This window comes from Thunnus maccoyii, chromosome 7, assembly GCF_910596095.1.
Source record: "Thunnus maccoyii chromosome 7, fThuMac1.1, whole genome shotgun sequence".
NCBI classification, from domain to species: Eukaryota; Metazoa; Chordata; class Actinopteri; order Scombriformes; family Scombridae; genus Thunnus; species Thunnus maccoyii.
The window spans coordinates 43,024-109,488 of NC_056539.1; the positions used below are offsets into that span (position 1 = coordinate 43,024).

The following is a 66,465-nucleotide window of genomic DNA, read 5'->3' on the forward strand; positions in this document are numbered from 1 at the left end:
TCTTTAGGTGCTACGTGTGGGGGGTATTTACACACTTTAGCCCGACAGCCCGGTAAAGCAACCATAAAAATGGTGACGCACCTGCAGCTGCGGATGTGCCCCCGAGACAACTGCTCCTGCCACGTTCCCACCACACTTACCCCTGGGCCACACTGGATGCATGAGCAGCGTGTATGCGTCGCGGAACCTCTTGCTTTTCATTTCGGTGCCCATTTTAATAGGTTAGAAAAGCCACAAAGCCTGCATGAGACACGCGTCTCACACGAGGCTGCTGTATCGCTTCATCTACAGATCCAAGGTCTCGCCTATTTTCTCTGCGTGACACACGCGGTTCTCAGCAGGAAATTGACAGGGAAATCGAGAAAGAAAGACAGGACTGCCAGTGGCAGAAGCGCCGCAGCAGGCACGCTTCCTGTGTGGACGCTGCAAGCGTGTGAGACGCAGCAGTTCAGCGACGCACACGCACTGCTGAGGTTCACGCATCCAGTGTGTCCCAGGCGTAACGCCTGGATGCGTGGGCAGCGCATGTGCGTGTGCGTCGGGCAGTGTGGCCGCTCTAACCTGTTAACATGGGTGCCGAAATGAAAAGCAAGACGTTCCGCGACGCACACGCGCTGCTCACGCATCCAGTGTGGCCCAGGGGTAACAACCCCCAAACGAATTCCAAAGGGAACCCGCTCTTAAGCCTAACAAGGGACAGAACAATGGCAATTTACTACGGCCGCGCACAGAACCGACAGAACTCTGAACCACACGCAAAAAACTCACCAGCATAACCAGCCTAGCAACAAAAGCAAAAACTTCATCCAGATCAGCAACTCGCTACAGCAATTTACATTATTCCAAAACGACAAATAATTTACCACGTTTGTCAGTGGCTCCCAACACAGATTGCACAACTCATTCATAAAACAAGGCGCACAACTTACTACGCTACAGCTGATCTCCGACGTCACGCCAACCCCGGGTCAACAAAGATGAAACGAACCCCCATATGTCACAGCCCGGCTCATAAGCTGCGACAAATATGGCAGACCAGACGAGTTTGCCAGTTAGGACAGGTTGTATTTATTTACAAAATAATACATTAAAACGGAAAAAACGTGTAAGTCAGTAATCAGTGGTGTTTGTGTATGTGCATGTGCATCAGCAACAAAAAGACAAAACAGCTGAGCCGAGCCGAGCCGAGCCGAGCCGTGCTGGAAGAGGAAGGGAGAGAGGGAGGCTCCGTGGAAGGCCAAGCTTTATACACGAGACCACATCGGGCCCAGGTATGGCTCATGAAGCCAATGACGAACCTCCACCCTGCCCGGGATCCTGCAAAACAAGAGGAAACCAGCAAACGAACCCAAAAACACAGGAACACCTAGTGGAGCGGAGGGGTCATCACAAAATGTTAAATATTTATAGGCTCAATGATATGTGACGTTGAAAAAAACATATAACTGCCATCTGATTGGAAATAAATTAATTCAAACCACAACCCAATCTCTACTAAATTAGTTGAATAAAACCCAGGTGTAACACATAGGTGTAACAGGGACAGTTGATAACAGCTTTATGAAACCAGTTATCCAGGATCACCAATGTTAGACTCGGCGAAGTAGGTAACTTAAAATGATACACACTAACTCGAACAGTCCCCGGAGTTTCACTGTTAGTATCTAGAGGCTGCTCATTAGTGGCAAACTGAACATGACGTTAATCAGAACTCAGACTCAGATAGAAAATAACCAGAATTTTCCATTAAGATCCTTTCTTTGTGATGGTTAACATGTTCCCACACTTTTAAATAAATAGTTACAAAATTTAGCTGCTGTTGTCCCACCTCATACGCCTTTAGATGCTCAACAGCCAGAGACTGAGATTAAATTAAGACATGTATAGACATTAACAACACTTATAAAACACACAAGGGTTCCTACATGCTCATAAAATGGAAGATTCCGTGATTTCCCTTTTCTGTAGACTCACCCTGCAAATAACCGATGAAGTGTGTCTGAGTTCTTGATAGGACAGATGTTCATGGGTGTCCTGTGTGATACTCACCCAAATTCATTGTGTGCATCCTTGAGATCTAGCAAACATGCTGAATGCACTTCCTTTCTCATGAAACATTTCCAAATCTGATTTTTCTTAAAAGTTTGAAACCTGCACTATTTACGTCCATATTAATTAGCAAGCAGTCCTCTTCTTCCTTGTCTTTGTTGGCACATTGCTGCATATCTACTGCCACCTGTTGGTCAGTGGAACAGTGAGAAACCATTGGCAGGACTGTGAATTGCACACCCACGAGGATGTGCATGCACAGGACAAACAAAATGGGCACCTACTCATGTAATAAATAAATAAATAACACCAAAGGAAGAAAAAAATCTCCATAACACTTCTAGAGGTAAAAAAAACTCCACTTCCCTTAAGTCTAGTACAGTAATGACAGTGAAAAGTTTCTGGTATGAAAATAGGTTTGATAAATACTGACTGGTTTTTCATGTACAGGACAGTTACCGCTGACTAATATTTGGTGGGGTTTTTTTCTGTCATCACTGATATTTTGATGTGCAAGATACATCACAGTATGTCAGTTTAAAAGCCTCAGTGCTATTGATTTAAGCCAGATTGTGAGCTCTGCCAGGTATGTAAACCTTCCATCACTGTGAATGAGTCTTGTAGATAGTGCAGCCATTCCACAGAGATGAGTGCAATTGTCAGTTACTAGTACATTCCAGCAGTAGCACCCTGCCTTTCTTCAGGTAAGATGTAACAGCCTTTGCTGTAAACCACCGGCTCAAACTGTTGCAGTGGATTGTCTCCTCCATTCAGCAGTGGATCTCATAGGCGATCTGAGAGTCCATGAACAGGCCTGTGTGGTTAAGAAACATCCCTTCAGCCTCTGACGTGATCACAGGCTCAGCTTCCCCTCCCTCCCCAGCCATTCTCCTCATGGTCCGTATGTCGCCCTCCTGTTGCTGCTGTTTGTTGGGAACCAGAGTAGGACTCATGGTCTGGCCCGGCCCAGAGGACAGGGTGTGGGTGGAGGTGTCAGATGGAGCAGGGCAACCCAGGTTGGTGGTGGAGACAGCTGTGGGTGGGGCAGGAGGCAGCACAGGCTTGGCCCTGTTAAGGACATACATCTCGTGGCCACGCTCATCACGGTACTCCTCTAGCTGGGCGAATGTGGTTGGGCCATCAGAGTAGTCATTAACGTACAAGATGCTCTCCTCCTGCAGGTTAAAATTCACCTTCATCACTTTCAGGTACAGTAATATACAATATCAAGGAAAAACTAGGGGTTTTAATATTTTTCAGTTACACTGAAAGGCACATATTTTCAGTCTAATCCGTGGTGGGAAGATGTTTGAAAAATATTATCATGCCAGGTACGGAAGTGCTAATGCATGAAGAAATTTCTAGGTAATGAGTTTATGTAATATATACACAAAGTAACTTATTTCATCATTCCTTCCACATTTATTCTAGTATTCTTGTAACCCTGCACACACAGATTACAGAAAAAAAATTGACCTATATATAGACACTGTACTATGTATTGTAATGTTGTTCTACATCTATTGTTCTATATCTATTTTCATGACTACTTGCTTGCATATTTATGTTTACTTATCCTTGTTTAGCTTGTCCTGTACATTTGATTTTGGCACAGGCTGTTTGCTTAAACATATCTGTGGCCATTAAAGCTGATTCGGCTCAGAATATTACTTCAAGATAGAATATAGGGTAAAAATTGTAGTGTTGGTTATAAGTCCTGTCTCACTAGGGCTGAAAAGCCATAAAATTAAATCTTGATTTTTTTCAAGCTTGGGGTCAATTCACAATTTTTATATTTTTTTCCTTGAAACATGCAAGATTGAAACAGGACAACAACAAAGGTTTGTGTGGGCATGAACCTCATAGGTTACTGTTGTGACTCAAGGTTTAGTTTGTGTAACTAAAGCAGCGATCCTCTACATGACTTTCTGACTAAAAATAAACTTCTCTGATAAAGTACTTGTACTTGTACTTGTAGTTGAACTTAATGTTTTTTCTCCTATTCATCTAATTGCAACTTCTTTGTATCCATGGTTAGTATCTGATTTTGCTTCTCTGACCTGTGGCATTCCTCAACGGTCAATCCTGGGACCTGTCTTGTTTTCTCTTCACATGCTCCCTTTAGGGCTCACTATTTTGGCTCTTATCATGTATATGCTGATAATGTCCAGCTTTATGTATTGGGAAACTTTCTAATTTGGATGTTCTTCAGTAAAATCACAACTTTTACAGTTAATTCAAAATTCTGATGTTCGATTACTGACTAAGACTCCACAGAGTTCCCATATCACCCCACTACTGGCTTCCAACAAATTTAGGATTGAATTCAATATGCTTCTAACTACCTTTAAGTAACAATGTCCCTCTGGGGGTCAGGTCAGCAACTCTGCTGAGAGTTTTAAATCATAAGACCTGTTTATTCTCAAAGGTATTTTACTGACACTTGTCCTGATTTGTTCTTATCATTTTAAAAATTCTTACGTCTTTGATTTTAATATGTTTTCAAATGCTTGTTATTGTCTTCTTTTTTACTGTTGTTTTTTGGTTTGTGTAACTAAAGCATTTAATTTCCCTGGTTTTGAAAAGTGCTATATAAATAAAGGTCAACTTACTTACTTACTAGTCCACAAGCCCATAGGGTGGACATCTGAGTTCTGCCCTACACAGGATGATATTCTTGTAGTTTGTACTGGCTGCCATTAGATGTTACAAAAAGGTCCATATTACTGATTGTTCTTTGAAAGGTTTCTTTTTCCATTTTAGGAACTCTTATCAGTAGTTAATTGTCAGATCATAGTTATTACATAAGTTCCAAAGGAAAGAGGTAATACAAACTGTGACTGTTGTTCCAAACATACTAGTTCCTCTCCCTTTTCAGGTTGGACATTTTGAGACATTTTTTCTTGCTAATTTTAAAAATCTGCCATGTAATGTTGTAAAGACAAATAAACACACACCTTCTCAGCTCCGTCAGCCTCCTTGTCTCGCTGGTGATGTCGGCTGTAGATCATGGCAACCAGCAGAAGAGCGGTCAGAGCCAGCAGGGAGATGCCCACAGCGATGGCGGTCTGAGTGGCAGCTCCCAGAGCACTGAAGGCCATGCTGCCCAGAGCGTACAGGGGCTCCCGGCTCACATCTGAGCCCAAAGCGGGACCATGACTCCTCAGCCGGGGCCAGGCAGGTGAGTATGGTGAGGACACCTGTGACCATGAGGCCCAGATGGAGGAAGAAGAGGAGGATGAGGAAGTGGATGAGTTGATGGCAAGCTGAAAAGTGACCCTGGCCATGCCTCCTGCGTTCCAGGCTTCACATTCATAGAAACCAGCATGAGCTACAGTCACATTACTGAGAAACAGCATGCCGCTGCCGGTGTCAGGGTCAAAGCGCTCGTTGTCAGTCTTCTGCAGACTGACTCTGCCTTCCTCTGAAGGCTCCTCTGCTCTGCCCACTGCACCTCCTCCGGCACCCATCTCCTGAACCAGGCCTCTGGGAGACAGCATCAACTTACCCTGGGACGCCTTCCTCCAGGTCACCTGCAAATGTATTCAGTGTTTCATGATCAGTGGTCTTACTAAGGTTAAAGAAGTTTATCATCACATAACTTGCCATAATAAAATCAGACTCATGTAACATCTGCTAGCAACCTAAATTAAAAAGTCCACCATGGTTGAGCAGTCAGACAGGAAATATACTTCCATGTTATTCATTACAATAAAAAAACTAAAAGGTTTTTTCAAAGCTATAAGTTAACTAACAATTAAAGTCAGTTCGTCAAAAAGGAAACTGAACCACTGTATATATAAATAAAATGATACCATGGATTGATTACTGAATTGGCCAACTGGGCATAGGCCTGGGGGCACAAGGGCCAAAGCGTCAGGGGGCTCTTAACCCAGAGCGTGTGATGAACATTTATTGTTGGAAGGTCAAAATGCTCAGCTAAAGGTTAGGATGTCCCCATTTTCTGCTCCTGATACCAATCCAAGTCCTTTATTTTCTTTCCTTCATTTTCAGTATTTAGAATCCTACCCAATATTCATTTGGATTATATTTTTTCTTTTGCAGCTGCTACCTAGTTGTTACCTTTTAATGTGTCTTTATCCATTGTCTCACAATCCATCCAAGACTGATATGAAAACAAATACATAATTTTCTTTTTTCCCTCTTTTTCTTTTTTCTTGTGGTTCTTTATCAATAGTTAATTCATTTCAAGACAAAAACACACTAAGGTATGTTGGTATGATGCAGGCCTGTTGTCCACACTCTAACACATGCAACAGTTTTCCATTACTCACAAAAGAAGGGTACATTTGAGATTGTAAACCTGAGCCACTAATGTGGTGGTCACACAGTGAGAGAGCTGTGTGTGGGAGTGTTGCAATACAGAAAAAAAGAGTAATGATAATAATTGCTTAGGGTCATCAGGGAAATGCAGCATGTCTGTTGTGCCCACTCTTTGACATAATTACGGCTTACACTTGTTTTGATTCTGCAGTGTTTTGCTACATTTGAAAAGAAAAACATTATTAGAGCATCCTTGTGGGTTTTTGTTATATTAGACTATTTCACCTTTTGAATATTTGAATCAACCTAAAGAGTCAGTGGGGGTAAGGTTGGGTGCCTGTGGAGGAAAAACTGTAGAAGTCAGCATTACTTGCTCATTCTTAAACCTCAGTAGGCCTGGCTCGCAAATGTGAAGGCTACCTTTAACAGCTACATTTTATCTATTGCTATCAAAATCCATGTGGCTTACTAATCATAACAAGAGACTGAAAGACAGCTCAGTGCGCTCAGTCTGGATAACATCCAGAGCAAAGTGTGTCGAGCAGCAACAGTTTGTGCTCCTCACTCAAAGCACTATGTAATCACTTTCCTGCACTGTTGCACTCTACAATCTCTATTTGTCATTCTCCAATTCATCCCCACAGATAATGTGGTGAAAAGTGCCTTTCAGTGCAATGCAGAACAACATTTAGATGCAACATGTGTTCATACAGGGACAGCTGTGGCTCAGGAGGTGGAGTGGGTCGTCCACTAATGAGAAGATCGGCAGTTCGATTCCCGGCTCCTCTAGCCCGCATGTCGATGTGTCCTTGGGCAAGATACTTAACCCGAATTGCTCCTGATGGCTGTGCCATCGGTGTATGAATGATTAGATTTCCTCTGATGGGCAGGTTGGGACCTTGCATGGTAGCCCCTGTACCATTCAGCGTGTGAATGGGTGAATGTGATTTGTAGTGTAAAAGTGCTTTGAGTGGTCAGAAGACTAGAAAGGCGCTATTCAAGTACAGTCCATTTACAAATTTCAAGGGAAAAGGTAAATGTAGGGGAAGAGAGGCAAATTTGTTCTTGAGGGCAGTGTTTGTGTTTTGTTTGGGTGCTTCTTTGTGGTTAAAATGTTTTTGCTGCTTTTCATTTCTGTCTGACAAAATGTCTATGCATAAATATCACATGACAAATTAACATCCCCTTGCATCAAAAAACTTTAACCTCTTAAGATATGTATGTATTTTTTTTAACATATCTAGATATCTACTTTTGAAAATACATATTTCCTATTTGGAACAATGCTGTTAATGTCTCCAGTAGTGTTCCACACACTTGGAGAATCTATGACAAGAAGAATTGAAGCTGTTCGGGAGGCTTGTGGCGGAACAAAACCTTACTAACACACTTATGTTGGCTTTCCATTGTTTCCTTTCCTTTGTCACCAATTACCATAAAATGTCCCATATATATTTACAAGTTTTCTAGATATTTTTTCTTTAATAAATTAATCAGGCAGACTTTGACCTTTTATTAACATCAGAATTAAAGATTATTTACACCCACACATTTTGGATGCTGAAGCAAACCAGGGCTCTGAAAACTACAATGAAGTCATACTTATTCACTTTATGTATCTCTTTCTGTGTTGTTGTTGTATGTAGCACATAACACTTAAAAAAGGCCTACCTGTGGCCGTGGGTAACCAGACGCATGGCACGACACCCTGAGGCTCTCTCCCAGGCGCACAGCTAGTCTCCTAGGCTCTAGCTGCACAAGTGGAGGGATACACACCAGGCTGTTGAGCGGAACCTCCACCAGGCTAAGGTGGGAAAGACGCGGTGGCTCAGTACAGACCAGCCGACGTTCTGCTGAACTGAGCAGCCGCTGGCCCTCCTCATCGATCCAGCTCCTTAGCCAGTGAAGAGCACAGTCACAGCGCCATGGGTTGTCTGACAGGAGAGCAGAGGACAGGACGTTAGGTTGGAAAATGAAAGATGGCTTTTTAACCCCTTCATGCTGAACCAACCAAGGTCCTCGATGCTGGTGCTGGTGGTAGGAAGAAGACACTGTAGTGTAAGACAATGTTTTGTGATGAGTTAATAACGTGTGTGTGTTTTTCACAGGAGGGTTATGAATGGTTTTGGAAAACAAGGAAACTGCACTGACTGAAGGTTTGGGAGTAACCATAGAAAGAGAGAGAAATGCACTGACTGGATGGGGAACAACTGCAGGAAGAATGGGTGTGTGAGGAGTAAGAGCAAAACCCTATCACCTACAAAATGTTTCCAATATGCCAATTTGGAAAAACAAGCTTTGTTTTGAAGGAAAAATCACTTACAAGATTTTTCACTTACAATGTTTCTTCTATCCATGAAGTGTGATGTTCTCATATTGCACAAAAGTCATAGCTAGGGGGTCAGATGGTTTGAATTTCAAAGCTAAGGACTGACACCAGACACCAGGGTTCACCTCCTGCACATGTCACTCATGTGCCATTAGATAAGAGTTACAGAAAAGATGGTGGTTTTGATGATGGAATTGAAAAGTCACAGCGTCCCATCTTGTGCTTCGGTCAGTTGACTTTTTCAATATTTAACCAAAACCACCTTAACCAAGTTATTATAGTTTCCTAATAGAACAATAATGTTAATCATGCAGATATGCTATAATGGAATATTTACTATGTTGATGAAACCATAATGCAGCTAGAAAGTTAAGTTTGTTACAAAACATATTTGCTAATGCCACTTCAAAGTATTTTTTAGGAAACAGGATTGTTTCTTAATTAAACTTCAGCTATAGTTGTATGTCCTCCAGCTGTAATGAGGAGAATGAAGAGGAGGGGTGCAGACTTCAAGTATTGAAAGCGAGATAAAGCAAACCTAAGAACAAGCATCTTTGTTGGTCAAAGATAAACATGATTTCCAGGAAAAGCTAGTTAATGTATCTTTAAGCTTAGATTAGTTTGTTACATATACTGTACCCACATGAATTTCCATGCTCAAAAGAAACTTGATTTGGTTCCAGGATAACCAGTGTTGGACACACGGAGTTTGTGTGTGTGCTGTCTTATAACAATCGTATAAATTGAAGATAAATACACCATTTTGCAGTTTTAAGAAAAGAAAAAAAGACCAACATGGGTGTCAGTTGTCTCTAAGCAACTTTTCCTCAGGATTGTATCTTATCTTTACACTGACATTTGTTTGAGTAATCCACTCTCACCTGTGATGCGCAGGACCTGCAGGCTGACCAGAGGTCGCAGTGATACAGGGCCAATGGTGTGAAGATTATTCCTGCTCAGGTCCAGCAGGGCTAAAGAAGTCAAACCAACTAGTGCTTGGTCTGCTAACATCTCTATACTGTTATGCTGCAAATGTAGCTCTTGCAGACGCTGCAGAGACACAGATGGAAGGTTACATTATCCATATAGCAGAAGTCAGAGGGGTGCTGCTGTGCTGAACAGAGAACTGAGAATGCATCTTGCAAGTGACATGTAATGGACATCATAAATGTGATCTAATATGACTTACCTGTAAGCCACGGAAGGTGTAGTCCAGCAGGCGCATGATGTCATTTCCTGCCAGGTAAAGAATGCGGAGATGTTCCAGTCCCTGGAACATGTCGGCGGTCACTAGGTGTATCCGGTTTCCATTCAGAGCCAGCTCCAACAACTGACCCTGGTTCTGGAAAGATCCAGGCTCCACTGCTGAGATGGTGTTGTTCTGGAGGGACATCAGAAGGTGACCAAACCGAAGTCTTTGCAACTGGTTATTGCTCTGAAACTGCGGCTTCTACTGCTGATGCTGCTTTTACACTATTTGTCCATCTAAATATCACACACATACTGCAGATACCAGCGAGCTTATTTTAAACATCCATTCATCCATTTCTACTTAAAGGAAGTACATTACATTCATATTAGGGTCAAACCAAAAATGAGACCATTGTGGAAATGATTGGTAGCCTGTCTCTCATCACTACATCTATATATCTGATGGTGTTCGTGGTGAAACATATGTTGCTTGTTTTCCTGTGTTGTAAGTATATGGTTTAGATTAGGTTTGTTTGTCTGTTCTCCCACCCATCCTCCCACTGACTGAGGATTGCTTAATACAGTAAAAACTCTGCCAAAGTGCACAGAGACAAACATCAAAACACAGATATTTGTAAAAACATGTCTAAACTGCTTGATGTTCTTGTGTTTGGTGTACAGTGGTTACTAAGAGTAATGGGACTATGACCTACAGGCTCGAGGACAAACCGTCAACAAGATATAAAATTAGGGAAGCCTTCTTGAATTGGGATCATAGGTGCACAGACCTTGCAGAGTGTAATAATGTAATACTGCAGTGTTTGTAATTATGTATTCAATTGTCAATATTTATTTTTTTTATTTTGCCTTGTTCTAACTTTAACTAACTTATTTTTCCTTATATTCTTTATATTATTCCATTCTTTAAATTCCATGGGGATTCTTTTTTTTAGACTATTCATGTGGTATTTTTTGAAATGGCAATTACTTAAAATGATAGGATTTTTGGGTCATAACATGTTTTTGTAATATTACAACTTTTATTCTCTTAAGAAAATCCTGTGTCTCCAATTCTTGTGATGTTATTTGAGTAAGAAAAGACGCCAAAATATTTTGAGAGCAAAAAACATCTGCTAACAGATATTAGCAGACGTAAAACTTCCTTTTACATATATTTTTATTTGATGGTGTTTTTATTCATCTTAAATCTGTCTTTTATGTCTGTTGTCTTATTTCTTTTATTGTGAAACACTTACATTTCCCACATACTTCCATGGTGTAACTGGTCATGTAGACAAAAGCTCTGCAGATACAAACTTTGCACTGAGGAATCAATAATAAATAAACAAATGCCTGTTTCCAATTCAGAACCAGTTCCTCATACCCAACCCTGTGTTTGTGTGTGTGTTCGTGTTTTTCAATCCTTATTGGGACCGTTTCTGGTGTAAACATTGACCTTATTGGGGACCAAAGCCTGGTCCTAATGCAGCAAAACATCATTTCTGAGGTCCTGGTTAAGGTTAGGGGTAAGGTGTGAACTGAAGTTAGGTTAAGGTTAGGGTTAGGCATGGATTGGTTAGGGTTAGGGGTTAGGGTTAGGCTGTACAAAATGAATGGAGTCAATGCAATGTCCTAACAAGGATAGCTGCACAAATTTGCGTGTGTGTGTGTGTTTGTTACCTGCAAGTAGAGGTAGTGTAGGTGCCTCAGCAGAGTGAGGTCCTGTCGACGGATCTGACCAATCACATTGTCCTGAAGGAAGATAGTCTGGAAGATGAGATGAAGAGCAACAAAGCAAGAGTTCAATCAATCAATCAATCAATCAATCAATTTTTATTTATATAGTGCCAAATCACAACAAAAGTCATCTCAGGGCACTTTTCACATAGAGCAGGTCAGGACCGTACTCTTCAATTTACAGAGACCCAACAATTCCCCCATGAGCAAGCACTTGGCGACAGCGATAAGGAAAAACTCTCTTTTAATGGGTAGAAACCTCAAGCAGAACCCGGCTCTTGGTGGGCTCCCATCTGCTTTGACCAGTTGGGTTGAGAGAGAGAGAGTTCTGGTTACTATTGCTGAATATGTCAAATAATTATGACATATGGTGAACTGTATGTCATAATTGTGTGTCACACACTATGTTATCTTCGCTCTTTATGAGAGTGAATGTTTTCAGCATTCACACTATTGTTATCCAAATCTTTATTTATCATAAGTGTGAGTGCTGAAAACATTCAAACTATTGTTATCCAAATCTTTATTTATTATTATTATTATTGCGTGTGAGCTGCGAAGCACAATGTTATCTTCGCCCTTTATTTATTTATTATTTCGCCATTTTTTGTCGTCTAACTAGTCCTACACAATTTGTCGTATCAACTTTGTTTCATTGTCAAATTGTACATCCCCATAAGGAGATGTGTGCTATCACTTTTCTCATCTCCAACGTATTCCAATGATTTTATATAATTTTATAAAGCATTAAAATTTATAATGTAAAATCAATGGGAGCAATGTTTGAAAGCTTATATCTCAATAACTAAAAGTGCTAAAGTGTTCAAACTTGATTGACAGGTGACCCATGTAGAACTGCTTCACATAATGTAAAATGCCACCTATAAGGCCACCATGTGGTCAGTTATTACGTGTTTTACATTTGGGCTTATAACTCATGAACTGTGAGGTCTATTCAAACAATTTTTGCACAGTGTATTCCTTGGATGGTACCAAGTAGACTGATATAGGCCATGACCATCTGTGCCTCTAAAATTTTTCCGCCATTTTGATTTTTTTTCAAAAACACATTTTTTGCTTCTTCTGCACATTTTTTCATCCAATCTTCACCAAACTTGGTACATACTATATTTAGATGATCCCAAACAGAGCTCATATATTCATTTTTTGGTATCACTTGCTGTTTGTCTATAATTGGTTACCAAACTTTTCAAGGCGTGGCGTGATGCATTTAACAAGCCATAACTCTTCAATGCTGATTCGGATTAACACCAAATTTGAGAATCTTGTACATACAATGATAGTGCATCATTATGTCAAATTTGATACAATTCTACCCACAGGGAGCGCTACTGTAATATTATAATATGATATTTCTACAGTTCTGTTGTCTTCAGTGAAATTAAATTTGGTACACAAGTTCTCCATGTCAATGTGCACGACATAGTGAAACATGGTGCCAATAGCCTCACCTTGTGGCCATTAGTGAAACACCACCATACTACTCATTAAGTTCCATATATCCATACCATATAAATTTCCATATAAATTTAACACGATTTGTCGTATCAACTTCATTTCAATGTCAAATTGTACATCCCCATAAGGAGATGTGTGTTATTTCTCTTCTCATCTCTAATGTGTTCCGGTGATTTTATATAATTTTTTAAAGTATTAAAATTTATAATGGAAAGTCAATGGGAGCAATGTTTGAAAGCTCATATCTCAAAATTTAAACGTGCTAAAGTGTTCAAACTTGATTGACAGGTGGCCCATGTGGAAATGCTTAACATATTTTAAAATGGGACCAACAGAGCCACCATGTGGTCAGTTATTATGTGTTTTACGTTTTGGCTTATGACTCATGAACCATGAGGCCTATCCAAACAATTTTTGCACAGTGTATTCCTTGGATGGTACCAAGTAGACAGATACAGGCCACGCCCATTTGCGCCTGGAAAATTTTTCCGCCCTTTTGAATTTTTTCATAAACCCATTTTTTGCTTCTTTTGGCACATTTTTCATCCAATCTTCACTAAACTTGGTACATACCATAGTTAGATTATCTTAAACAGAGCTCATATGTTTGGTTACCAAATTTTTCAAGGCGTGGCCAGATGCATTTAACAAGCCATAACTCTTCAATGCTGATTTGGATCAACACCAAATTTGAGAATCTTGTACATACAATGACAGTGCATCATTACATAAAATTTGATACAATTCTACCCACAGGGAGCGCTACTGTACTATTATGACATGATATTTCTACAGTTCTGTTGTCTTCAGTGAAATTGAACTTGGTACACAAGTTCTCCATGTCAATGTGCATGACATAGTGAAACATGGTGCCAATAGCCTTACCTTGTGGCCATTAGTGAAACACCACCATACTACTCATTAAGTTCCATATCTCTTAAATTCAACATTCCATGGTGATCAAATTCAGCAAAATTGTACAGATGGGGATGCTGAACAAGTGTGTGGTATTTGATACAATTTCACCTGTAGGTAGCGCTACAAAATTTTGAATAATTGCTGCTGAAGCAGAAATTTGCAACGACAGTAACAATAACAGCAGTGGCAGCAGCCGGCAGTGGCAGTGGCTGCGTCTGGCAGTTCGCAGCTCTCACACGCAATTTCTTTAGAAATTCAAGAATTCTCTAGTTCTTATTCTTACTCTTCTGTAAGTTTTTTGCAAGATTTTTGCCATACTTTGAGCAACAGACACCATTGAAATATCAAAATGTTGAGCTCTTTAAGGATATTTATGCTATTACTTTTCATCTTTCTAGCATATTCCAGTGATTTTATATTGTTTTTTAAATTATTAAAATTTATAATGGAAAATCTCTGGGAGGAATGTTTGAAAGCTAATATCTCAAAAAATAAAAGGGCTAAACTGTTCATATTTGACGTACAGGTGTCCCATGTGGAAATGCAATGAAACATATTAAAATATGGTATGAATAGCGCCACCATGTGGTAAGTTATTACATGTTTTACGTTTTGGCTAATAACTCATGAACAGTTAGTCCTATGAAAAAAATGTTTGGACAGGATGATCATGCTGATTAGACTGTTATAGGCCACGCCCATTTGTGTGAGAAAATCTTCCCCGCCATTTAGGATTTTTTGATAAACATATGTTTTGCTTCTGTTGGCGCATATTTCATCTAATCTTCACCAAACTTGGTACATACCATATTGAGAGGACCCCAAACAAAATGTATTAATTTGTTTTTGGATATCACTTATGGTTTGTCTGTAATTGGTGATGGCGTGGCCTAATGCACTTAATGGGCAATAACTCCTCAATACAGAATTGGATTGTGACCAAATTTGGGAATGTTGTACACAAGGTGACATTATAAAAGTGTGTAACATTTCATAAAATTCTACCCAATGGGGGTGCTAAATTAACTTTATAGCATGATATTTCTGCAATTCTGTTGTCTTTAATGACATGAAACTTGGTATGCAAGTTTTCCATGAGAATCTGCATGACATACTGAATCATGACACCAATAGCCCCACCTCATGGTCATTAATAAAACACCACCATACTACTTATTAACTGCCAAATCTCTTCAATGTAACATGCCATGGCAATCAAATTCTATTTGTACAGATGGGGATCTTGAACAAGTCTTTAGTATTTTCAGCAGTGCTTTGCAATTTATTTCAGTTTTCAGCACTCACATGCATTTTCCACAGGATATGCATTTCTAGTTGTTCTTTTCACTCTTTATTGTGTGATTGCTGAAAGTGATCACACTTTGTTCTTCTCACTCTTTGTTCTTATTATTCCGTCTTCCGTACATTTTTTGGCTTATTTAAACTGCTGCATAATTTGTGCAATAAATTCAACTGTCAATCTGTGCAGCTCATTCAGCAGATGTTTGCTTGTATTGTACTTTATTGTAACATCTCTTGAGACTCAACTGCTCGGATGTCCCTTATCCTCCAGACACCATTCAAACTTTAAAAAGTTCACAATACTTTGAAGTTATCAGATTGTATAGTGATATCTTTTGTAGTGTTTCAGCAATTTAAGTCCAAAGTCAGGGGTTTTACAGCTGTTGTCAGGTCTGACTAGTGTGTCATGTGATCAGGCACAGTGGAGAGCACAGATATTTTTGGACCTGAAATTTTTTTAAAACAGGTCTCACTCTCACAATTTTAACACCTCAAGCACATATCTTGCCTCAGTATATTGCCACATGCTTCCTCTCTCTCAAAATGTAAATACATTTCACATGGGACTTAAAGTTATTGAGATCTAAACCTTAATTCATTGGGAGTCCCTGTCTTGCTCTCATTGACTGCAATATAGTCTGCAGGATGTGTGTCTCCTCTCACTCAAGTTCCTTTAACTTACAGATTCTCTCTTCCATCAAACACTTTTTACACATATCATTCATTTTCATGGTAAGCTAGTCACCATCATTGCTTTCACTAATGATGTACAAATCTCTGGGCTCCAAGCCCTACTTTGAGACAAAATGTAAATTGATATGCTTGTTAAACACATCTCTTCCTGTCCTAAAAAGCATGTCTGAGTAGTCCAGTGGTTTAAGATCAAGTCACATTAGAGTTCCTTTTAGATCCAAAGACTGTGAGTTTGAACCCTGCTTAGTGCAGAATTCAGTAGAGTTGAAGGTGAAAAACTGTAGACGTCCGCAGGTGTTCTCAATCTGCTTATTGAGACTGCAACTGATAAATTTCATGCAATTAAAAGACTAAATACCAAAATCTGACCTGGTTTTGTTGTGTGACATGTTAGCTCAGTGCATAGCATGTCTGACTTATACACATGAGAGTATAGGTTCAATTCCACCTGTAGCTGATTTTACTTTTGGTAGATTTTTCAATAGAATTCACCTTTCAGCAATCACACGCAATTTCTACAGAAATTGCATTTTCTAGTTCTTCTTATTCTTCCATACCTTTTTTGCAAGCTTTCAAGCTTTCCTCCATACTTTGAGTGACAGAAACCATTAAGATATCAAAAGGACATTTATGCTATTACTTTTCATCTTTCTAGCATTTTCCAGTGATTTTATATAATTTTTTCAACATTAAAATTTATAATGGAAGGTCTATGGGAGGAATGTTTGAAAGCTAGTATCTCAAAAACTAAAAGTGCTTAAGTGTTCAAACTTCATGGAAAGGTGTCCCATGTGAAAATGCTTAACATATTCAAAGATGGGTCCAACAGCACTACCATGTGGTCAGTTATTACACGTTTTAGGTTTTGGGCAATACATCCTGAACTGTGAGGCCTATCCAAATAATATTTGCACAGTGTATTCTTTGCATGACATCAAGTAGATTGATATAGCCCACGCCCATATGTGCCTAAAAAACTTTTCCACCATCTTGGATTTTTCGTATAACACATGTTTTGCTGACATACATTTCATCTAAATTTTACCAAAATTGGTACATACCATATTTAGAGGACCCCGAATAAAATTAGTTCATTTTTTAATATCCCTTACTGTTTGTCTGTAATTGGTTCCCAAAGTTTTGGGGGTGTGGCCTGATGCACTTAATGCCGCATAACTCTTCAATACTGACCTTGATTGCAACCTAATTTGGGAATGTTGTACACAATGGCATATTGCACAAGCAAAATTTCATACAATTATACCAAAAGGGGGCGCTAAAGTAACTAAAGTAACTAGTATTATAACTTGGTAATTCTGCAGTTCTGCTGTCTTTAATAACATGAAACTTGGTACACAAGTTCTACATGAGAATCTGTATGACATACTGAATCATGGTGCCGATATCCCAACCTTGTGCTCATTAATAAAACACCACCATACTACTTATTATCTGCCATATCTCTTAAATGTAATATGCCATGTTAACCAAATTCTATAAAATTCTACAGAAGTGCTTTGCAATTTATTTCAGCTTTCAGCATTCACACGCATTTTCTGCAGGAAATGCATTTCTAGTTCTATATGCATGACTTCTGGCTGGGCACTGAAATTTCCTTGGTTCTTTAATGCTGGTATCAGTCAAGATGGATAATGTTCCATAATGCTCCTCTTTCAATGCAATGAGCCTACCTGTGTAGATGCAGGGACGTGTTTGGGGATGTCTTGCAGACCGGTGGAGCCACATTCCACAGTGAGGCTATAGCAACGACAGCTCACAGGGCAGGAAGGAGAAGCTTGACCAGGAGTTTGGAGGGACAGGAGGAGCAAAGAGAGAAGAGGCAGCAACAACACAGCCATCATACCAACAGACAGGACTGCGGATGAGGAAAGAACAGGGAATACACAGGTCAGTCATGACCAAAACTCTGCATTAACAGCTGAGCTCACCTTTTTGACAACAAAAGCAGAGTGGCAATCCAAAGAAAAGACTACATGTAACCATTAATTTAACTCAGTTTATTGTTTGGGAAAATCACTTAAAGTCCCCCTGCACTCAATAATGTGCTGTCTCTTTTATTCATTTGGTAGGATTTTTGAGCTTTTCTGTGCAGAATGCTGACAGAGTTTGTTTTCAAAGTTTCTCTGTGCTCACCTTAAATCTGAGTTTAACACATGTAGCTACCACAGCATGATTTGTGACATCACAACTAGTTTGGAGCCAGTCATGGTTCAATATGCAACTTACACAAGTGTGATGTGGAAACTGGAAGCTTCCCATGCACACTGAGAATGAACTACTGGACATACTGTATCCGGCAGTCCTACTTTTGAAATAAAAAACATCTGGATATTCATATATTCTGGAGCTTTTCAATGAGGAGAAGGATGAGATGTCATTTCAAGAATTTCTAAAGAGATCATTTTTTATGATAAATAATTATTCAAGCAGAATATTTGGAAGTGATCTTTAAAGCTATTATAGATCTCCCAGAACAAGTTAGCATTGTTTTAGATTAGAACCCACAGGCACATGCTGGCAAACTGAAAATTCAGGTAAGCTCTGAATGTTTGAGCTGTACTACATACCATTGTGGTGCATAATATTTATAACAAAAGCTGCTCAGTAGGGACCACCTTATAGAGTTGAACTCACACCAACACACTAGAGCTACTGTTGTTGAGGTTTAACACCAACATGGTCTTTAAGTTTTGTGGTGATGAGGAATTAGAATAAATTGCCTGTGCATATTAAAAAATAGTAATCACTGTAATTTTAATAGATAATAATAATAATAATTTTGGTATCTATATTAAGTTGGTTTGTGGGTAATATGTTCTTACATAATCACCCCAACCCTGGTACAATTTTACCTACTTACTTCAGTGAAAATAAGTCTTAGACTTAATTGTGCCATCCTTGACATTTTCTAGTTTTGTGTGACTTATGTTCCTCCAGCTCATAATGCAAAATAAACAAACCCTAATAAGTAATATAATATGATTGCATTATCGTATTTTATTATAATATTATTGATATTAATTGGCACTATCTGCATTAGCTTGTGTCTGTATTCATGGTTGAAATAGAAGATGCTTAGATTTTACATTCTAATACAGTAGTAAATACACAACTTATATATCAGCATGGTTAATACTATAGACAACTGATTATCTTATGTCAGCTGATAAGTAACAGTAACAAATGTCAGTAGAGAAATGTCAAAGATATATTTAAGGTCATTAATAAACAATGTCTCCATTACATAGTTTGTCCAGCAGAGAGCACTGTTCCACTCATTATATATCTTGGTCATAATTATGGGATCCTTACCAAAAATGTTTATGTCAAAAAATTTAGATCAGCCAATATATATTAACAGATTTTTATAAAATCTTAAATGTCAATATTGGCCTCACAAGCCAGAATCAGGCTATATAGATGGATTGTTTGGCCAAGGCTAGTGTTTCCTACTAATTTTGAATGGAAAGTACTGTAGCTAAAGCTCAAAGAGTCAGTTGAAGTTAATTGATGACATTACTAATTTGCATATATGTGATGTCTTTGTGGCACTGCAAACTTTACCACAAACTACATTCTATTCATTCATCGACTGTATTCGACCGGAGGCAGAAATCTCAGTCACAGATATTGTTAACTAAGACAAATAAAACCAAAACTATCTGACTGGATTTTTTGTAAAATTTGGGTATAACAATCCTTTAATTCTTTCTTCTTTTTTTTGCAAATTGTATAGAAACTGTCTTTTAGGGGAAAAACTAAAGGAGGAGAACCTTTGAATCACACACTTCTTTTCATATAGATGTATTAGAAGTGATATTAAAACATCTAAATTTTGGCAGGAGAAATCACTGTTTGACAAATGTCAACCTGTCATATATTTTCCAGTTTTCTCCCTCAGTCTCAACAGGATTTCTGTTATATTCAGACGAATTTCAGAGGACACATGGGTTCACAGGTCTGTTTCCTCCTGTTTCAGTTTCAAAGCCACATGGCAGGTCCAGTTCAGCATGGCCTCCTGAATTCAGACTGTTTACACTGCACTGAGACACTGTGTTTCAGTCACATGAGAATGGTCTGTTTGACTGTGCTGCATACAGTACAACCTGAGGGTGCTATCACTAAAAGAAGACTGGCAGGTGTGTGTGCGTGTGTGTGTTGGGTCATGTATATTCATGGAGATTTTGTAAAATTAATGTGAAATAATGCTTTGGAAACCCCCCAAATAACAATACAAGTCTGGCATTAGCTCAAGATGTCACACCCTGTAAAGCCGTGTGATTTTAGTATCAAAGTGTAGAAAATACCTGTCTATGAAAGAAAGAATCTCATCAAGCCAGAAGTGAAGTGTGTTGTAACAGGGTAACCACAGGGGATTATGTCTTTATAGAGGAATACACTCACTGTGACAGCCACAGCACTGATAACACCACTACAGATAAAAGCTCTTTTAGTTAGTCATCTCAGCCTGTGAATCACTATCACCATAGGAACCATACATGCCATGAGGCACTGACTTGCACATAAGGATCCATCATCAAGGCCTTTTCTTTGTTTCTCTCAGAGCAGGAAGCCCTCACACCACCATTCACTAAAGGGTTCTGCCGCTGTTTGCCTGAGAAACATTTCTCTGTGGGAACTGTTGTTATAGCTACTTGTTTAAAGTGAGTATTGAAACCAACTGCATCAACAAAGCTATGACATTTGATTACTCTCAGTTAATGGTATAAATGGTATAACTGACATACAGTATGTTAAGAGTTTAATGGTAAGTACAGAAGGAAAGCATAACAAGATACAGTATACAAAAATAGCATAAATCTTGTTGAGTAAATGGGATATGAAATACAGTGCCATCAAAAATGTCAGTACTAGAACATCCCTTAAAAACAGGCTGGAATGTACACAATGACAACAGGTCAAAAATGAAAAACACAAGATACTACATTAAACAGAAATATGAGGATGATGTAGCCTGTCTGTAATCCACAAAAATGTATATCTAGAATACAAACCAACCTGAGCAAAAGTGAACACAATAAACAAAAGAAAATGAATTATGTTTTTTTTCTTACCACTTTGTCCTGAATTTTTTCAATAGTTTCAATATCATTCAAATTTGGAGTAAACTGCTTTTTAAATAGTAAATGTGTGATGTTTGGGATAATTACTCATTTTTGTCATGATTTCAGCATTTGTCCTATGTTTTTATACTGTAATATTTTGGAACTAATTTACAGTTCTTTCATGTGTTTAAATCTACAATTCTGGCTCGGACCCTATTAAGTTTAGGTGCAGCCCTGAGGGTGGAATATGTTTGACTGATAAGGACATACATTACATTAAAGCAATGTGACTTTTGATCTCAGTGTGATGCAGTTAGTAGTCATATGAGCTGCGCATATGAACTGAGGTGGTTGGATATCCAGCGGCGCTGCAGGCCACCTTGACAGATTGAGCCCACAATACAGTAAACAATATCCGACCCCAGCACTGTATGCCTGCTGTTGCTTACATTGGCTCAGTTTAAAGAGACACCAGAACACAATGTACAGCAGAACCTTTCAGGTGTATCTGTACAAACAGATCAGGAGAAATCATTCAAACGACGTTTTATTGTATTGTTGTTTTCATACCTGCCGAAGAGGGATGGAGGAGTGCGGTCTTCCTCGCACGATGCCTTCTTATTCCGTCTGATTTATATGATCCCAGTTATTCAAATTTATTTTCATTGCTGAAGATGAAGCTCCAGGCAGCTGAAAGCGCAACAGCAGCTGATGGACGCTTCCACGGTGCCCACACCGCGGGCCCGTCGCATCCTCCGAATGGAAGAAATGATGGAAACAGAGGATAGCGCGTCAGATCACGGAAGATTCTGCAGCACTGAGTGTAAAGCAGACTGCAACGGGTCAGGTGTCATTGTTAAATCCCAACATCCAGTTGTTCGTTCACTCCTCTCTCCCTCTCATCTAATTCCCCACGCTGCTGCTCCCGAGGACCACAGTCAAGTTAACTGTGATAAGTTAGCAACAGCAAGAGAGACTTCCACCCCCAATGATTCACAATAAAAGCGTTATCACAGATATCTAAATTGTGTGAAACATATTTCCACGAAATTTGTCGCAATTCAGCGTCAAAATTCTCCTCTAATATTAAAAATAAACTAGCTATTGGCGAATGTATTAAATAATGATAATATATAATACTACTAATTGTATGTACATTTATTTTGTAATGGGCTCGTCATGGTAGCTTCTGTATCTTACGTCATGTGATTTATGTTACTAATAGATGTTGCCCCAATGAGTGGATTGATCTTTGAATTATTTTTTATAAGTATTTCATAATGTCATAATTCATTTTGTTAACGTTTTGAAACTTTGGGTGTCTAAACAGTCAAGCTTATTCACATTATCAAAATAATTTTGATCATGCTTCTCTTTCATTCTTTGTGAAGAATGGTTTGTAATAACAGCAGCCAGCAGCATTATTTAATTTATTTCAACATCATCTCAACCGACCAATAATAATATAAAATAATATAAGAAATCTATGAAAGAGTCCATCCACAGCAACTGTATAATGAGAGTTGTGGGTAAAGAGGCTGCCTGGCAGCAAAGTCACCACCATGACTTCTGCTCATCGATGACATATCTTTTGATGACAGGACAGTGTTCATCATCATCACTTTACTCTGTGTCCATCTTTCACACAGTTGGCTGTGTGGTTCCAGTTCAGTGAGGCTGTGTCTTCCTACATTCAGGGGTCACGTGGTGGCTGACGACCTGCTGGCTGAGCATGAATTATATGTGAGGGATCACACAGCCAACTGCTCCTATGGACATTGTTGACCTTAGAATCCAAACTGCATGTTTACAGTCAAAACATCAGAAGGTAATAATTGGATTTTACTAACTACAACCAGAACAACAATCAGTGTTGTGGTAATGAACAGGTGCCATGTAAAGAAGTCTGGGTGCATTTTGGCTTGTTTTTAGAGCTGTAGTTAAAAACAGGTTATGACTGGTTGTGTGAGAAGACAATGGGGTAGATTTGACTGTAGTGATCTACAAAGTGGACCTCCAGGCCCTGGGTGATGTAGTCCGGCAGGTCAGAAAAGTCCTTCCTGTTCTCAGATGGCAGGATGATGCATGTCACACCAGCACGACGGGCCTGACAAGAACAAGAAAATACAGTTCAAATTCTAATGTAAATATGCAAATGAATTTTAAATTCATGAATGACTTCTTTAAAACAAGTATATATTTGCCCTGATAGCAGTGGGCTCTAAGGATTGTAATGTGATGTAATGTTTGTTGATTCATCCCAGCAGCACACCTAAATATCTACTGGCCAGATTGTCAGTACATTTGCTGCAGATATTCACAAGGAAATGACCCTTGTGCAAACAAAATATGAAAATGTAACAATTTGAAATGAAATTGTTTGAGCACATTCTTGCTCTCAAAAGGAATGAACACTTACACTTGTTGGTAACCCATGGCTTTTCCTCTAGCACTGCTGTTTACATCTTTAGAGCCACTACTGGTAAGGCTCTGCAAAGAGCTAAACTGTTAGGATATTGCTGCTTGTGTCCAACACTTTGCTGCTGTGGGCTCCACTGACAGGACTTTAGACGTTTCAGTCATGTTAAGGTTGAGAAACTGCGAGCCCCCAGCAACAGAGCTGGATGTAGGGTGATTTTGGTGTAGTGGCCACAGTTGAACCTGCAGGCCATGTGATCAGTCAGACTTTTTGTCGGACGTGCCTGTTATGAAAGGAACACCCATAAAACTATGAAGCAAATATCTCTTTAAATGATCAGAATCCAAACAATCAGGTCCAATAAATGATTTAAAGCCACCAAGTGTGTCATGCAGCCAGAGAAAGACATGACTACTCATTGGTTATGAGCACCTGAATGCAATGGGAAGCCATGTTTGGACACCTTATGGTCTTATGTCATGTTGAGTTATGTGGGTCAGATACTGCGTATTCTACAAGAATGTTGACTTTAGCTGCGAGCTTTACACCGCTTTATTTGTCATCAAGCAGAAGATTTAGAGTTCCACAGGTCAGAGGTCATGTTACACAGGAGATTTGATGCAGTGCACCAGACTAGTGTGTTTTAGGACTCTAAAGTCTACCTCTGAAGGAGAGTACTTATTTTAGATGATGAGGAATATCTGATGTTTGCACAGTGCTGCAGTGAAAGCTCATGTATTGCCTATTAAACATTATTGAGGGTAAGGCTGCAACGGATAATTAATTCCATTATTGCTTAGTCTGTCAACAGTTTTCCAGTTATAGGATTATTTTTTTAGTTTATAAAATTTCAGATTGTCATGAAGGTTGTCTTTTAAATGTCTTGTTTTTTTCTGACCAACAGTCCAAAACCCATAACTATCATATTTACACTTGTATAAAACAGAGAAAAGAAGCAAGTGTGTTTGTGTATGTTTGTGTGTCTTGTGTGTACTTACAGCAATAGTTTTCTCTTTGATTCCTCCCACTGGCAGTATTTTTCCAGTCAGTGACACCTCACCAGTCATGGCTACATTCTGACGTACCGGCTGGTTGGTTGCCAAGGACAACAGTGCTGTGACAATGGTGCAGCCAGCGCTTGGTCCATCCTTGGGAGTCGCCCCCTTGAAACAAGTGACAGTTGCATACAAACAGACAGGAGTTAACATTGTTGCCCACCACAGCGTATTTTTGATTTTTTACCATATGAGGACCTAAAGCTAAACATCTTCAAATTCTATATGTAGCAGCTTTGAGCAATTCAGTTTTTTTAAAGGTTCTATTTGTAAGAATCAGAAATTCCTTGTCATTAGTGACACTGGTGGCCGTTAAGCGAGCTGCAGTCAATATCCTGTTGCTCGTGTTGTGAAATGTGTTGTGGTCAATGGAGGCAGCTAGCCGTCTCATTAGCTGGAGAGCAAATATCTGCATATATATCTGTTTTTGTTGTATTGTGTTGTTCTGTCGTTATGCTGGTCGTTTGTTGATGTTAGTGGGAGAGAGGCAAGGCACTCGGGAATGCCCAAACGTCACAGAAATCAGTCCACAGGCTGTTACAGACAACTGAGAAAGTCATGGAAGGACTCATTTTTTAAGTTACGTTACAACCCATTCACTCATTGACAATAAAACATGATTAATACGTGCTTCATTTCTTACATATAGAGCCTTTAAAATGCTACTCAAATAAAATGGATTTTCTCTTACATACTTTTTTAGTGGCTGGTAAAGAATAACTAAAACAAGTAAACAGAGTAAGGAATAATAATCAGTAAGTAATTCATTTATAGTACTTTATACTTTATTGCCGTGTTTACCTCAGGGACATGCAGGTGCAGGTGGGAGTTGACCAGGAAGTGATTTTCTGGTTGCTGTGTCATCAGGAAGGCTCTGGCAAAGGTTGATGCAATCTTAGCACTTTCCTTCATGACGTCACCCAACTGACCTGCAGAGGAGCACCAAGACATGGTGAATGCATCAGACTGATGCTTGCGTGACTCCTAAAACTGCTGGACAGTGTTTGATTAACCTCCAACCCGCTTAGTGACTCAGTTCATGGCTTTCCTGACTGACCTGTGACCTCCAGTGACCCCTCTCCTTTAGGGTCCGCTCCTCCAGGAGGACGGCGCAGTGACGTCTCAATGAACAATGTTGACCCTCCTACTCAGAGGACAAGACACAGTCAGAGCTTCTGTATGCTAATTTTCTATTGGTTTATGTGTGTGTGTGTGTGTGTGTGTGTGTGTGTGTGTGTGTGTGTGTGCATGCGTGCGTGTGTGCGCATCTCTCACCCAGAGCGGTCCATGCCAGACCCATAACCACTCCAGGTGGTGTGACATCATACATGCGGTCCACTGTGAAAAGCGGTTTACCCACATAGTCCTGCAAGTTGTCAGGTGAAACACTCACTGTTGTTTGTTTCCCGCTGACGATAGAGAACGCCACCTTACGGAAAACCTGACAGACAGACAGAAAGACGGGGAGGGGATTAAAAACAAAGGAATAATGTTCTTTTTGTCACACAGAACCACAGTCCCCCTGCAGTTATTAGTTTCCTGCTGCATAGCAGTAGGTTTAAGATTAGTTTGGCAGGTGGTGATTTGCGTGGGTGTGTGTGTATGATGGATGTGTCATGTTTGATTGTATGGAATGTTCTATGTGGTGGTACTGTGCCGAAGATATGACAGTGAGTATGGTGATCTGGAGTAGTATGGTTCAGGTGGGGCTCACTGGAAAGGGGAGAGCAGAGCTTAGAGTTGAAGAATGAGATGGAGATGCCAGTTAGTTCCTCTGCATACTCTGGCCCTTAACCTGGTTGAGGTGCCATCCAACCCGGAGGGGGAATGGCATCTGAGGAGAGGAGGAGGGGCCACCAGGGCACGTGAACCTGGACCCACAAGGCCCCCCCATCACCCCACCAGCCGCTGGCCCAGGTTGTCAGATCCGCACACACCCCACTTGCCCTTTGATATATGTGCCTTCTACTGTCAAAGTGCGTTAAAAGAGGTTCAGTGCAGATGGGAGACCTTATTCAGGACTCCCCTCGTGCACCCCACTCATCCTGTGTAAGGATTGATTATGCACCTCTTCTAATATGTGATGCAATAAAACAAGTGAGGTGCGACCACGCAGGGCCTCTTCAGGCACCCCACCTGGCCCTAATCTAATTGATTTAGTTGTTGTTTTTTTGGATGGAAGTTGGAATGTTGGGCATCTAGCGTGTAGAGCATTAAAAAGTGAGGTGTGCTGTGTAGCGCGGACCCAGGCAGCCATAGGGGCAAAGGAGGGCTGGGAAGTGGATGGGGGGACATGAGGGCCCATGACTGCACCCAGGTTGAACACCCTCCCTGCCTAAGCCCATCTGCAGGGCCACCCCCCAGGGCCGTTGGTCTGGAACCTCTGAAGGGTAGAGCAGGGCAGAGGAAAGCTGCAGAGTCTCGTTAGTGAGAGGATCGACTGTTGTAGAGAGGGTCAGGACAAGGGGAGAGAAAAGGGGGGTGGAGGAGGGGATTGAGCCCCACCATGAACCTTATATAGTGTATGTTACAGTATTAGGCAGAGGTTTGGCATGAGTGGTGATGTGTTACGTGGGCAATGGTGAGGCATGAATGATAAGGGGGGAAACCTTCGTGAGTTGGGTCTCAGACAAAGAGGGCCAGTGGAGTCACGACTGTAGAAATTTGGAAAATGATGACCAGAGGGAGATGGAGTCTTGTGAGTCCTTACCAGATGAACAATGTGAAGTTTCCAATGATATATGGTCTATTAACAGATTTTTCCAGATAGCAGTATGAATTTTTTTCTTTGTGTTCCAGTTCATGAGGATCGTTTTCTTGGCGACAGCTAGCGTGATCAGCAAAACTTTACAGTTCAGGTTGTTTAGGTTAATTGTTGACGTATCTCCAAGCAGACAGAGAGATGGAGAAGTTAGGAAGTAGCAGCCAAGGAAGGTGGAAAGGAGCCCTGTGATGTTTTCCCAGAATTGTTTAATGGGGATGCAGTGCCAAAATGCATGTACATATGTGTCCGGGCAGTTCTGTGTGCAGTGGGGACAAATGTCTGAGGTGAAACCCATAAGAAACAATTTCCGGCCAGTGAGGTGAGTTCTGTGGAGAGTCTTGTATTGTATTAACTGCAGGTTAGTGTTTTTGGTCATGAGAAAAGTATTCTTGCAGACTTGGGTCCAGAAATTGGCATCTGTGGAAATGATTCCCATTTGGTGGAGGGAAGGCTGGTTGTGGTGTCTATCTGTGTCACTATTCTGTAAATTTTTGATAGTAGTTTTACAGAGGATGGTATATTGATTAACTGTGAGATAGGTGTAGCGAGTTCTAGGTTGACCATAGAGGTGTTGATGGTTGATTTAAGTGATGATTTGATCTGTAGATATTGTAGGAAGTGTTTGTTGTTGATACCAAATTTCTGGACCAAGTCCACAAATATGGAGAGTTTGCCATTGTGAAAAATGTGTTGCAGATGAGTAATACGTTTGTCTTTCCAGGTGCGGGAGTTAAGTGGTTGTTCTTGTGGCTGGTGAAGATGGGGTTATTGCAAATTGGGGTGAATTTTGAGGGTGAAGGCTTTGTGTTAGTGATGATATGAAATTTCCACCAGGCTGTCAGACTTGAGCCAATTGTGGGCGCTTTGAAACAGGCATGTTTTCTAATTTCTTGGGAGAGGAAGGGGAGGTCTGAAATCTGGAGGTTAATGCAGATGGTTTGTTCTAAGTCTAGCCATTGGTTGGGATGAGTCCATCTGTGCACAAACTGAAGATGATTTGCCAGACAGTACAGGGTGAAATTTGGTGCTTCTAATCCTCCTAGAGTTTTCGGTTTTTGTAGGGTGGATAGTTTTATTCTTGGGGTCTTGTTTTTCCAGTAAAATTTTCTAATTGCTGAGTCTAGAGATTTGAACCAGGAAGTGGATGGTTGTATTGGGGTCACTGTGAAAAGGTAGTTCACTTTGGGTAATACATTTTGATAGTGGATATTTTGTCCATGATAGAAAGTGGCAAGTTTGTCCAGCATTGGAGGTCTTCCTCAACAGAAGGGGGTGAAGTTTAATGTAAATAGGTCTGGCAGCCTGGGGGAAACTCTTATACCAAAGTAGGTCAGTGCATAGGGGTGTAGGTAGTGTGTTGGCTGCTGCATCCCAACTTTTGAGTTGTAAAGGAAGAACAGAAGATTTGTCCCAGTTGATTGTGTAGTCAGATATATTGGCGAATGAGTTTATGACTTTGATTGTCTCTTGTAGGGAAATTAAAGGGTCTTGCAGAAACAGTAATATGTCATCTGCATAGAGGCTGATTTTATGATGCACGTTTTCAGTCCTAATGCCTTTGATGAGCGTATTTTGGTGGATGGCAGCGGCTAGTGGTTCAATGAAAATAGTGAGCAACAGAGGTGAGAGTGCGCACCCTTGTCTAGTCCCTCTGTGAAGATGAAGCTTTGTGAGGTCAGTCCATTGGTGGTGATAGTGGCTGACGGTGAGGTGTACAATAGTTTGGCCCAACTTATGAATGAATACCCCAAGCCAAACCTCTCTAATGTGGAGAATAGGAATTTCCAATTGACTGTCAAATGCTTTCTCAGTGTCTAATGTAACAATTGTTGTATTATTTTTTTGAATTGTGGAGTGATACATGATATTTAATAGTCTGCGGGTAGTATTGGAGGCCAATCTACCTTTAACAAAGCCGGTTTGATCTGGATGGATAATGGATGGTATAACCTTTTCTAGTCTGAGTGCTAAAGCTTTGGCGATGATTTTTGTATCTACATTGATTAATGAGATTGGTCAGTAACTTGATGGTAAAGTTGGGTCCTTATTGGGTTTGAGCAAAAGCGAAATTTTTGCTGTGTTAGAGGTTGCCGGAAGTCTGGAAACCTGTTTTGATTTGTTTATCATTTGAATGAAGAGTGGAGCTATAATTGACCAGAAGTGTTTCTAGAACTCAGCAGGGAAGCCATCTGGGCTGGGTGCTTTGTTGTTTGGCATTGATTTGAGAGCAGTGTGAAATTCATCTTGAGATATTGGCATTTCTAATTTATTTTTTTGTTGATTGTCAATTTTGGGTAGGTTGATGTTGTTGAGAAGAGTTAATCTCTTAATTTTTAGGTTCCTTTTCTGATGAATAAAGCCGGTTGTAGAAATGATAGAACTTTTGATTTATTGCAGTAGGTGAGTGAGTGAGCTTCCCTGCTGAGTCTTGTAATGCTGAAATTATTGATTTTTCCTTGTTTCTTCTGATTTGATTTGCCAAATATGTACCAGATTTATTGCCATGTTGAAAATTTTCCTGTCTTAGCCTGCTTTATATTTATTTAATTAGCCCAAAAGGCAGAGGACTACTGTAAAACAGTAGGACCCTATTGTTTTTCGTGTTTCTTTCTCTCTTTCTTCCTTTATTATTACAGGACATCACACCTAAATTTGACTCCCTAAACATGCTCAAAAACTCACCAAATTTGGCACACACATCAGGTCTGGTGAAATATTTGATAAAATGTAAAAATTAACCCCTAAAATGCCAAAATGTGCTCTCTAGCACTACCTATGTAACTAAAATGCCCGCCATGGCCCATAGGAATGTCGTAGAGCAATCAAACCAAAACTCAATTATTCATCTCATCAACAACTACAAATCATATGCTAACACCCCTGACCTAAATCCAACAGGAAATCCGCAATTTCAAAATAAGACTTTGCACCAATTTTTGCCCCCGAACAAACGCTACCATTAACGCCCTTGGAGGAGACTCCAAGGGCGTTAATGGTATCAGCTTCAAACTTTAAAAAGGTGATTTATGAAACTATGCTGAAAAAAAGACGTTAAAAACTTTGTAATAAATCGAATGGTTTGGATTTTACAAGCCCTGAAAGTTGCAGTGCCACGTCACACTTTACAATGTAAAACAATGGGGAGGCAATCTATGGGCATGAACTTTGTGTAAAACAGAGGCTTCTGATGTCTAAACTATAAGTCTGACTACTTTCAAACCTGTATCAATGGATTCGCAACAAAATTTCCTACTAAAAATATGGTTTTTAATGTAAGATTTGGCCAAAGTAATGGGATTTATGAGGAGATTTCACAAAAAGCGTACTCCAAAATTCTTCTCTCCAACTTCTCCTGGTGTTGTCACTTCCTCAGTGCTGTGAAACATTCCGCAATACAGACTCATTATACAATCACAGGAGGAGCAAAAAAAGACTTTAAAACTCACACTCTAATATCTCAAAAACAATAAAAGATAGAAAAACATGTAAATTCAAGATTTGTAGGTCAAAGTCTTGTGACTCATTTAAAGTTCAAATGACGTTTGTATCTAAAACTATGTGAAACCAGTAAATGTTCAAAAAGGTGTGGGTTCGCTTACACCCTCCATTCAAATATGAGTATTTTTCTGTGACCAGCTGCAGTTACTTATTGTCTCTACACACCTGACAGTACACGTCAATCAAACTTTGACCAGGTCATGTGGGTTAAAAGTCTTTCCTTTTCTAAAAATGGACTTGATGAAAATTAGGAAATTAATTTGTTTTACACACAAACTCATCAAGAGTTTTCAATTTACTAATTGAAATTCAAGTGAATGGGCCCAAAACTTGCATAATTTTGATGACACAGGTGTGAGCAAGACAGACATGTCTCACCCTGCAGAAAATTCTCATCCTGTCAATCAAACTTTCAAAATAAAAGCAAACCACACTTGTAAGAAATATCTTTTTTTTTAAAAAGCAAAATGATCTGATCCCAACAGGCCAGAGTGTGAGGTCCCGACGAACGCTGCTTGCAGCTTTAATTTTTTCTGAGTTTGATCTGTTGTGTTGGCCATGTTAATGTTTTCGAGGTGTTTAATTTTTTGTTCCAATTGAGTTTCTTTTTCTTTCTTTTTTTGTGGACTGAAAATTAAATGATAATTCCTCTGAGTACTGTTTTTCCTGTTACCCACAGAAGAGAAGGTGATGACTCGGGGGAGTCATTCATTTCTAGAAGGAGTGGCCACTCTTTTTTGATAACGGAGTCAAATTGTGGGTCCTGTAGGAGAGAGGTATTGAAGCACCATCTGGGGATTGTTTTATGTGAGCAACTTCTAGTCCATTTAATTGTAACAGGGGCATGATCACTAATGATAATTGGGTGGATTGTTGACTGGGTGAGATTAGAAATCGATTTGCTTGTGAGAAAGAAATTGAGGCGGGAGAAAGAGCGATGGACTGGTGGAAAAAAGGAGTATTCTCTGCTATTTGGGTGCTGTAAGCGTACAGCTGTCAGCAAGACCATAATCACTCATGAACTGTTTTATATTTGAAGTGGATTGCCAGATTAATTTGTTTCTTGAGTTATCAGAACGGTCTATTGATGGGTCTAAAACTGTGAACTCAAATCTTCTGCTATTATGACTGGGCAAACAGTCAGATTTGTGATGGTGGAGAATAAAGACTGAAAAAAAGTTGGTTCATCTAAGTTTGGACTATACAGATTTCCTACTGTAATTGGGTTATTGTCAATTGAGATATTAACGATAGTATAGCACCCTTCGGGGTTGGCTATGGTGGTGTTATGAACAAATGAGATTTTTTTTATGGCTCAAAATGCAGACTCCTCGTTGCTTTGTGTTATAATTTGCTGAGAATACCTGATTGTACTGAGCTGAGTTTCTTGGAGGAGGCAAATGTCAGCCTGTAAATGATTTAAATGGTCAAACACTTTGGCCCTCTTTGCCTGAGATCCAACACCACGGATGTTCCATGTTAGTAGAGATAAACTGGACATACTTTTGTAGAATAGATTTCTGTTTGAGGTAATTGAATGGAATGTTGTGTAGAGGAGAGCATGTGTGTGAGTGAGAGTGTGTGAGTGAGGTATGATTATTATGCGAGTGCAGGTGCAGGGGATGCATCTGTATGTTGAGAGCAGTAGTCAGTGTGACGGGAAATGTAGGATGAGGAAGAGAGATGGGTAGGGGGCGAGGGGGCAGAATAGACATGATGACTAACAATAGCAACACTAACAACAACATCAATAAAAACAACAAAAGCAACATCAGTGATAACATAGTGGCCTAGGGCTGTATACTAAATTACTAGCAGTTATGAGACATATGCAAATGTTTAACTGTATGAGGCTATCACACTATGCGATGGCAGAGAGAGAGAGAGAGGGAGGGGGAGAGAGAGAGAGAGGGAGAGGGAGAGAGAGAGAGAGAGAGAGGGGGAGGGGGAGAGAGAGAGAGAGAGGGAAGGGGAGGGGAGGGGGGGGGGGGGGGAGAGAGAGAGAGGGGGCGAGAGAGAGAGCGAGGGGGCGAGAGAGTGAGAGAGAGAGCGAGAGCGAGAGAGAGAGAGAGAGATTGCATATTTACCAGGGATGGAATTAGAAAAGCCAGGGGGTGATGTCCTTGTAGAGGTATAACTGTTCGTTAATGTAATGTTTATCAACAACTATGACTGCTTTTTTACCTTCATTTTTCATTTGTTTGCGGATGGGGAAGAGGTGTTTGCGGCATTGAAGTATTTTTTGGGATACTGGTCATTGAGTCCAAAGTCTGTGTCTTTGAGATGTTTGCCTTGACATTGAGCCAGTTCTTTTTGTTTGAAGTGTTCGAATTTTGCAACGATAGGGCAGGAACGGTCGCTTTGGTTCTTTCTGGACTTAATGCGGTGTACTTGGTGAAAGCTGATGGATTGCATGGTCTCTGTTGGGAGCTTGAGCTGTACGGTCATGAATGTTCGTATTGTTGCTTCGGGGTCTTCTGGGTTCTGTTCCGGAGAAAATGAGATTGTCCCTTATGCTGCGTGTTTGTAGGTCAAGAATGGTTGATTTTACGGTTTTCAATTCAGCAGTGGTAGTGGAAAGTTGTGTGGTGAGTGACTACATGGATCGTGTTAGTGATTTGTTTTCTTGTCTGACAGTGTCTATTTGTTCCTGGCTGAATTTGAGGCTATGGCAGAGGGCTTGGATTTCTTCATGAAGTACTTCTAGTAGTGAAAGCCTGGCGTCAAATCCGGTGAGTTGGGTTTGTATAGAAAGTAGAATTTCTTTGTTTTCAGCACAGTATTTGGGTGGTGGTGAATCAGAACTGGATCGATCGTAGCATGCTCTTTTGGCTGTCTTGGAAGTGGATCCTTGCAGCATGTTTTGAAAGAGTTGGAGGTAGCGTTTATTGATAAAGTCCTCAAGTTCTTCCAGTTTGCATGATAAAGTCCAGTATCAGGACACAGAAAAGTAGTTCAAAAGGAGTTAAATCCAGAGAGTGACAAAAACAGAGAGAGGGGAAGGAAAGAAAGGTACAGAGAGAGAAAAGTTTTGCTTAGCGTCTAGTGGGCAGCCATCTTTTGCACTGTCTTGTACTACCGCGCGTGCGCTACTCTGACATCACCTCATCAGTACAATGACTGATGAATGCCAGCCTTCTTCAGCAATCCCTGTTGGTCCTATTAAAGGATGAGATTTACGTTTTTGTTATATGCAGAGTGTTCTGCAGAGTGTTCCTCTGATTAAGACCAGAATCTCTGTTCTGAGTAACTTAAAGCATGTGAGCTGTCGTTTACACATTACATCCAGAACAAAGCTTTACAGTGTTTTACCTTCTCCACTTGTTTCTGCAGGTTCCTGACTCCAGACTCCCTGCAATACTGTCTGATGAGCAGACTGAGGGCTTCAGATGAGATCGAGGCCTTCTCCTCTGTCAGGCCACACAGAGAGCGGAGCTGAGGGACCAGGTACCGCTGAACATAAACACACACACAGGACATGGAAATTTAAACCATAATGTACAAGCAAGGCATATCACATTTTTATTAACTGCTTAATACTGTGAGCAAAAAACATTCCACTATTATGAAAAATATAAAGCAATAATCATAAAATCATATTTTTTTTTCCCACAGTCAAATATGTAAGTTGGTGTCACCTCAGCGATAGCCAGTTTCTCCTGGGCCACATATCCAGACACATTAATCATCTCCATCCTGTCTCTGAGGGGCTCTGGTATGGTGTCAATCACATTGGCCGTGCAGATAAACAGAACCTTTATTGGAGCAGACAGAATGGAATGTGGTTTACAAAAACTGCATTTTCAGGACTGCGGAACTGTACATAAAGAACACACACTCTCACCTTTGACAGATCAACAGGAACATCCAGGTAGTGGTCGAGGAAGTTAGCATTCTGTTCAGGGTCCAAAAGCTCCAGCAGTGCTGAGGATGGATCACCCTGGTAACCACGACCCATCTTATCTACCTGGTAATGACAGGTTAGAGAAAGATGGCTTATCATTGACATCACATATTCCTGGCAACAGCAATAACCACTGGAGCTCAGAGAGAAAACCCCATGACAACATGCCGCACACTGTTTACACACTTTATCTGGGATTCACTTTCTTTGTACAGGTTTGCTTTTCAGAGCAGTCCTGTTTATTTCTTAGGATTTCTCTCTCTGTGCACACATATTAACCACATATGTACTCACAGAGTACTTTATTAAGAACACCATATATTCCTTTGAGATCCTGATTCATGTTGACATGAATGCATCACATAATTTCTGCAGATTTGTCAACTGCACATTCATCCTGCAAATCTCACATTCTAACACATCCCAAAGGTATTGAATTCAGATCTGGTCACTGGAGAGGCCACTGAAGTATACTGAACTCATTGTCAGGTTCATGAAACCAGTTTCAGACTTTTCCTTTGTGACAAGGTGCATTATCATGCTGGAAATAGCCATTCAAAGATGGGTAAATTGTTACCATAATGGCAGTCGCAAGGTCAGCAACAATACTCAGATAAGCTGTAGTATTCAAACCATAATTAGCCCCATTTCCACTACGTGGTACTGCTCAAATCTACTTGCCTCCACAAAGATGCAAACCATACTGTTTATACTGTTAATGTTTACTTTAACAGTACTTGACTCTATTTGCCTTTTTTGGTTTTACATTAGGCAAAAGTTGTTGATATTACCTGATATCTGGTACCTAATTTTTTGGTATCACCTCCTTCGAGGTTCCAAGCAAGCTGACCTGATACTAAAAGGTGGCATGAAAACACTTAAGTCAGTCATTTCTCTCATTCACTGATTTCCCTCTACTGCAACTCCTTTTTCTGCATTCTGATGTTTGATATGAACATTAACTGAAGCTCCTGACCTGTATCTGCATGATTTCATGCATTGCACTGCTGCCACATCATTAGCTGATAGCTACAGTTATAAACTGAAAGTGTCTATTCCATGAGTATCGACAGCAACAGCAGAGTCGCAGCACAGAGTAGTACATTAAAACAGGCAAAGTGACTCCAACCCTGGTTTAACATAGGCCAAGTTGTCTACAGGGAATTGAAGCTAAAACTGGTAGCCAAAAAGAATCATTTGTTCACTGCACAGGTAATAGCACATCAGCAGACTCCATCCAGTAATATTAAAGCTGCTCTGATATGGATTTACATTGAACTGACACAGACAGAGTGAAAAAGCAACAGCACCATACTGACCTCATCTATTAGCACCAGAGGGTTCTCTGTCTTGGTTTTCTTTAGGCACTGGATAATCTTCCCTGGCATTGCTCCGACATATGTCCTCCTGGACATGGACACACACACACACATTTTAGAAAATAATTTCCCCATATTTCCTTAAAGATGAGCCCATCACATTGCAGATACAGTTAATTCTAGTATTAGCTGTCCTTCTCTTACCCCGCACCTCTGCTCACTGACCAAATAGAGCTCTGTACATGATACTGACAATGTATGAACTGTTCCTCTCTAATACTGGCAAGGCAGATCTCCAGACCTGTGTCCTTTAATCTCAGCCACATCGGTCATTCCTCCCACACTGAATCTGAAGTACTGTCTGTTGAGGGCTCTGGCTATGGAGCGAGCAATGGAGGTCTTTCCTACACCCGGAGGACCGTAGAAACACAGGATCTTTCCCTGGGTGGAGCCACGCAGCTGGCTCACTGCTATAAACTCCTGCACAGAGACAGAGAGGAGGTCTGGTTCATTTCAAAGTATTTTTTCGAAGTATATTTCTTGTGCTTTTTAAAGGTGTGTGCATGTGCTTGTGTACTGTACCAGTCAAAAGATGGAACACACTTTCTCATTCAAGAGAACAGGGGAGGTGTGTCCCAACTTTTGACTGATACTGTACAGTGGGGTCCAAGAGTCTGAGACCACACTGAAAACATGGATATTATCACAAAGTTTGAGGATTTAGAAACATTTAAAAACAGAAGTCATGACATGTAAAATGAAGAAGAAATATTTTAATAATATAAGATTCTGCACTGTTTCTAGGTCAAAAATCAAATTTGATTGACCAACAAAAGGTCAGATTTCCTTGAGTTGTATCCCTTCCATTGAAACATGCATTCAGATGACCCTCAGATGGATTTGATCTACTCATCAGAGGATCGTTCAAGTAACTAAACTTGCAGCCACTGTTCACCTGTTATAAATATGGCTGTGCCTCAAGTTTCCAGCAGATCATCGCTTATTAAGTAGCACTGAGATAATGGTAAACATGGCTTCAGAACAAAGTGAAAGTGTCAGAAGTCAAATTGTTATTCTAAGGAAAGAGGGACTTTCTCAGCTTCAAATCATGGCTAGACTAAAGGTTTCTAAGGAGGCAGTGCATGGAACTCTAAAACGCTTTGCAGAAACTGGATCAGTTATATCCAAAGCACGATCAAGCAGACCAAAAGTGATCACACCATCAAAGATCAATGCATCAAGCTTAGTTCCCCGAGAGATAGAAAAGCAACTTCATCACATAGAGAATTTGCTTAATAAAGAAGACTCCAATCACCCCAAGTACTGTCTAAAGAAGGCTGTCTTGTAGTGGTCTCAGAGAAAGAGAAGCCTCTAAACCACTTCTCTAAAACCCCTGGACAAAAAGCCAATGCATTTCCATCACTGTAGGGTACTGGAGAAATACAATTTACTGAGCTTTGGGAATTTTAGATTATTCTCAAATTTGTGCTTAGTTCATAAAATTTTAAATAGTTCGGCCCCTCCTCCACTATGTGCCTTTGTGTATATTCGCTCAGTAAGTTTTATTAGATCCTATTGTGTGTAGCTTTGTATTTTGTATAATGTGTTCTGTGTGTTTTTTGCTTTGTACTGTTTGTCATTGTGCAGTCATATGTTTTAATTGTAAAGGACTGCAGGTGAAAATTAGCTTGAAGCTTATTCTGGTGCAGTACATCAAATGTCAACATTTATATTTCATACTGTACATGGTCCCATTGAATGAAATACAGTACAATACAAATACCAGCATTTCACAGGGGATGACTGGAAAAAAAGTCATGCTATTTACTGATGAATCAAAGTTTGAGATTTATGGCAGTAACAGAGGGGTGTATGAAGGGAGATGAACAGTTGAGAGAGTGATACCGAACATATCAAACAAAGTGAGTGTGTGTGTGTGTGTGTGTGCGCGTGTGCGCATGCGCATTTGCTGACCAATATACGTTTCTTAACATCATCCATTCCATAATGGTCTTCTTCCAGAACCTCTTTGGCTCTCTCCAGCAATAAATTCTCTTCGCTGTTGGTGCCCCAGGGCATGCTGGTCAGCCAGTCCAGGTAGTTACGGGTCACACTGAAACACACACACACACACACACACACAGTATTTGTTTGTTGTAGTAGTCAACAAAACTATCAAAATACACAAAAAATAGAGCTTAGCTACACAGAAATTATCATTAGAACACCCAGTGGAGTTTTCTTCAAAACAAAGTTCTGTTTACATTCACAGTGTTTGTCACCAAAATGGACTGTGAGTATCCTTGAGGTCTAGAATGCATTTCCTCATAGAACATTTGCAAAGCTCTTCTTTTTAATATTTTAAATCTTGCTAGCTGGTAGTCTTCTCTGTCTTTTGCTGGGACATTTCCACTTTGGCATCTATCTTGGCATATTACCATTACCTGTCATGGGAATAGTGTAAAATCACTGGTAGGAATCTGTATTGTATGTGCTTGTGCCAGAGCACCATAGAAACAAAACAGGGACCCATTAATAAGAGCATTGCTCCACAGCACTTCTAGAGATCAAAAACTCCACATACCTTACCTTTAACTAAAGATAATAAGGTCTGTAACGCAGAGCAAAGTTTAACTTGACCAGAATAAACAGAATGAGGACACCAAGCACATGAAACCAGACTCAGTCTAATTACAGCAGCAGTGTCAGACGTGCAGGTTTACCACACAATGAGCACAATCTACAAGCAAGGACAATAAAACCTGCTGCAGTTTGGACATTCATTCCACTGTAACACTTTACATAAAGCCCCTTATTTAGCATTTATAAGCAGTATACACACATTTAATAAATGGTTTATACCACACTATAATGTAGATGCAGGTAAGTAGGTATGAGGATATTTTTAAGTGTTTATCAATGTTAAGTATTTATCAAAAATTATAATTTCTCCTATGAAGACATATTTAGGGGTTCAAAACCGAAGGGTTGAAATATTGAGTTTGTGCCGGTTTATTAGTAATAGTAATAGTAGTAGTAGTAGTAGTAGTAAAGCCTGAATGATATATCAATCAGCCGATATTATCGGCCGATATTGGCTTATCACAGATATATCAGTAACGGCATATATGTTGTCCGATATGCACCGATTTTTTTTTTTTTTGAAGTTATATAGGCAGCATTTTATGTATATTTGATCCTTTTTCTTAATTCAAGTTATATAGGTACTTTTTTTTTTGTTCTTTTTTTTTATTTGTACAGGTTATTATTATTATTCCCCCACACCATTGCATTTTAGAGGGGCTTGAGATGCTCAAGAACTCATGAAAATTGGTAGACACGTCAAACAAAAATTGCAGAGTTCTGTAGTGACTGGCCAGTCCATAGCACCCCCAAAGGCAGGGCCATGTTGGGATAAAGTTGCTTGAATGTTTATGAAATACGGTGGAATCATTGTTCATCATTCTGGACATGATACATTTTTTTGAAAAAATTTTGCCTGACAGGGAGTCAGCCATTTTGGATTTCATGCATTAATTTTAACTTTATAAACATGTATGAGGCCTTTAGGATGCGCAAAAACTCACGAAACATTACACCCTTGTTTGAACTAATAAGTATTTCGATTTGATGTCACAATTGGGCTTGGGCATGGCACGTTGGCTCTATAACACCCCCTAATTACTTTTAGCGTTTTTGAGGTGCTAGGGGTGCTCAAAATCTCACAAAACTGCACATGCATCAGAAGTGCAAAACTTAATATCTGATATAGGTCGGCTCACAGATAAATGAAATTTGGTAGGCGGATGTATCATGTCCAGACTTTAAAAAAAGCCTCTTGGAGCCATACCCTAAGCCCAACAGGAAGTCAGCCATTTTGAGTTTACTTTTCAATTTTTCCACGGTTGTTGCCATTTGCAGGCGTTGTACTTAAACAAACTCCTCCCAAAGAATTACACAGAGCGACTTCAAATTTGATCCGTGTCATCTTAAGACCTTTGTGATGAAAAGTTATCAAAACCTTGAGTTTTCATGGAATGCCTTTGATGTGGCACGCCAGTCAATTGGCATGTTTCACCATTAAAAAGGAAGCGGATGTATCTCCACTGGACTTTGTCCAATCTGCCCCAAATTTCACATGCTTGATTGGAGTCCAGGCCTGAACACATCTACATGTCCATTTTGAGTCACAGTTATAGCACCAGCTACTGGCAACAGGAAGCCAGCGTTATATGACAAATATCATCCGATTTATATGGAATTAACATGGTGTGGTCTACACATGATATACAGCAACATGACATAATTAGTGGGTGTTCTCTAGTGCCACATAGTGGACACAGGAAGTAATATTTAACTCCTCTGTGCAATGTCAAATATTCATGACAATGCTTATATATGTCAGGTGACCTCTTCTTAATGTATTGCTGCATTAATGACCCACTTGTGTAGCACCACCTAATGGCAACAAGAAGCAAGCACCACATAGTGGACACAGGAAGTGATAGTTATCTCCTACATGCAATGTCCAATATTCATGAAAATGTATATCCATGTCAGTTGCTTGTAGCTTTAATCATTATTATTTTTCTTCAGAAATGTTTGCGCAAATTCCCATGAGATGGTAACTGTGACAGGCATGAGATTTTGCTCATTGATTGGAAGTTGTGTGCAAGTGCTGCCCAAGAAATATGACCACAATTGGCCTGATGTGGGCAGTATAATTAAAAGGTCAAAATTGTGAACTTTGAAAAGTCATTACTACAACACCGTATGTCCAGTTTACATGAAACTTGGTATAGACATCCATCCATTTTCAGTCTACAAATTTGCCTCAAGAACCATTTAAGTCCATTGGAGTAGATTTTCCGCAATTTTGAATTTTTTGAAAAACACATTTTTGACATCTCCGTCTAAACCACAGGTCTGATTGCTACCAGATTTTCAGTGGATCATTATTAGACCAAGCTCATCAAATGTTGCATAAAGCTTGTTGACATCTTATCTAGTTTTCATGATATTGACCAATGAACTTCAAAAAGACGTGGCTCAGCACATAAATAGACTTAAGTCAACAACTACTGGGCCAATCATCACAAAACTTGCAGGATATATCCACATAAGTACCTAAAACATACCCTGAAAGTTTAATTCAAATCGACTATTAAGGGACTACAAATGCAAAAAAATGGGACTATAAATCAGACTATAAATCAAACACTGTTTGTCCAATCATTATAAAACTCACAGAATATGTTTCATAACAATGTTGAACCACATGTGTAAAACTTTTTTGAAAATCGCTCAATTGGGGGTGCCACCAGTTCCAAACACGTGCATGGGTCTGGTGCAAATATGACCATAATATTTTTAATTAAGCTGTTGAAGCTTTCAGCTTGTGATGGTCTGTGTTGGCTTGGATCCCAGAATTGCTGCTTGCAGCTGTATTTTATATTATAACATCTTTGTTTTGCTGTACTGTCATTCATTATCTGTTTATACAGCAGCAAACACTTATGGATGTCCACCACCGTTTGTCTTTATAGTTGTTGACTAATACATGAATAAACACTTATGTGCTTTTAACTGCATTACAGTGTTATAAATATTATATTATAAACCATTTCTTAACTGTTTATATGCAGCTTATAAATGTTAAATAGGGTGAATTAAAGTCAAAGGCAAAAACCGCAGTTTCTTAATTGCATTATAGCATGTCCTAAAGATGACATCAGAAGAAATCTCATGAATTATCCCAAATGCAAAGGGTTATTTTGCAGGCTAGTGGGACAAAAAAATATACAAGACCAACTTGAACTCTGAGGAGTGGTTGTCCAGCAATCCCAGTTTGTTGAGTTCTTCATTGATTACATCCATGATGTGCTGAGGGACAGTCCTGTCTTTGAGTCTCTCTCTAAACTTCTCCTCAATGGCTTCCTTGTCCTCCTTCTCCAGACCCAGCTCCTGAAAAGCAACAGCAACAAAACATTTTTTAAATGCCTGCAACTTCACATGTTGCTGAGAACAGGGCTCCCATGAAGGGTGAGAGAGAGTGTTACTGACTGAAAGACAAAGTCTGTTCTACCTTCTTAATGATCTTGAGTTGCTCCTGCAGCAGGTACTTCCTGTGGGTCTGTTTGATCTTTTCTTCCACCTGTGAGTAGAGCAGGGAGACAGATGTGGGGGGGTGAGCAAAGCAGTGGCTGGTTACAGCACATACATGTTTGGAGATGACCTCTGACCTCTCGGCCCAGTCGCTGCTGTAGTTTACTGAGCTCAAACTCCTTCTTCAGCAGAGACAGAGCTTTGTAGAGACGTTTCGGGATCTGCAGAGACACACAGCAACCAGGTTAAAAGGCCTGTACCCTCCCTGTACACTGTGCAGCTTGAATGAAAGATCCAAAATATAACGACATAAAAATATACATTAGAACATTTGGGGAAGCAGCTGTGTGCTGCTCTTTATCAGAAGTGGGGAAGTTAACCAGAAGTCCATTTCATTTGCCCATGCTAATCTTTAAGTCAGCCATGCTATTTGAAAACACTTTTACAGAATGCAACATAATTATTTATGCTTTATCTTGCATGTTTTCATTCTCTATGTTTCAGTTTCACAAGAGAAGCTAATATTAGGGATGCATGATATTATTGGCATGTCATGGGTATCGGCCGATAAAAGCCCTAAAATGAAATATCAGCATCAGCGAATTCTGCCAATTATGAGAGGCCGATATGTTGCCTTCTCCTCTGCTGCCTGACTGTGCTTGCCTTCTTCCCACTTTAACCTTAATAACAAACCGGGGCTCAGTGCTCTGTGCTCAGTGACATGGAGAGCTGGGGCTAACGTTAGCCGGCTAACTGGCTGTGCTTCCCTCCGGTCATGCTGCGGCGAATGCTCCACAAACCTCTCAGCTAATGTTAGCCCCGGCTCTCCATATGGATCCAACCAGAGCACCGAGCTCCGGTTTGTTATTCAGGTTAAAGTAGGAAAAAGCAGTGGGTCTGCTGGGCAGCTTGAATGAAGTGGAGCCTGCGGAGGGAGAACCAGGGGTGCCAGGGTGACACAATCCATCGGGGAACTGATATGTTCGGCTGCACAGATAGGAAACACTTTGGCTGACAGGATGTACCACTCTGTCTAATAAACTCAAAGAAAACTATACTGCTCCACCCACTTGGCAGGTTCATTTAAGTTTTAATGCTGAGCTCCTGAACTCCAGTCTTACTAAGTTCTTCCTTCATATATTGTCTTTCTTGATCATACTTAGTACAATCTATGTTTGCATGCTTAATAGTCTCCTCAGCTAGCTGGAAAAAAATATGTGCATATATTGATATCAGCATCTGCAATCGACCACAATGAGTTGGAAATACTGGCATATCAGATATCGGCAAAAATCCAATATCATGCATCCCTAGCTAATATGAAGCTAGATGTCTTTCAACACTACAGTGTTTCTAGTGCCAAAGTCACTCTTTTTGTTACTGTACTTCCATGACAACTCAACAGGGAAAAGCTGTCTGAGGAAACACAAAGAGGGAATTTGATGCTAAAAAGACTGTAAATGTGGCAGATATCCACTTGATATGACTAACTCAGACTGCTAGCCAGTAGCCAATAGCCAGTATGAACAGAAGAAATGATTACAGCAAGGAAAACCTCTTTAAGTGTTCATATGGACACCTCACTGTTGTTTTAAGACACACACAAAATTGTGAACCTATCCTTTAACTTCCTCACCTCCTAAACAGAGCAGCACGCAACTGCTTCCCTAAACTTATCTACGTGGCTGTTTCCCACACAGTGGATAAAACAGTGCCAAACAGAGCTATAAGCATGAACACTGCTCACATTGATCTCCTCCAGGACATCCTGTAGTTCATGTGACTCTGCTCCTGTCAGAGCTGCTCCCATGTCGCTGAGGTAGATGGGATTATCAACCACTCTTTGGCCAGCCTGCATCATCTGGAGAACTGACTCTCTGACACACACACACACACACATTTTTATATTATATTATATTATATATATATATATATATATATATATATATATATATATATATATGAACACTTTTATTTCAGAATCACTAGATTTGAATTTCTTTTCAGTGCTTGCTAGTCTGCAGTATCAGAACCCATCAGCTATCTCTGTAACAACGATTTAGCCTCTGGGAGCAACAACCAATATTTCAGGGCTTACAGTGTAGCCAGTGGATATCCGCATAACAGATATCTGAGCGAACACTTCCTCTTCCGTGCACCAGTCTTTGTTTACAGTCCGATTAGCAACTTGAGACTTGCGATTGCATCTTGGCCAGTGTGTTCTTCCTCTTTTGCTCTCCACACGGACTGCTTACCTGCATGCAACCAAGGCTGCTCAAACGTGATTGGTCAATACTACTCGGATTACAAGCGGAAATCAGAATGTTTCTGGGACCAAAATCTTGTCCGTTGCCTACAGTTTCTGCATTCATTTGCAGATATCTTTTTATAGAGACTGATAGGAACACTAACTTGAAACTGAAAAAGTTCTCCTTCACTCAGAATAAAACTACAATGTTGTTTTTAACAGAAACCCTAAGTAACTGTCAGGAAGACTGACCTGTAGAGCGGATTGAGTGCGATGATGTCCCTGATGGTCTTTACTATCTCTGCTGTCAGTGCCTGCAGAGCAACACACATCACAGAGATTCTAATTTACCACTGTCACTGTTAAAGCCTGTTCAAACATACATACACACAAACACACACACACACACACACATATATATATATATATATATATATATATATATATATATATATATACACACACACACACATACAACTCAAAGTATATAGATATAGATTCTAACTTCAGTGTGAAGTGTGTGTTTTGTACCTTGACCTCCTCTGTGACAGAAAACTGTTCATGTTGAATGTTGTCCACTTCCACCATCAGGATGTTGGAGGAGGGCAGAGGCTGAAGCTCTGGGCTCAGGTCTGCCTCTGCAATCTAACCAGAAACAACAGAGTTAAGTCAGGTGTGCATGTGAACACTGAAAGAGGGTTTTCTCACTGTAATCCTCCCTCCTGTTCATACTGGCTATTAAAAGATCCCCTTCAAATGTGCTTTCAGTGCAAGTGATGGGTGCCAAAATCCAGTGTGTCCACACTGTCATTTTGTGCAAAAATGCATCTAAAAGTTGATCTGAAGCTTCAGCAGTCAGAGTTAGTCATATCAAGTGGATATCTGCCACATTTACAGTCTTTTTAGCATCAAATTCCCTCTTTGTGTTTCCTCAGACAGTGTTTCCTGTGGAGCTGTGGTGGAAGTATAGTAACAAAAAGAGGGACTTCATATTAGCTTCAGGTAAACTTTTAAATACATTTTTGCACAGGAGGATTGTGGATTGTGTCCCCCATCACTTACACTGTAAGTGCATTATGAACGGATCTTCTAATGGTCAGTATGAACAGGAGGAAAGACTATAGCAGGAAAAATCTGTTTCAATGTTCATTTGGGCTCCTGACTGTTGTTTTAAGACATACTTGAAAAATTGAGAACCCGTCCTTTAAAAATGACACTGAAATGAATATAAATATGAACTATTAAAGGTTCTATTTGTAAGAATCAGAAATTCTGTCTCATTAGTGACATCGGTGGCTGTTAAGCGAGCTGCAGTCAACATCCCGTTGCTTGCGGTGCATGACTGTTGGAGGTATGTCTTTTTCCTTGCTTACACTTCTCTTAATAACAGAACAGATCTCTAATGTTATGTTTTGCATGTGTTTCAGCAAAGCATCTCTCACTCCCAGTCAGTTCTGCTATCGCGCTGGAGCTTGTTTTCTGCTCCTTTTTTGAGGAAATAATTTTGTTTTAGCTGTGTGTGCCGGAGTGGGCGGCTTGTCATTGTGGGGGTGTTTTGCTGTGAAATATGTTGTGGTCGATGGAGGCAGCTAGCCATCTCATTACCTGGAGAGCTAATATCTGCAGTAACAGTAGGAAATGTTCAGATAGCACCGTTTTTGTTGTGTTGTTGTGTCGTTATGCCGGTTGTTTATTGACATTAGTCGGAGAGAGGCAAGGCACTCAGGAGTGCGTAATAACATCACATCCTTTGGATTTTCATGGAAAATCTGGCCTGGGTCCTTCACATTGAAATCAGTCCACAGGCTGTTACAGACAACCGAGAAAGTCAGGGAAGGTCTCATTTTTTAAAGTTATGTCACAACTTGTTCACTCATTGGCAATAAAAAACGATTAATACATGTAAATTGTTTCACAATTCTACATACAGAACCTTTAATACTTCTGCTATCACCACAAATGTATTAGGTATGGTTGTAATATTGGATATATAGTAATAAAATATTCACACAAGAAGCACAGTGGTGCAGTTGTGGAAGATGAAGATTTAATTTACAAACATCATTAACAAATGTAGAATTTCCTAAAGCTACTGTAACCAATGTCGAAAAATTACCCACTTATATTATTTGCTATGCTACTCTTGTTTGGTCTTTGGGTTTTTTTACTGTTCTTTATTACATATGACCTACAGTAAATAACTCAAGGGATGTGTGTGATGCCATTATTATGTTTGGTCTGCTTCAAATTTGTGTTGCAGGTCAACTCAGTATCTCAAAGTTAAGTAAATAACCCGATAAATACCTAATAACACTTTAAGACCAATTCAGTGTGTGCTGACTCACTTCCAACAGAACTAGGACAGGATTTGATTGTGAGACTCAACCCTAAAAAATGAATTCATGGACGCCCAGCTCAAACGGGGTTCTCCAACCATGGTGGATGGAGGTCCAAAAGAAGGTGAAGGTGTTGATTGGCTGCATGACCTGCAACAGCATTTGTCTGAGTAAATGCTTGAGAGCTGTTTACTGATGCATGTGTAGAAGAGGGTCATGTTACAGACCTTGTCCTCCAGCTGCTCTGTCAGGGTACTCGCTTGGTCCTTGCGACTGCGTTTGGCTTTGCGTCTTGCTGGAGGTTTGGGCTGGGACTCTGACTCAGACTCTGACCACACAGGGGATGTTGCTGCCTCCTCAGGCTCTACCTCCAGCTGTCTTGTGATTCGAATCCTGACAGACCAGAGAACACAAAACAGAGATCTACACGTGCTAGAGACAACTGTGTGCCATGAGCAGAAGAGTCTACAGCAGTCGCAGCAATATGGTTTCTAACCTGCGGTGTCCCATGACAATCATTCTCAGCTTGTCTCCCAGGTCCTGCATCTCATGAATCTGAACAAAGGTCCCTGTAGAGTAAATGGCATCTAGAGACTCCACCACATCCGACTCATTACTGCAAGAGACAGACACACTCATTACTACAGCACATGTACATGGACAGAAGGCAGCATGTCAAGTTTCCAGCACATCTCACTGATTGCTGCCAACAGTCAGTGAATAGTACTGACACACCACACTGTAATGTAAATCACATCAGCACAGATACTAATGAAGGTGTTTTCAATACAGCTGGGATATTTCAAACTGAAAACTCAAAAATTCAGAGCCAGCTAATCTCGGTGACAAACAATACATTTCCTGAAGCTGGTTCACATTAAAAGTCTCCAATAGGTTCTTTGGTTGAAAGCTTTTAAAGTGAAGCAGTAACAGCAGGAAATGTTCAGTGTGCATTAGCAGTAGTTAACATGTTGATATCTGTTAAATGAAAGCACAAACAGTAATGAAAATGAACTGCAAACTACAGAGATTCAGTCACAAGCTGCACAAGTAGTGAGAGCTGAACACATAAAGCAGACACAGCTCGGTGGAGGGAGGAGACCATCACATAGGTCAACACAGTTTTTACCCTGCTGCAGGCTGCGCTGGCCAACCTGTCAACCTGTCTGGTGAACACCTGGCTAAAGGTTTGCATGGCCGAATCATCAGGTTTCTTTACCAGAATATCTACTTGTGTTTACCAGTTTTTAAGCCCTTAACCTGTTGAAAGAGACCAGCTATAGCATTTATATGAGGTTTTACAAATCAGGTGAAAGCCAGTGACAGTAAGATTACTGGAGTGCATAAGTACACACAGCAGAGTTTAGCTCTCCTTCTCAGGCCTACATGGACCTGACCATCAGTGATTCACCACACTTACTTATCATCTCTCTTCAGGAAGACTCCAGCATATGGCTGAGCCAGTCGAACCTTCCTCCTCAACAGCTCCATCAGCGCTTTGTTCTTTACCTGACGGAGAGACCGACAGACACACACTCAACTCTTGAAAGCAAATACCTCAGAGCACATCTGCTGCTTTTAGAATGGTCTATATAAAAGAGATGGCAGAGCTCATAAATGGCTATTTGGCCTAAATGAAACTCATCACACATGACAGCACACAGGTAAAGATGATGGCAGACAGAATGTGACTCAGGCTTTGTGAGAGAAAACTGCTTTTGCATCCAAGACTTTGGGTAGAAACAGAGTTGCTGTGTGATTGCATCATCCCCGTGTGTCCTTGACAGCAGATCCTCCTCACCTCTATGATTTTGATGAAGCGGGGGAACACGGGGTTCCTGCTCACAGCGATCAGTGGCACATTGGGAAACACCTCTGGCACCATCATGGGGGTGAGAGCAGTCATCTGAGCTCCGTTGTACGACACTCCCCCATCTCCCCCGGACTCCTCTCCTCCCCCGGAGCCTGAACTATCCCCGCCGTCCTCCCCGGAGAAACCCGCACCGCTGGCCCGGGTCCCGAACGCTCTGTCTTGGATCATGTAAGGGGGGTAGGTCGGTGTGAGGAGGTCCGTGTGGCCGCGGAGGACGCTCCCAACTCGCATCCACCGGCGCGATGCGACGGTCAACCTGCAGCCAGCTGGCAGGGCTGTTGTTTGCTGTGACGTCCCGGTGCTGGTGTAGAGCCGTGGGGACTGGGGCCGGATAAGGCCTGATGTGTCGGTCAGAGGGGAGCGGCTGCTGCCGGTCCTGTACGTTCCGGACCAGTTTAGTTTTACAACAAGAGTCGAATTTCTGTGCAGCTGTCTGCCAGCGCCGAGCATCTTCATCCAGGCGGCCATGTTTAACTGGAGCCTTCGACAGCATGTGACCGACTTTCTTCCGTCAACGTTTAATGACGTCGGTTTTGATGGGTTGCATCCGTTGCATCATGGATGTTTTTTTTTTTTTTTTTTACACAATTTTATTGAACCATTTTCATGTACAAACAACATGGCTTTAAGAACATTCCATTAGACCAATAGGATCAGGTGCATAGAACGAGATAGAAAAAGGATGAATTACAGCAGACCAAGACTAAAATAATATACGTAAAACTAAACTAAACCAAACATAAACATAGAAGGGGCTAGGGCTTTTTTTGTAAATCATATTCTTCCATTATACTAAGAAGTTTCATTGCATTTTTGTTTAGCGTGACTTTATGGGCTTTTATACAAGAAAGAAACTCATTATGAAATAGATAGATAGAGATAGATAGATAGATATTACTTTATTGATCCCCGAAGGGAAATTCAAATTGTCAAGAGATCATCAAAATATAAGAATATAAAAACAAAGAACTATCCAGTCAATTCAGGAGGAATTGAACAGTCTTATTGCTGTGCGGACGAAGGATCTCCTGAATTGCTCCTTTCTGCAGCACAATGAGAGGACCGGACTGCTGCAGCTACTCCTCTGTCGCTCCAGGGAGGCTGTGGAGAGGGTGTCTGCTATTGTCCATTATAGCTCTCAGTTTGGTCAGTGTGCCTCTCTCCACCACAGATCTTAGCGGGTCCAATCTCCTGCCCAGCACTGAGCCCACTTTTTTGACCAGCTTGTCTAATCGCTTAGTGTTTTTGTCTGTAAGGCTGCCTCCCCAGCACACTGCAGCAAAAAAGAGTGCACTGGCCACCACCGTGTGGTAGAACATGGTCATCATTTCCACATACACATCAGAGGACCTCAGTGTCCGCAGAAAGAACAGGCGGCTCTGCCCCTTCCTGTAGAGGGCGTCGGTGTTAGGGGGCCAGTCCAGCTTGTCATCCACAAGGACCCCTAGATATTTGTAGGTGTGCACCACTTCAATGTCCACCCCACAGATTTTCACTGGTTCCAGAGGGGGCTTAGACCTGCGGAAATCCATGATCATTTCCTTTGTTTTTGAAGTGTTCAGTTGAAGATGGTTTTTTCAACTCCAGTCATTGGAGGCTGTTATTAGATCCCTGTATTCGAATTCCTGTCCATCCCTGATACACGCCACAATAGCAGTGTCATCCGAGTATTTCTGGATGTGGCAGGACTCAGAGTTGTATTTGAAGTCCGAGGTATACAATGTGAACAGGAATGGAGCCAGTACAGTCCCCTGTGGAGGCCCCGTGCTGCTCATTACTGTCCAAGAAACACAGTTCCCCAACCTGAAACATTAAAACTTGGTTTCACTCTCATAGACTTTGATTTGTGTATATAAAATTTACCAAGAATAAGGGTTTTATTAACCAGAAGGTCATCTTTACTATTGTCCATGACAAAGTTTTCAAGTTGATAAACCTTTGGGTGAAGCCAGTCATGTACTTTAAGCCATAAGACTTCAAAATACACACATGGGAAAAATAGATGATCAGTAATTTCAGGGTCATCAGAATATACACAGATGTTTGTTTCAATTCCAAATCTTTGTCAATTCACTGGATGGATACACTCCATTTAAATTTTAAAGTGGATTTATTTTGCCTTGGGAGTTATGGGGAATTTTAGATATTTAGTTCGTAACATGTTAATAGTGCCTTTCGAATAGATTTGCGAAATTGAGTTTCTGCCTATCTCACCTCGTAAATGGTCACACAGTTTCGTTTTTTAACTGTTACAAAACAGCGTTTGCACTAAATGTGTCTCGAGAATAAAATATGAGATGCTACTTTTGCTCAAAAGAAAGTTGGAAAAGAGGCTTTGATGACTACCCCGATGTGTCGTTAATAAAAAGCAGAATACCAATCAATCTGATGTGCGTAGAGGTGTGTGTGGTTATTCTTCAGAATACCCATTATAATTACTTACAGACATTTACTGATGACTCAAAAGACCAGAAAGATCATGTAGGAACAGGAGTCTACATCCCACAATTTCAGATTCATTCTTCTGAGCTTACAGGGCTTGAAATCAGTTAGGGAAAATTTATTGTTTGAAATTTTGTCGTTTATTTAGAATTCAGAGAATTGGACTTGTGGTAGAGTTTTGTTGAGTACCTGCACATATGGGATTTAAGGATAATAAATTTGTGGATAGGATGGCAAAAAGAGCACTAACTAAGAGACATAATGGACATTCTGTTTGGAAAAGGAAAATATAAAGCACTAATTACAAAGAAATGATTGGATCTTCGGCAGAAAAAGTGGGATGAGGACAGTACGGGCAGAATATACTATAGGATACAGAAAACAATTTGAACACAGAGTGTTAAGGGAAGAAATAGAAGAGAGGAGGTAGTGCTCTCTAGACTGAGATTCTATCACACTGGTTTAAATAAGACACTATTTCTATCGGGAAAAGGAAAGTCACAAGCATGTGCACATTGCAATACAACTGAAACTGCTGAACACGTATTCATACATCAGACTGTTTAACAGAATATAGTAATTTTTTGTTGTTGTTGTTGTTGAGTAGGCACTTGTAAAGTGGATCCCGTGAGTTACTAAATATTCCAGTATGGTAGGTGGCAGTATGCAGCTATATTATTTATTTATTTATTTATTTTTATTGAACATTTCGTACGTTACAAATGGACATATATACATCTTTCATATTCTTACACTGATACAGTCATTTTGTAATCTTTTGAATATGTTCAAATATGAAAAACCAGTAATGAAACATTAAGAAAAGAAAACAAAAAAACCAAACTAGAGAACATCAAACTGTACGAGGGAGATGTAAACTATGCACCTGTAAATTGGTATTGCAATTGGCCAAAAACCGCGAAGAAGAAGAAGAAGAAGAAGAAGAAGAAGAAGAAGACGAAGACGGTTAGATACGTGACGTCATGGCCAAGATGGCAACCTCCATGGTGGAGACCGGAGAAGATGCATTTAGAAAAATATTCAAATTGTACAAGCGCAGAAACCCTCCGCCGGATTTCAGCGATGTAATTGATTTCTCCAAAGGTGTGCCGAGCGACAAGGTGAGGGAAATGACAAACCAAGACAAACTTAGGAGCCGTTCACAAGAATCGTGATCCTGAGTCTGACGGATTGTTGTCGTCTCACGCATTCAGAATTGAAAAGACCCTCTAGGGGCTTTAAAAAAAAAAAAAAAAAAAGTACTTGCGAAACCCAAGACCATGTGAAATTTTACATTATACTAGCGGAGGCAGCGGTACTCATACCATTTGCATTCAAAATTATGCTCAAGTGAAAGTACAGAAGTATTATCAAAATGAACCTAAAAGTAGGTTATAAACAAGATTCGGAAAGGTCTTCAAAAACACCCTGTTAACAGAACGGTCAGAGATTGCAGTCACAGACTAGTCTTTGAAATTGATATTGGTCGTGGATGACAGGGAAATCACCAAGATGTTAAATTTTCTTCTTCCATGACTTTGCATTATGGCCACCTTCTCGCACTTTTAGAGTGGACTTCGCAGTCCAGTTGCTCTCAGAGACACAAATATCCACTTCCTGCCCTCCACATAGGCTACTACTGACCCTGCTCTCTGCAAGATTGCAACAATTTTTTGTTTGGCTTCTTAATACATTCTGCATGATACTAAAACACATCCCACTGTCTCTCTGTCATGATACTGATCACAATGCCCCATTGGTTGTTTTCCTTTAATAAAAAGTGTACTGTTAATGTTGCTGTGCTCAGTCTGCATATTGTCACTTCACGTTCTTTCTTGTTCGTTCCTGTACTACTTACCATACATACCTACTTTACTTTGGATTGGGTGTAAATGTCGTCTTTTTGCTGCGTTATCCCAATACTGTTGCCGCTGTTGCCGTTGATTTACCTTTTCCACACCTTGCTTTTCCCCTCTGACTACTTTTTTTGTTTCACAGGATGCCTGAATGCAGAGGCACCCACTTGAATGACATTTTCCCCTTGATTAACTATCTTCAATTGGCAAACAAGAGTCAATAAAGTTGATCCTAATAATTTCTTGCATTATTTGTCTCAAGGCTTGTGAGTGCTGACACATCGTCCTTACATATCAGTGTTTTCGTTGATCTCACATTCTCAGCCCACTCTGATGCCATTATAAACAGTTCAATTGTATTCAGACTCAAATAATATGTTCTTTTACTAATTCCCAGCTGGTAACTAGGAATTATAACTGCAGACCATCCATCAGTAAATATCTGCAAATAGCCCATGTACATGCAGCCCCTATAACTATAGTATTCATTAACAAGATCTGTGGTCTTATTATTGTGTTTAATCTTAAGTAGTTCCAGATCCACACATACATGTTCTGACATCCAGCTATGTCTGGCCATACAAACAAAAAGTTGTCAACACTGGCCAGACTGACCATAGGCTGTAGATTATTAATTTAAGCGGCAGTGTGATAGCAGCCATGATAATAGCTTGGTGGATGTTTGTACTTAGCCCTTCAGCCCTTCAATGTGAAGCATAATGGATATAGAGTCAGAAGCACTTAACTCTTAGAGTTAAGAAAGAAAAACAGCAGTGCTTAGAGAATCCAACAGAAGTTTAGTCAAAACCTGGAAAAATATTGGAGAAACCTGACAGTATAGTGTAATGCAACACCACCACAAACTGCTGTAGAACCTCAAAAAAGCTCTAGTGGAGTGAACAAATCCCTAACACAGACAGCAATATTAAAAGTTTCAGGTTGTATTTGTGGCAGAAATGTTGTATTGGGTTTCATTTGATTTTACAGTCTCTATTTTTCTGGTCAGGTTTCTGGCCTATACTTTATATAAAAGGGATTGATTGGGAGAAAAAGCTATGGCTAGACTGAATATTACATCAGCCACTGTAGTAAAACTGAAAATTAACAACCCTGTGTTTGTGTGTGTGTTTGACAGATAATTCCAGCTAAACTGGACCCTGCTGCAGTGAGTGATGTGGAGGCTGCCAGGGTTGGACTACAGCCTGTCAGAAACTGGAGAGCCTTTGGCTTGCAGGGCTACCAAGGTAAACACAGAACTGACAGAGGGGCAGATAGTTCTTTACCAAAAATCAAACTCAAATGTCAAGAGTTCACCCCACCAAATCAAAGTTCAGAAAAAAACTGATGTCACTCCAAACTCTCCCAGGTGTTCAGTTGGGTTTAGATCTGCTGACTGTGAGGGCCATAGCATATGATTCACATCATTTTCATCAAACCATGAGCCCTCTTCATTTGTATGGAAGCTTTTGCATTCATTATATTTCTACACAAAGTCAATAAGATTTTCCTTTAATTGTTTTACTCTGGATGAGCATCTTCTTTCATTATAGTATACTGCCGTACATTGTCATGTTTGCTACCACAGCTCCCCAGTTAGAATGCATTTTTAGCCCCGTTTTGACCAAAAGTTCCAGGTACTTAGGACCCAGAGGAACTAATCTCAGGGACTAAATTTGTAACTTTAAGTTCCTGTTGTGCAGTCCAGTTTGAGTTTCCACCACAGCTGAGGAACCAGGTAGATCATGCAAATTAGACCCATGAGGAATTTAAAAAATTGCAGCCGTGCTGTAGCGGAGGAAAAAACAACACAGATTTGTCCTGTTGTTCTTTGTACTTACTGCTGCATGAGTTAGATGTAATGAATGAATGAATGAAAAGGAGAAATGCAGAGCAGGAAAATATATCTTATTCAGACCACAGCTGCTCTCTCTCTCTCTTTCGTTCTTTCTTGTGCTTGAGCTTGTGCTCTCAGCTTGCTCGCACTCTTTTTTTTCTCATCTTTTTTAAATGACTTGGGAAGCTGACAACAAAGTCTAACGTTATCTTTAATGGTATTAAACAAAGAGAAATATCCTCCCCTTGTCCTTAAACTGGACCTAAATTGATCCTAGAGCACTTGCTTTTTTAATGAATGACGCAGTACACAAGTTGACACTCAAGTGTTTGACCAATCAGTGATGGTCATCCTGCAAAACCCACTCAACATTCCTGTACTTTTGTACAGGATGTCCCCCTGGTGGAAATGCAGGTCAAGGAACGGAGTTCCTCAAAAGGTTCTTAGTACCTGGGGAAAGTTCCCGTGGTTGAAACATGGCATATGATTTTTCACTTTCCCCACTTCATTTATGGCTTCTTCAGGGTTCATCTTTATATCCAACCCTTTCCTGTTGGGTTCTCAGTCATTCTGGGTCAGACAGTGTCTGAAGACTTACCCTCAGAAGCCCAATGTCTGCAACCTGGACATGCACATGTCTCCCTCTGACACCCAGGACATCTGGGGCAAGAGTGTACACAGCCTCAGGTGAGAGTACCTTTACTTCTTCATTCTAACAAATCCCACTTACTTAAACCGGTTGCCTAGCTCCTCAAGCATCTATTTGTTTTTCACTTCTGGTGGAGCTAGGCTAGCAGTTTCCCTCTGCTTCCAGCCTTCGTGCTGTCGCTATCACATCACAGATTATACTGGACACATTTTCTCATGTAGTAAGACAGCAAACAAGCATATTTCCCGAAATGTCGAACTTTTCTTTTAAATTGTTGCTCCACATGAAATTTAACATTTTCTTAGTACAGCTTGATAGAACTCCTGTTTATATAGCCTTGGGGAATCCAACTGTCACTGTTTAATTATAAGACTGTAGGAAGTCAACCTGCTGCCTGTGCTCTTATCAACTACTTTTCTGCTATGCAACATGCTGCCATGAAACATTCTGAACTGAATTCTGGGTTGGTTTCTAATTTAAGTTAGTCTTACTTTTAAACCATGAGGAGCAACAGACACAGAACAACAGACAGAAAACGTTTTTACAGCATAAAACCTCTTTGTGGCCCTTTTGTTAAATATGGAAATGTAAAAACAATTTGACTGTATAGAGACAAAATAAGTCCAACTTCCTTGTAAATATCCCCTGAGACAGATATTAATGGCTGGTCTTCTTAAACTCGAAGCTGTAATTTACACGTTTCTGAAGTTGCTATTTTCACTGCTAACAGATATAAGAGGTTATATCAACTTTCAGACCACATGCAGTTTACATGCTTAGTGATAGTGTACTGGTCCTGGCACCAGCAGCCTGCATCTGTAAGTGCGCTCTGTGTTTGATCACCTCCAGTCTTCCTCCCTCTGGAAAGAGACAGCCTAAAACTCTACTGGAGAGGCTACGCTGGGTCACCCTGGGCTATCATTACAACTGGGATACCAAAGTAAGAAACACACCCTGCTGTGTTAGAGGATCCTGTAGAGAGGATGTATTTGATGTAAAGTTTTAAATGTAAATATGAATACCAATTTTTGATCATAAATATATAGTTCATCAGTATATTCATTTACATCAAACGTCTAACATACAATGTGGATGTTGAAATATGATCACAAACTTAGTGTCCGGACTTGCAGTATATAGGTTGACATCAACGGGGTAACTACACTAAACACAGTGTAGATTTGTTCCAGAAACAAAAGGACTGTCAAGCTCCACCCCTGACTTTCAAAATAAAAGCAAAGAATTTTAAGTGCTAAAAGAAATACTATAAGTATGGCAATAAGTAGCAATAAGTACTGTCATTTCAGAAAGAACATCTACAGGCCCTTTAAATTAGTCATACATGCCAACTAAGTTTTTTAGTGTGGAGATGGTGCTTTTATTTTTAAAAGATTTGGCCTGGAAGTCTTATTTTTGTTTAGAGGACTTGAGGACTTCCAACAAAAATAAGACTTCCAATTTTATTAAAATATATTAAAAGAAAATCGTGTTATTTAACATTTCGCAGCCCCTTACAGCATATCTCTGCGTAGCTTTTCTTGTGTAAAAGGTCCAAATGTTTTCTTTGTTGTTCCATTCACAGACTTACTCTGCAAACCATTACTCTCCTTTTCCGGCTGATCTCCACTCCCTGTCCTACCAAGTAACAACTGCCTGCGGCTTCTCAGGGTTCAATGCAGAGGCTGGTATCCTGAACTACTACAGATCTGATTCTTCTTTGGGGATACATGTGGATGAATCAGAACTAGATCACAGTCAGCCGCTGCTGTCATTCAGGTGAGAGAGGAGAATAAACAAAGTACCACAGAGAAGGAAATTTTATGTTTTTTAGAATGCCATTACAGTTGTTTTGTTTTCTATTGTATCAGCAATTCAGGCTGTTCTAATGTGGTAAAAAAAAGTAATTAAGTAAAGTTTATTTAGCGTAGCACTTTTCACAGAGCAAGGACACAAAGTGCTTCACAACCATAAAAACAGTTCAGAAAATACAAACAATAAAACATAAGTAAATGGACTGTATAGCGCCTTTCTAGTCTTCTGACCACTCAAAGCGCTTTTACACATTCACCCATTCACACACATTCATACACTGATGGCACAGCCATCATGAGCAATTTGGGGTTAAGTATCTTGTCCAAGGACACATCGGCATGTGGACTGGAGGAGCCGGGAATCGAACCACCGATCTTCCGTTTAGTGGACGACCCGCTCTACCTCCTGAGCCACAGCCGCCCCAAAAGATAAGCAACAAAAGACCTTAAAAAAAGCACACAAAATTGCAAACACAAGATAGCATGAGGCAAGACAAAGGCCAGTTTGAATAGATGAGTCTTCAGCTGCTTTTTAACCCTCTGGGGTGTGAGCCATTTTTTTCCTATAACTGGTGCCTCAACTCTCTTAACATATAAATATTTGTAATTCAGTAATGAAAATTACAAGCAAGTAATTTGTCATTTTTTTTCAGCACATAACATGGGCTATTTGAATATTTGTGCTACAATGACATAACTTGACATAATAAAAAGTTATGAGATGAAGTCAAAAGAAAAAGTAAAAAGATTTTCACATTTCTTCAATTTTCCACAAAAACAAGCTAGTGCAAATGATTACTGTTTTCACATTTGTAGCCCAAGGCATTAGGTAAAAAAACAAACAAAAAAAGTCTCAATTGCACAGAAAAACAGAACTATTTGTTTCTGGGTGATTTTATCAAACAACTATGTGCAAATGTTGACTATCTTCACACTTGTAGACCAAAGCCTAAGATGAAAAACAAAAATTTAATTTGCGAGCAGTGATGAATGGGCCTTGCACCTTGTGTGTGTCGGAGGGAGCAGCAGGCATGGTATTGCTACTGGAGTTCTGTTGACACGGCTCTTAAATTTCAGGATCATCAGACACTGTGTGAATGGGTAAAATAATTCCTGTGCGCAGTACGTGGCGCTGGAGATGACATTGGAAATTGTGTATATATTTGAACTATTTGTCATTTAGGCATCACTTCCTGTTACCCGTAGACAATACTACATAAGTGAAATATTAATGCAGCAATGCATTTACTAGAGGGTAACTGACATGGATATACATTTTCATGAATATTGGACACTTTCTGTCCACTATGTGGCGCTAGAGAACACCCACCAATTACACTTCATGTTGCTGTATAAAGTGTAGATCACACTGTTATTTTCATGTAAGTCAGATGACATTTGTTACATAAGGCCGACTTCCTGTTGTCAATAGGGGGCGCTATGACTATGACTCAGTATTGACATGTAGATGTGTTCAAGCCTGAGAAATGGGGGGGTGGATTGGACACTGTAAAATTGTCCAGCACATGTTCCATGAAAACTGTAAAACTTTGCAGTTTAGCATCACAAAGTACTTTAGATGTAACCTACCAAATTTGAAGTTGCTCGGGTTAAATCTCTAGGAGGAGTCTGTTAAAATACAACACCTGTCAATGGCTTCACTTCGTGAAAAAAAATGCAAAGTAAATTTAAAATGGCTGACTTCCTGTGGGACTTAGGGTATGGCTCCAATAAGCTTTTTTTTAGTCTGGATGTTACATCTGCATACCAAATTTCATACATATATGTCAAATTTAAAGGTAAGTGCTTTGACTTTGAAATTTTCTATGGGGCACCCTCAGGGAGTCAAATATCAAGTTATGCCACTTTTGACGCATGTGCAAAGTTTTGTGAGTGATTGAGATGTTAGAGGTGCTCAAAGGTGCTAAAAGTAATTAGATATTACCACCCCCTCACTTTGTGTTATCTTTTCTGATAGTTTTGGGCAGTCAGCCATCTTCCTCTTGGGTGGCATCCATAGACAGGACCCCCCCACTGCCATGTACATGCACAGCGGGGACATGATGGTGATGTCAGGACAGAGCCGCCTCCTTTACCATGCAGTGCCATGCATCGTCCCAGCACCCCAGGGGCAAACAGCTTTAGAGATAGAAGGCTGCAGTCAGGACTCTTCCCTGCTGAACAGCACTGTGGTAGTGCCGGTGTCGGGAGAGGACTGGGTGCTGTGCTCAAGGTACATCCAGAGCTCCAGGGTGAATGTGACTGTCAGACAGGTGCTGGGGCCAGGGCAGAGCTTCCCAGAAACACCCCCTCTTCACCAAAGGAATGATGCTAGATGCTAGACAGAGGGGTACCATGACAGAGGAGCAGATGGAGAGAGTGGGAAGAGCAGTAGTAGCAGTGACTTGATACTGTAGAGACATGAAACAGGTCACATGCTGTAACAGCTAGTCTGAAACAGGTACCTGCTGTAGAATATGCTGTCTTAGAGGGCATTCATACCAGGTAAAAAAAAAAATCCTCCTTTGCAAGAAAGCCACTTCAGTCAGGTCTGCTCTCAAATCTAATGTGCAGAGTCAAACCAACAATGCACTGATCCTACTGATGAGGATTGTGTGCCTCCAAAGCCTGATGTTTCTTCTAGATATCTACTTTGTGCTACATCGTAAATTTCTCAAAGAACTTCAGTACATAGTTAGTCTTTAAGGTCAAAATACTGGTGTTTGGTTTTCAGGGTGTTTACAACCTTACTGCTTATATTCTCAATATGACTAAGCATTTTTTTTATATTGTCCCCAAACATATGCAAGTTAAATGTTGACTGTCCACCCAGTCAGGTGACTTCTGTCCAACTCATTATCAGTTTCACTGCTGAAGACTAGACTGAATGAAAAAGCCCTACAACAAACAAGAAAAGAAGATTGCTGCCTGTGGGTCAGAGACTTCACCTAGTCATTAATTACAAAGAATTTGCTTCCAAATATTTAATATGATTAAGTTAGTAGAATTGGAAGACTTTGTATATAAAGAGCTATGTTTGTACTCAAATCTGGAAATCCAAATTCAGAGTGCTAGAGTGCAAAGTTAACATGACAATAAAGTCACAAACCAAATACAGTACTTAGACTACACCGTTCTACGGTCAGGGAAAAGGTGGTCTCTATGAAAAGTATTTTTCTACATGTAAAGAAACATAAATTTCAAAAGTTGAGGTTAAAATTGGTTTCTGTAAAGGAATGTTTAAGTTTCTACATACATTATTGTTGCTAAAATATTTTTTGAGGATACAGATGCATTCAAGTTTATACTAGAGATATCAACATGGAGCCTGCTGTGTGAATGCTAACAGATAAAATTCTCTGTATGGCAGTGTGATATGAGTGGAATACTGTGTTTGAAGTGTGAATAAAATGTTTTATGTCCTCTTCAACTCATCTTTGACTGCTTTTATATTCAGGGTTGTAAAAAGGTCATTTGGAGTTCTCTTGCTAGACAATTTGTTCTTTACAGTGCTCATGAGATTTAATTTCACTCAAAACTTTGGGGAGCATTTATGTTTAGCATTATGTTTTGTTAGCCACTAAAGGCAAAATACAATTAAAGCTGCAAGCAGCGTTCAACGGGCCCTTGCGCCTCCGCACACATCGAGCCGCAGCGTGCATGATGACATGTCATCAGGCCATCACGATCCCAATCACAGTAATCGAGCCACCAGTAGCACCAATCACGTCAATAAAATGGCGTTCTCTGGGACTTTCTGGAAGCTGATGAATCACAAAGCTTGTCTCCAATTGGGAATCTATGTGATTGCACTTCTATGTGTCATACGTTTAAATGTACATTGTTATGAGTACTTGCTGGACAAAGACGTGTAATTTTAGTTTTTCACTGTTATCTAACATTGCATGAAGGAGTTAAATATAATTTCCTGAGTCCACTATATGGTGCTATAAAACACCCATTAAGCGAACATCATGTTGCTGTATATCAACTGTAGAGCACACCTTGAAAATTTCATGTGAATCAGATGATGTTTGTCATATAAGGCTGAGTTGCTCACACCTGTTTTGAGCCCGGTCACTTGATTTTCAATTAGTAAATTGAAAAGTCTTGAGTTTGTGTGTAAAACAAATTAATTTCCTATTTTTAATCTATTTTTAGAAAAGTAAACACTTTTAACCCACATGACCTGGTCAAAGTTTGATTGAAATGTGTATGGTCATTAGGCTCTACAGTGTGAGTATTTCACTCGCATTTGCCCCTAAAAATATGTGTGAAGTGGAGAAATAATTTACTCGCACACTGTGCTACTACAAATTACAACCATAACATTATATGAAATGCTAGAGGGATTTAAAGTTGAAACAACGGACACGGGAAGTGGCGACGCTCCTAAGGCTAGCGGCGCATTAGCTGCAGCATGACCGGAAAGAAGCCTCCACTAGCCTCTCAGCTATCCCCGGCTCTCTGTTTGGATCCAACCGGACCACCGAGCCCCGGTTTGTTATTCAGGTTAAAGTGAGAAGAAGCAGCAGATCTGTCGGCAAGCTGAGTGAAGTGAAACCTGCGGAAGAGACACCGGTACCATCCGGGTGAAACAGTCCGTAGAGGAGCTGCTGTGTTCAGCTGCACAGATAGGAAATCCCTCGGCTGACAGGATGTACCACTCTGTTTGGACATAAGAAATTACAAAGGGAATGGGTACGCCATGTATACTATGCTTCATTTGGTTAAAAAAAAAAAAAAAAAAAAAAAAAAAAAAGGGTGTAGCAATTTTAATAAACAAGACATTAGCCTTTTCTTCAGAAAAAGTTATCCAGAACAAACTGGGGAGGTTTGTCATGGTAGTTGGCAGCATAGGCGATGTGGAGATATCTATTGTGAATTTATATGCCCCAAATGAGGTTGATCAGAACTTCTTCAAAGAAATTGCAAATATCATTGCCAACAACGCCAGGGGCATGATCGTGGTAGGGGGGGGACTTTAATGCTGTGCAAGATGGTGAATTAGATAAAACACCAACAGAAAAGGGACCACAAACTAAAAAAAAAAAAAAACAAGATACTTAATGATAGGACTTCTGAATTAGGACTTGTTGACCCTTGGAGAGCTAAAAGTTAGTTTCTTCTCCAATGTCCATAACAGTTATTCCAGAATTGATTTTTTTTTGTATCTCTCAACAATATTTATATAAAGTAATAGATTGTCACATTGAATCAATCACACTGAGCGATCATGCCCCTGTCATATTAAATATAGATTTAGGTAAAGAAAACTTCTTTAGATACTGGAGGCTGAATATGTCATTATTGACAAATACAGCAGTAGTGCATGAACTAAAACAAAACCTAAGAATATTTAGAGACAAATGATAATGGGATGGTAACAACAGCGATCCTTTGGGACAGAGCTAAAGCAGTCACTAGGAGGAAAATGATCCAGATTGCATCAAGATTTAAAAAAAATAAGACTGGAAGAACAGATTAAGTTAGAAAATAAAATCAAACAGAAATAGAGCACAAAAATACAGGCACTCGTAACACCCTACTAGAAATAAAAGAAACTAGGAAGGCCCTAGATAAACTTCTTACATATAAAGCGGAAGGGGCCTTGAGATTCTCTAAAAAGAGATATTATGAGATGGGGAACAGAGCTAGCCGTTTGTTAGCCTTCCAACTCCGCAAAGCTCAGGCCAGCTGTATGGTTCCAAGGATTGTACACCCCAGACTTAAAACAATGGTATATCATAAAAAGGAAATAGCTGAGGCTTTTTCATCCTTTTACAAAAAACTATACAAAGAACCTAAATCAAACACAAATGATAATACTGAAACATTTCTCACTAATCTACATTTGCCTTCACTGTCAGAGGATGAAGCGCAGAAAAAGGTAGCAGAGATTACAGAAACTGAAACACGAGAAGCCATAAAAAAACCTAAAAAATAATAAGTCGCCAGGCATGGATGGACTCCCGGGAGAGTTTTACAAATGCTTTATAGATGATCTAGTACCAGTCCTCACCACAGTCTTTAATTATGTTCTCTCTAAAAATGATCCTCCCCACACATGGTCAGAGGCAATCATATCAGTGATTCATAAAGACGGGAAAGACCCTACACTTCGTGAGGGATACAGGCCTATCAGCCTGTTATGTAATGACCAAAAGTTGCTAACTGGTATTTTTGGCAAGGAGGATGCAAAAGATTATAACAAAACTGATTAACCCAGACCAAACAGGCTTTATTCCTGACAGACAAGGAGCAAATAACATAAGAAGAACCTTAAATATTATAACATGTGCAAAGAGAAACAGACAAAACTCTGTCAGTTAGTTTTGATGCACAGAAAGCATTTGATACAGTGAATTGGCAATTTCTCAATAAAACATTAACTGCTATGGGATTCCATCCATCCATCCATCCATTTGTGGACTGGGTAAGAGTCATATATGCAAATCCAAAATCACGTGTACAAGTGAACGGATGCTGCTCAGATTTTTACTACCTTGAAAAGGGGGTCCGACAGGGAGATTGTCTCAGTCCCTTGCTCTTTGCTATAAATATAGAGCCTCTGGCATCTTTATTTAGGCAAAACGAGAACATTAAAGGAATAAAGGATGGAGGTGGCATAGAACATAAGATTTCTCTCTATGCGAATGACGTACTAACATATATTAGTGATCCAATATCCTCTGTCCCTGCACTGATTAAAAATCTAGAAGAATACGGAAAATTGTCAGGCTACCAAATTAATCAAAGTCCGAGGCAATGATGTTGATGGGACACTGGCCTACACAACTAGCTGGAAAATTCGAATTCCACTGGTCTAACCATGGGTTCAGATATTTGGGGATTATTGTAACTCCTGATACTTCACAGCTTTTTAAGGATAACTATGGGAAACTGATGGGTGAAATAAAAACAGATCTTACAAGATGGGAAGTCCTACCTCTATCATTAACAGGACGAGTGGAAACAATTCGAATGAACATTTTACCAAGGCTGCTGTTCATGTTTCAGTCTTAATCAGTAGAGGTTCCTAGCTCTACTTTTAAAACTATTAACAAATGAATATCTAAATTTATGTGGCAAAACAAAACACCTAGGGTTAAGTTTAAGAGATTACAAACCCCAAAAGACAAGGGAGGCCTCAATTTGCCCAAATTGAAAAAAATATTATGAAGCAGCCCAGCTTAGATCAATGGTTGCATGGATCTCTTGGGATATTGACACAATATGGGTTGGGATGGAGCAGAATGATTGCCCAAAAATACCTCTGGACACGATTCCGTTTATGAACAAAAATACCTGGAGGGCAAATAAAATAAACCTCGGGTCATTGCTGGAGGGGCTGCGGCCTGGTGGGAGACCATACACATATATTCTGGGACTGTCCAAAACTGTCAGGTTACTGGCATGACATACAAAATGAGATTAAAAAAATGTTTAAAAATAGAGGTGCCATTAGAACCATTTTACTTTCTTGTAGGAATATTGCCAGAAAATTTAGAAAACAATAGTCAGATATCATTACTGAGAATTCTTCTTTTAATGGCCAAAGAAATGATTACAGTCTCATGGTTGAAACCTCAGCCCCCCCACAGTGACACAATGGAGAGAGAAGATAAAGGATGTCTATTATATGGAAAACATAATAGACATAAGCGAGGTTACAATTAAAGACAGAAGTGTTCATGACAAAATGGTCACCTATTATTTCTTTTCTTTCCCTCTGAGGAGAATGATGGACACATGATGGAAGGTCAAAAAATCATGAACGGACCCTTAACATTGCTTCATTTACATTTGTATGAATGTAAATATTTGAAAAGCTGATTGTACTGTACGACTGCACTTGAGAAAAGGAAATAAAATAAGTTAAAAAAAATAAAACGAAAGTCTTACATATGTATCCCATGACTGTCTGTCACATGTAAAAACATGTACACACGTCCTTAAGTGTAATGATAGCAAATACTCTTACACTTTAAACCCAGACACTAATTAAAGCTGCAAGCAGTATTGAACGGGCCCTTGCCCCTTTGCGTACGTCGGGGCACGGAGCAGTCGAAGGGCTTCTGTCACGGGCATTTAGATGTTTTCAGACCCGGGCTGTTTTCAGACAGGGCAGGAAGGAGTTAAACATCACTTCCTTGTCCACTATTTAGCCTGCTGCTGGGGCTGTTTTGCTGCAATTTCATAGGGGGCGCTATTCAGCCAGTTCGCATCACTGATGGAATACTGTCATGTAGACGTGTTCAGGCTGGGACTCTTATGTAAAGTTTGGTGCAGACTGGAGCATGTACAATTAAAGCTGCAAGCAGCGTTGAATGGGCCTTCACACCCTTGTGCACGTCAGGGCGCGGTGCAGTCCAAGGGCTTCTGTCACAGGCATGAAGATGTCTCCAGACCTGGGCTGACAGGTCTGACTTTACATGTAAAGTTTGGTGCGACCGGAGCATGTACAATAAAGTTATAGCAATTTCCTTTGTCATGGCGAAACATCAAATCTCAACGGTGTGAGGAAGACAATTTTCTGCAGGGTGAGACATGTCTGTCTTGCTCACCCCTGTGTCATCAAAATTATGCAAGTTTTGGGCCCATTCACTTTAATTTGAATAAATAATTTGAAAACTTTTGATGAGTTTGTGTGTAAATGAAATTCACTTCCTAATTTTCATCAAGCTTATTTTTAGAAAAGTAAAGACTTTAAACCCACATGACCTGGTCAAAGTTTGATTGACGTGTACTGTCAGGTGTGTATAGACAATAAGTAACTGCAGCTGGACACAGAAAAATACTCATATTTAGGGAGAGTGTGAGCGAACCGCTAGGTGCTCTGACCTTAATAAAGGAAAAACTGCAGTACAGAGCTACAAAATTTAGTTATGATTTTATTTTTCTACTGCACTGTATCACTTAACAGTCACCCTCACTCCATTTTTTTCCTTCCCCTCATAGGTCATCCCCACAACTGATTATACATATAAGACCTACAATTATTGTAAAATAAATGATAAGTACCCCAAACCTCATACAAAGTTTGTATATAATGTACTGTAAGTATATAGACCTTGCTGATATGTCCTATAAAACTGAGCTGCATTCAACTGTCACACCCATCCCCCACCTTTCTTCCCTCCCTCTCCCTGTCAGATTGAGATCAGGATTTCAGAACAGTCTTCTAGTGGAAATATTTTCATAAATCCCATGACTTTGGCCAAATTTTACATTGAAAATCACATTTTAGTAGGAACTGGCAAATCCATTGATACAGTTTTGA

At 40.1% G+C, this 66,465-nt stretch overlaps 3 protein-coding genes across 3 annotated transcripts; 1 reads left to right on the forward strand and 2 right to left on the reverse strand.

Annotated features, from left to right (window-relative positions):
- Positions 1 to 961: 961 nt before the first annotated feature.
- LOC121900111 (leucine-rich repeat-containing protein 24-like) lies at positions 962 to 21,728 on the reverse strand. The gene is made up of 8 exons (XM_042416089.1): positions 21,640 to 21,728; positions 17,674 to 17,858; positions 11,534 to 11,620; positions 9,852 to 10,043; positions 9,544 to 9,712; positions 8,005 to 8,267; positions 5,007 to 5,582; positions 962 to 3,224 (listed from the first exon to the last, which is right to left on the reverse strand). The coding sequence occupies exons 2-8, from the start codon at positions 17,842 to 17,844 to the stop codon at positions 2,820 to 2,822; spliced, it is 1,863 nt and encodes a 620-aa protein (XP_042272023.1). The 5' UTR covers positions 17,845 to 17,858; positions 21,640 to 21,728; the 3' UTR covers positions 962 to 2,819.
- A 757-nt stretch (positions 21,729 to 22,485) lies between these two features.
- lonp1 (lon peptidase 1, mitochondrial) lies at positions 22,486 to 49,100 on the reverse strand. Its single transcript, XM_042416088.1, has 21 exons — positions 48,519 to 49,100; positions 48,138 to 48,226; positions 47,214 to 47,333; positions 46,945 to 47,110; positions 44,913 to 45,026; positions 44,634 to 44,695; positions 43,881 to 44,010; positions 42,271 to 42,354; positions 42,114 to 42,182; positions 41,841 to 41,992; positions 38,003 to 38,141; positions 36,330 to 36,508; positions 36,029 to 36,116; positions 34,650 to 34,772; positions 34,444 to 34,560; positions 34,118 to 34,258; positions 25,819 to 25,984; positions 25,601 to 25,687; positions 25,345 to 25,472; positions 24,487 to 24,651; positions 22,486 to 23,176 (listed from the first exon to the last, which is right to left on the reverse strand). The coding sequence occupies exons 1-21, from the start codon at positions 49,056 to 49,058 to the stop codon at positions 23,021 to 23,023; spliced, it is 3,015 nt and encodes a 1,004-aa protein (XP_042272022.1). The 5' UTR covers positions 49,059 to 49,100; the 3' UTR covers positions 22,486 to 23,020.
- A 2,874-nt stretch (positions 49,101 to 51,974) lies between these two features.
- alkbh1 (alkB homolog 1, histone H2A dioxygenase) lies at positions 51,975 to 60,612 on the forward strand. The gene is made up of 6 exons (XM_042417828.1): positions 51,975 to 52,153; positions 54,024 to 54,132; positions 55,247 to 55,409; positions 56,221 to 56,311; positions 56,954 to 57,147; positions 59,161 to 60,612. The coding sequence occupies exons 1-6, from the start codon at positions 52,016 to 52,018 to the stop codon at positions 59,522 to 59,524; spliced, it is 1,059 nt and encodes a 352-aa protein (XP_042273762.1). The 5' UTR covers positions 51,975 to 52,015; the 3' UTR covers positions 59,525 to 60,612.
- Positions 60,613 to 66,465: the final 5,853 nt, after the last annotated feature.

Excerpts from the sequence above, each read along its gene's own strand:
- LOC121900111 (XM_042416089.1), bottom strand. The coding sequence starts at position 17,844 with ATGATGGCTGTGTTGTTGCTGCCTCTTCTCTCTTTGCTCCTCCTGTCC. Across the intron at positions 10,044-11,533 it reads TACACTACCTCTACTTGCAG|AACAACACCATCTCAGCAGT; the intron begins GTAACAAACACA and ends ATGTCCCTCCAG. Across the intron at positions 3,225-5,006 it reads AGGCTGACGGAGCTGAGAAG|GAGGAGAGCATCTTGTACGT; the intron begins GTGTGTGTTTAT and ends TTTAACCTGCAG.
- lonp1 (XM_042416088.1), bottom strand. The coding sequence starts at position 49,058 with ATGGCCGCCTGGATGAAGATGCTCGGCGCTGGCAGACAGCTGCACAGA. Across the intron at positions 25,473-25,600 it reads GGGGTCACTGGAGGTCACAG|GTCAGTTGGGTGACGTCATG; the intron begins GTCAGTCAGGAA and ends GCTCCTCTGCAG. Across the intron at positions 24,652-25,344 it reads TGCACCTGCATGTCCCTGAG|GGGGCGACTCCCAAGGATGG; the intron begins GTAAACACGGCA and ends ACTTGTTTCAAG.
- alkbh1 (XM_042417828.1), top strand. The coding sequence starts at position 52,016 with ATGGCCAAGATGGCAACCTCCATGGTGGAGACCGGAGAAGATGCATTT. Across the intron at positions 55,410-56,220 it reads AAGAGTGTACACAGCCTCAG|TCTTCCTCCCTCTGGAAAGA; the intron begins GTGAGAGTACCT and ends GATCACCTCCAG. Across the intron at positions 56,312-56,953 it reads ATTACAACTGGGATACCAAA|ACTTACTCTGCAAACCATTA; the intron begins GTAAGAAACACA and ends TTCCATTCACAG.